Source organism: Pezoporus occidentalis, unplaced genomic scaffold (assembly GCF_034315485.1).
Source record: "Pezoporus occidentalis ecotype Australia unplaced genomic scaffold, CSIRO_AGI_Poc_V1 ctg212, whole genome shotgun sequence".
In the NCBI taxonomy this organism is placed as follows: Eukaryota; Metazoa; Chordata; class Aves; order Psittaciformes; family Psittacidae; genus Pezoporus; species Pezoporus occidentalis.
The window spans coordinates 44279-105691 of NW_026913987.1; the positions used below are offsets into that span (position 1 = coordinate 44279).

At 48.5% G+C, this 61413-nt stretch overlaps 2 protein-coding genes and 2 long non-coding RNA genes across 10 annotated transcripts; 2 read left to right on the forward strand and 2 right to left on the reverse strand.

Annotated features, from left to right (window-relative positions):
* Positions 1–27406: 27406 nt before the first annotated feature.
* LOC134164150 (uncharacterized) lies at positions 27407–31552 on the reverse strand. Its single transcript, XR_009965016.1, has 3 exons — positions 30551–31552; positions 29270–29359; positions 27407–28286 (listed from the first exon to the last, which is right to left on the reverse strand). It is a non-coding gene; the product is annotated as an uncharacterized LOC134164150 (long non-coding RNA).
* Positions 31553–37347: 5795 nt separating this feature from the next.
* Positions 37348–42317, reverse strand: LOC134164149 (uncharacterized). Of its 3 annotated transcripts, XR_009965015.1 has the most exons (4): positions 41001–42317; positions 40621–40820; positions 39779–39921; positions 37348–39475 (listed from the first exon to the last, which is right to left on the reverse strand). It is a non-coding gene; the product is annotated as an uncharacterized LOC134164149 (long non-coding RNA). The 3 variants fall into 3 exon arrangements; XR_009965014.1 differs by lacking the exon at positions 40621–40820 and having other exon boundaries at positions 39779–40196; XR_009965013.1 differs by having other exon boundaries at positions 40621–42317.
* Positions 42318–43751: 1434 nt separating this feature from the next.
* Positions 43752–52091, forward strand: LOC134164146 (T-cell surface glycoprotein CD1b-1-like). 4 transcript variants are annotated; one of them, XM_062619575.1, is made up of 6 exons: positions 43752–44849; positions 50492–50749; positions 50908–51189; positions 51297–51581; positions 51688–51784; positions 51957–52091. In XM_062619575.1, exons 2-6 carry the CDS (start codon positions 50680–50682, stop codon positions 52015–52017), a joined length of 795 nt encoding a protein of 264 aa, XP_062475559.1. In that variant the 5' UTR covers positions 43752–44849; positions 50492–50679; the 3' UTR covers positions 52018–52091. The 4 variants fall into 4 exon arrangements, with proteins under 4 accessions (XP_062475559.1, XP_062475557.1, XP_062475556.1 ...); XM_062619573.1 differs by lacking the exon at positions 43752–44849 and adding an exon at positions 47873–50180; XM_062619572.1 differs by lacking the exon at positions 43752–44849 and having other exon boundaries at positions 47873–50749.
* Positions 51986–60230, forward strand: LOC134164148 (T-cell surface glycoprotein CD1b-3-like). 2 transcript variants are annotated; one of them, XM_062619576.1, is made up of 7 exons: positions 51986–52117; positions 55312–55415; positions 56630–56887; positions 57472–57753; positions 57868–58152; positions 58280–58376; positions 58507–60230. In XM_062619576.1, the coding sequence occupies exons 2-7, from the start codon at positions 55349–55351 to the stop codon at positions 58550–58552; spliced, it is 1035 nt and encodes a 344-aa protein (XP_062475560.1). In that variant the 5' UTR covers positions 51986–52117; positions 55312–55348; the 3' UTR covers positions 58553–60230. The 2 variants fall into 2 exon arrangements, with proteins under 2 accessions (XP_062475560.1, XP_062475561.1); XM_062619577.1 differs by having other exon boundaries at positions 56633–56887.
* Positions 60231–61413: the final 1183 nt, after the last annotated feature.

Below are 61413 nucleotides of genomic sequence, written 5' to 3' on the forward strand. Positions count from 1 at the left end.
TGTCTCTTTGGATCTATGCACATTAGCTGGAGTTTTCCACTGTGAGCACTACGCCTGATCTGGCAAGGGAACATCAAAGAGTCACGGTAGGAAGATGGACTTAACATTACAATGAAAGTGCACATTGTCATGCTGCTGACATTGGAGAGCAGCTTACTCTCTGCAGGTGATTCCCAGAACCAGGTTTTGGAAGTGGCACCCCCATGGTAGGAGCAGGTCATGGAGCCTTTACCTGAATGACCAGCAGCAGCTTTCTGCTCTGGCTCCTGCTCTGAAGAAGCAGAAGCTGTAAATTCGTACTTTGAGAGACTTGCTTCTACCGTTTTAGGTGGGAAAGCTGGGGTGCTTTGACATCCTAATGACACTGCTGCAGAGGTGCCTGGTTGTTGCTTAGGCCCACCAACAGGTTTCTGCTCTGCCTCCTCGGCTCTATACGCATTAGCTGGACGTTTGCAGTTTGTGAGTTCTGCACCTGGATATGACGAGGGAACATCAAAGAGGCACTGTAGGAAGATGAATTTAACATTACAAAGGTAGTGCAAATTGCCATTTTGCTGACACTAGAGCACACCTTACTCTGTGCAGATGATTTCCAACACCAGCTTTCTGCCCTGCCACCTCCACTGTGGGAGCAGGGCATGGAACCTTCAGCTGGATGCCCCCAGCAGCTTTCTGTACTGGCTCGTGCTCTGGAGAAGCAGAAGCTGCAAGTTGGCACTTTGAGGGACTTGCTTCTACTTTTTTATCCAGGAAAGATAGAGTGCATTGACATGCTGGTGACACTGCTGCAGGTGTGCCTTGTTGCTGCTTAGTCCCACCAGCAGCCTTCTGCTCTGGCTCTTTGGCTCAATACACATTAGATGTACGTTTGCTGTCTGTGACCACTGCGCCTGCATCTGGCAGGAGGGCATCAGAGAGGCACAGTAGAAAGATGGACTTAACATTAAAAAGGATGTGCACATTGCCATGTTGCAGACACTGGAGCACAGCACTGTGCAAGTGATTCCCACCACCAGGTTTCTGCTCAAGAATACAACCTCTGCTGTGCCAGTAAAGCAGCAGAGTGAGTAGAGCAAGAATGCCTGGCTTCTTTGATGACAGCTGAAGAGCCAGGACAGAAAAATGGTGCTGGGCCTCTTCAGCAGACAGTGAGCTTTGCACAGGTGCACCCACATTGCTGTTGCTCCTCTCCTTCCCACCTTGAAGTCCAATTGTGTGCATCTTCTCTGATGCCCTCTCCTGACCGTCCTGCAGCAGAGTGAGTAGAGAAAGAATGTTTAGCCTCTGTTTCTACAGCTGAAGAGACAAGACTGAAAGCTGGAGCTGGGCCTCTTCTGCAGACAGTGAGCTTTGCAACGGAGCCAACGGCATTGCTGTCACTCCTTGCATTTCCACCTAAAAGTCCATTTGAATCCAACATCTGTGGAGCTTTCTCTCGGCTGTCCTGCAGCAGTCTGAGTAGACCATGAATGTTTGACCTCTGCTCCTACAGCCTAAGAGCCATGACAGAAAGCATGTGATACTCCTCCTCTTCAAACAGTGAGCTTTGAAACGGTGCCACCTGCATTGCTGTGGATTCTCAATTTCCCACCTAAAATTCCATTTGAATCCAGCAGAGTGAGTAGAGCACGAATGTTTCCCGCAGAGCTTGGATTCAAATGGACTTCCAGGTGGGAAAGCGAGGAGCTACAGCAATGCTGGTGGCACTGTTGCAAATCGCACTATGTGGCTGAAATGCCCTGCGCTAGCTTTCTGTCCTGGTTCTTCGACTGTGGGAGCAGAGGCCAAACGCTTGTGCTCTACTCACTCTGCTGCTGGACAGCCAAGAGCAGCCACCAGAGAGGCTGAATTCAAACAGCCTTTTAGGCGGCAAAGCGAGGAGAGACAGCAATGCGGGTGGCACCGTTGCAAAGCTCAGTGTGTGCAGAAGAGGCCCAGCACCAGCTTTCCCTCCTGGCTCTTCGGCTGTGGGAGCAGGGCCGAACATTTGTGCTCTACTCACTCTGCTGCTGCTCAGTTGAGAGCAGGCACCGAAGATGTTGGATTCAAATGGATATTTAGGTGGCAAAGTGAGGAGCGACAGCAATGCAGGTGTCTCTGGGCCTAAGCTGGTGGATATGACTCTGGGCCTTAGATTTTGGAGCTGATACTCTCAGACTCAGACTCTGTGGCTGATACTTTTCCTGAGACTCTATCGCTAAGTCTCTGAGATTCAAACTTTGGGGGTGAGACTGTGGCTCAGCCTGTGGCTCAGACTTTGGATCGCAGAATCTGTGACCGAGACTCTGTAATTTAGACTCTGTGGCTGAGACTCTTTTGCAGAGACTCTGCTGCTCAGATTTTGGAGCTGATACTCTGGCTGAGGCTCTCAGATGCAGACCCTGTGGCTGAGACTCTGGGCCTCAGACTTTGGCGCTGATACTCTCAGGCTCACACTCTGTGACTGAGACTGTGGGGCTGAAACTGTGGGGCTGAGTCTCTGGGGCTGACACTGGTGCTCACATTTTGGAGCTGATAATCTGGGTGAGACTCTGAGACACAGACTCTGTGGCTGAGATTGTGGGGCTAAGACTCTGTGGCTGAGACTTTCTGGCTGAGACTGTGGTGCTCAGGTTTTGTACCTGATTCCCTGGGTGAGACTCTCAGACGCAGATTGTGGGGCTGAGACTCTGGGGCTAACATTGTCGGGCTGAGACTCTGGGGCTCAGATTTTGGAGCTGACACTCTGACTGAGACTCAGACACACACACTTGTGGCTGAGATTCTGTGGCTGAGACTCTGGGGCTGAGCCTGGTGCTCAGATTTTGGAGTTGATAATCTGGGTGAGACTCTGAGACGCAGACTCTGTGGCTGAGACTCCATGGCTGAGATTCTGGAGCTGAGACTCTGGGCCTCAGACATTGGAGCTGATACTCTCAGACTGTGACTGTGACTGAGACTGTTGGGCTGAAACTGTGGGGCTGAGACAATATGGCTGCAACAGTGCCTGAGACTCTGATGCTCAGATTTTGGAGCTGACACTCAGGCTCAGATTCTGTGACTGAGATTGTGGGGCTGAGACTGCGGGGCTGACATTCTGGTGCTCAGGTTTTGGAGCTGAGACTCTCAGACTCAGACCCTGTGGCTGAGACTGTTGCTGAGACCGTGGGGCTGGGTCTCTGGGGCTGAGACTGTGGGGATAAGACTGTGGGGCTGAGACTCTGCTGCTCAGATTTTAGAGCTGATACTCTGGCTGAGAATCTGGGGCTGAGACTCTGGGCCTCAGACTTTGGAGCTGATACTCGCAGGGTCAGAGTCTGTGACTGAGAGTGTGGGGCTTAGAGTGTGGGGCTGAGACTCTGGCTGTGACTGTGGCTGAGACTGTGGGCCTGAGACTGTGGGCCTGAGACTGTGGGCCTGAGACTGTGGGGCTGAGACTGTGGGACCGAGACTCTGTGACTGTGGCCCTGAGACTCTGTGACTGTGGCTGAAACTGTGGGGCTGAGACTGTGGGGCTGATACTGTGGGGCTGAGTCTGTGGGGCTGAGACTGTGGCTGTGACTGTGGCTGAGACTGTGGCTGAGTCTGTGCAGCTGACACTGTGGTTGAGACTGTCTGAGAATCTGGGGCTGTATCTCTTGGTCTGAAACGGTGGCTGAGACTCTGGGGCTGAGACTCTGGGGCTCAGATTTTGGAGCTAATACTCTGAGTGAGACTCTCAGATGCGGACTCTGGGGCTGAGACTCTATGGGTGAGACTCTAGGGCCAAGACTCTGTGGCTGAAACGGTGGCTGAGACTCTGGGCCTCAGGCTTTGGAGCTGATACTCTCAGACTCAGACTCTGGGGCTGAGACTGCTGCTGAAAGTCTATGGCTAACACTCTGGGATTCAGACTTATGCCTGAGACTGTGGCTCAGAATATTTGGCTTGGTCTCTGGGTCTCAGACTTTGAATGTCAGACTCTGTGACAGAGACTGTAATTAGACTCTGTGGCTGAGACTCTGGTGCTCAGGTTTTGGAGCTGAGACTCTCAGACTCAGACCCTGTGGCTGAGACTGGTGCTCAGATTTAGGAGCTGATACTCTGGGTGAGGATCTCAGACAGACTCTGGGGCTAAGATTGTGGGTCTGAGACTCTGGCGCTCACATTTTGGAGCTGAGACTCTGGCTGAGACTCTCAGACACAGACTCTGGGGCTGAGACTCTGGGGCTCAGACTGATGCTCAGATTTTGGGGTTGATACTCGGTGAGACTCTCAGACACAGACTCTAGCTGAGACTCTATGGCTGAGATTCTGGGGCTGAAACTCTGTGGCTGGGACTCTGGGCCTCAGACATTGGAGCTGATACTCTCAGACTGAGACTGTGACTCAGACTGTTGGGCTGAGACTGTGGGGGTGAGAGTGTGGGGCTGCGACTGGGGTTGAGACTTTGGTGCTGAGACTGTATGGCTGAGTTTCTGGGGCTGAGACTTTAAGGCTCAGACTCTGGCTTAGACTCTGTGACTGAGACTGTAATTTATACTCTGGGGCTGAGACTCAGGAGCTGAGACTCTGGGACTCAGTTTGTGTGGCTAATACTGTGGCAGAGACTGTGGCTGAAACTCTGTGGCTGAGACTGTGGCTGAAAGTCTCTGTGGCTCAGACTCTGGAGCTGAGGCTCTGTGACTGAGAGTATGGGATTGTGATTTTGGGGCTGACACTGTAGCTGAAACTCTGTGGCTAAGATTCTGTGGCTAAGATTCCAGGGCTCATACTCTGAGCTGAAACTGTGGCTGAGACTCTGGGGCTGAGACTCTGGGGCTGCGAATTTAAGGTGGAAAAGCAAGGAGCAAGAGCAATGTTGGTTTCAGACCTCACAGTCTGCAGAAGAGGCCCAGCCGCAGTTTTCTGTCCTGGCTCTTTATCTGTGTTAGCAGTGGCCAAACATTCATTCTCTGCTCACTGTGCTGCAAGACCGTCTGGAGCAGATGCCGGAGATGTTGCGCGCAATTGGAATTTTAGGTGAGAAAGCAAGGAGCGACAGCAATGCGGGTGGCACCATTTCAAAGCTCACTGTCTGCAGAAGTGCCCCAGCACCAGCTTTCTGTCCTGGCTCTTTGTCTGTGGGAGCAGAGGCCAAACATTCATGCTCTGCTCACTGTGTTGCAGGACAGCCAGGAGAGGGCACCGGAGAAGTTGTAGAGAATTGTACATTTTGGTGGGAAGGCAAGGAGCAAGAGCAATCAATGCTGGTGGCATGGTTGCGGACCTCACAGTCTGCAGAAGAGTCCCAGCACCAGCTTTCTGTCCTGGCTCTTCGGCTGTGGGAGCAGAGGCCAAACATTCATGCTCTGCTCACTGTGCTGTTGGACACCTCACCAATATGGCCGCCCCAAGGAGCCGCACTCAAGATGCCGCCTATTCATTGGCACCAATGGCACTCACCAATATGGCCGACTCCCACTCCCAACATGGCGGCACAGAGCTGCACTCAATTTGGCACCCACCATGAAGAACTCCCACCAAGATGCCTCCTGCCGCCTCCCCCCACGTCTCCTTCACTTGCAGCTCCCTCTTCGCCTCCTCCATGGCCATCCTATGGTGGCGGGCGGTGGGCAGTGCCAGGCTGGAAGCCCCAGATCTGTGGGGCAGGAGGGAGGGAGAAGGAAGAAGAGCCCAAGATGGTGCTACCCTTGCACACACACACACACACACACCCCTTCCCACTGCTTTGTGCTGTAAAAGTGATGCAATTCCCTCTTTTCTGTTGCTTTATGAGGTAAAAGTGAGGAACTCCCGCTTTCCCAGGACTTTATGTGAAATACGAGCTCACTCCTCTAATCGAGATAACAGGGTTTTATTGAGGGACAGAGTCAATAAAGCAAAAGCAACAGCGCTGGGCGCGTGACCATAGCCAGAGGCACACTGGTTAGCATTTGTTACAGGTTTATATACTTTCACTATTGCATTAGTAATATACATATTCATAATTCCCGCGTTTGGTGGGGAATATTATAACTAGCTTCAGGAACTTATTATCCTAAGTCTCCTCCTCTTGGCATCTGCGCACTGCTCTCCGGTGATTGTGGGCAGGGGTCTTGAGGATGAAGTAAGCAGTCTTCCTCATGTGTGTAGGGGTCTTCAAGATGAAGCAAGCAGTCTTCCTTGTGGTGTACTTTTCACCTTTGGCACAGTTGGATGCCCAGTAATCACAAAACTAGCTGAAACCAGCCATATCTGTAATACTTCTGAGAGCTGGTAAAGATTTCGGACAGTGTGACCTTCCTGCAAAATTTATTGCAGGATGGGCAGACAAGGAGTATCCAAAGCTAGCAGATGTTTGGGAGGCACTGTCTCTAAACTAACTGATAAGTAGAAGTGATGCGAAGAGTTAACCAATGTACAGGGGGGTTAGGGTTAACCCGTTTGCTTAACAATGTTATTGCTTGCCCATACTCAAAAAAACATCTATCATGCTTATTATGCCGTGCTAGAACAGGATGGGAGGACAAGGCTACTGATAAGAGGAAGGAACAGTAACCTGGCTTCTGCTTTCTGGGCTCTGAAACTGGCTAAAACCAGCTTTGTGGTCTGGACAGCGACCAAGTCACCAGGGAGCATGCGCAACTAGAGGTAAAAAGTTTAAGCAGAGGAAGACTCATTTACTTCATCTTGTGACCCTCGCCCACGACCACCAGGAGGTACTGTGCAAGTGCAAAGAACCTTTTAGCTCATTATAATACGAAGTGGGGATAGGACATGAATATGTAAAATCGTGTTGTGTAACCTAATGAATATGTATAATTTTAGAGAATAAATGAGGGGAGAGACGAGGCTGCAGCGTGCAGACCTTCTGAGACAAGGGGGGCACAAAATCACAAAATGGAATCTCTTTAGAATTAGTTTTAAGTAATGTTCAGTTTGATGGCTTTGTAACAGTAGCAATGAAAAATTACTGAGGTGCATGATACATAGAAAAAATAAATAGAGTACAGCTAGAGAACATACTGAGAATACTTGCACAAGATAAATCATTATAGTTGACATAGTTTTAAGAAAAACGGTCTAGAAGAACAGGACACAGGGATAAGGAGTACCTGGGAAAGGCAAGTGCCCAGGATGGGCTGCAGTTAAACTAACTGATAAGTAGGAGGATAGGAGGATTATTATGTCTCTGGTGCTAACGAACCAATTAAACTGGTATGAGCATCTGCTGCACGTGCTTCAAAGGCTGCCAGAAGTGATGTTGGAAGAAGTAAACGACCCTCAGAGACCACCACCACAATTTTGTACGCATGCAGGGTACTTTCTGGAAAATCATGTAATCCATACGTAGCCTCATGAATATGTATGTATGCCCAGTGACTATAAAAGGACGGCTTGTGTAGCAACATGGGGACACATATTAAGAGGAGCTATCCCCCGTGTCTCCCGGTGCCGCAATAAGGAATACCTGCTTGTCAAATTAAAACTTTGTTGGTGAGTTTGTACCTGGAGTTTTCTCTGAATCACTTTGAAGGAACGATCCCCCATGTGCCTCAGTGCTGAATAAAGCATACCTACTTTACAACTTTAACGAGTTGTGGAGTCTATCCGCCTATCAGAAGGATGGTGTGAAATAATTCATTCATGTTTAGTGGGGCCAGAAAATCCTGTTATCTCACCACAGACTTACAACACATTGTTCTTTATCTTCGATCTAAGTTAAGCTAAAGGTACTTTAGAAGGATGGTGTGAAACAATTTACTCATGTTTAGTGGGGCCACTAAATTCCACAGACGTAAACATCCTATATCATTATCTAACCCTAGATAAGACCCAAAGCCACTCTGCTTAACTTTTGAGAGCAGACAAAATGGTCACGGGTAGAACACACTCTGTGTGTATGCCAACATACTGATCCCTGTCACAATCAGCAGGCAGCCCCCAAGGGTACCCAAAGGCCATTCAAAACCTTCAGAGCTCTCAAATGATGCTGCTGTACTTGTCACTGGGGCTGGTGTAGCTGCTGCGCTTGCCGGCTCTCTCACCACGAGCTTCTCTTTTTCTGAGTCCAGATCTTCCTCCTCTGCCTTGCTGGGAAATGCTGTGTGGTCTCCTGCATCCTCCTGGGGCTCGGGCTCGTGGAGCTCGGTGGGCGGCTGCCGGGGGATGCTCTCGGCCGCTGCGGGGCTGGGCTAGGCCACAGGGCTCAGCTCCTCTGCGGGGCTCGGCTCCTCCGTCGCCTCCTCTCGCTGCTCGGCAGACACCTCCTTCCTGGACTCCGGCCCCACTCCTGCCACAGCTTGGTCCCCAGGTCTGCTCTCCTGGGCTGCTTCAGCCACCGCTGGCTCCCAGGGCTGCTCCCCCTCAGCTCCCCGCAGCCTCATGAAGACAGAGGTGAGGACAAGGGCCAGGACAGTGAAGAGCAGCGGGACAGCCAGGTACAAGTCCACCGCCATGTCCATCCTGCCCTGCTGCCGGAGCCCGCCTGTATTACAAGTCATTACCATAAAGTACAATAAGACAAGAACCTTAGCCCAAGCCCCACACTTGATAAACACTAACACAGCAAATACCGGCTCTAAGTAAGGTACTGATACAGGGTTAACCAATGTACAGGGGGGTTGTACAAGGGGGTTGTAAAAGGGGGTTAGAGGAATTCACTTGCTTAAACAAAAGTATTGTCTGTACCTATCATGCCTACTAAGCAGAACAAAGGCACTAACCATTGATAAGGAAAAGCAGACACTTGGTTCTGTTGACAAGGAAAAGCAGACTGATTCTACTGATAAGCAGCTATTGATAAGGAAAAGCAGACCCATGAAGGGGGAGAAGCAGACACTTTATGGCTGGGACACCGACCAAACCCTAAGGCCATACGTGAAGACTAAAAGGTGAAAAGTTCGAGAAGAGGAAGACTCATTTACTTCATCTTGAAGACCCCTACCCACAGGAGGAAGACTCATTTACTTCATCTTGAGACCCCTGCCCATGACCAGAGGGGGCACTGCACAGGCGCAAAGGACCTTCTAACTCATTATAATACAAAGCGGGGATAGGACATGAATATGTATAGGCGTATTGTACAACCTTATGAATATATATAACTTTAGAGAATAAATGTAGAGGGAAACAACACTGAGGTACGCATGACTTTGAGGAATTATCCCCGTGTGTCTCAGCATACCTACCTGAATAAAAAGCATACCTACTGATTCGGAGAAAACTCCAGGAACAAACTTGCCAACAGAGTTTCAAGTTGGCAAGCAGGTGTTCTTTATTGCAGCACCAGGAGACACGGGGATAGTTCCTCCTAATGTGTGTCCCCGAATTGCTATACAGGTCATCCTTATATAGTTACTGAGCATATTACATCATTTTCCAAAAGGTTTCCGGCATGCATACAAAATGTGGTGGTCTTTAAGGGTCGTTTACTTTTTCCAACAAGCTTAATTAACATTACAGACATAGCAATCATCCTGGCCTTCTACTTATCAGTTAGTTTAACTGCTCTCATCCTGGACATCTGCTAGTCTGGGATACTCCCCATCCCAGGTCCTGTCCTTCTATTCTGCTTTTCTCACACCTTTTGTATTGAGGCCCTGAGGGCCTGAAACTAAGTCAACTACCTCCAAGCACCGCAGTTATTTTCCATTACAAAGCCATCAAACTTAATATTACTTAGAACTGATTACATTTTGTACTTTTGTGCCTCCTTGTCTCAAATCCCCCCTTTTTTCTGTCCTTTTGCAAATTCTTTTGCAACATTTGCTCCTAGGATGTCCGCCCCTCAGCCGATCCTGCAGCCGAACAGAGACCTCCTGGCTGGCTCGCCAAATTGATGCGCGGATTGACTCCACAACTCGTTAAAGTTGTAAAGTAGGTATGCTTTTTATTCAGCGCTGAGACGCACGGGTATAATTCCTCAAAGTCATGCGTACCTCAGTGTTGTTTCCCTCTACATTTATTCTCGAAAGTTATATATATTCATAAGGTTGTACAATACGCCTATACATATTCATGTCCTATCCCCGCTTCGTATTATAATGAGCCAGAAGGTCCTCTGCGCCTGCGCAGTGCCCCCTCTGGTCATGGGCAGGGGTCTCAAGATGAAGTAAATGAGTCTTCCTCCTCTGGGTAGGGGTCTTCAAGATGAAGTAAGTGAGTCTTCCTCTTCTTGCACTTTTCACCTTTTTTAGTCTTTATGTGTGGCCTTAGAGTTTGGTCAGTGTCCCAGCCGTAAATCCTCTACTTCTCCCCTTTATCAGTAGAGTTTGATCAGTGTCCCAGCCGTAAATCCTCTGCTTCTCCCCTTTATCAGTAGATTCAGGCGTCTGCTTATTAACAGGACCGGAGGTCTCTGTTCTGCTTAGCAGGCATTTACAACAGATAGTCCTTTTGTTTAAACAAATTCCTCTAACCCTCTTGTACAACCCCCCTGTACAACCCCCTTGTACAACCCCCCTGTACTACCCCTCTGTACAATGGTCAACCCTCTGTATCAATACTACCATTACCATCTAGAGTCTTTTTGAAATAGTTTCCTGTTTCTACTTGATGCTTGATTTCATTTCTTTTCCAATCTTCATAACTTATTATAAATCGTTTACAATACCAGAGAGAAAATTGTATCATAGCACAAGTAATCAGTATTAAAACAATTAATATTAATATTCCTGCAACCAGTTGCCTTAACCAGGAGAGATTAGGTAACCATGAGGTTAACTTTCCATATCTCTTCAAACCCCCAGGAGGTATCATCCTTGGCCATTTCATGAAATATCTTAGTTTGTTTCCAAATTTCCTCCAGATCTGTTTCAATCCTGCCACTTTGATCTCTATAGGAACAGCAACTTTCATTGATTATGGAACAGACCCTCCTTGAGGCCAATAACATGTCTAGGGCCATTCGGTTCTGCAATAACATTTTAGATAGGCTAGTTATCTCTTCTTGTTCAGCTTGGGTTATATCAATGGTTCTCCTTTCCATTTCCTCTATAGTTGCTGAGATATTTACGATTGTCTTCTTTAATTCATTTACTCCCAAAGATGGAATTAGCCATCTCACAAAACTATGAAATGCAGTGTTTCATTCAGCAATAGGGTTAACCTCTCGTTTAATCCGTTTAGCAAAACTTCTAACCCAGGTTCCAGGAGGATGCATGTCAATATGTCAATAATAGTAAGATTTGGTATCACAGCACCTAAGGTGCATGCCCCTTTCCAGTTGGGGGGTAGGGTCTTATAAGCATTTTTCCCACATAACCAGTACCATCCTTTCCCTTCAGGAACGGGCCACCACTGAACTACGATACCATCTATATTAATAGTGTGATTACAATGGGAGTAGTGACCTGCACCTGTGGCATTTAAACAAACATAGACTTCTACTCTGGTTTCTGGTGTGATACAAATTTGTATACAGGCATAATATTCTTTACTTGGACTAGGATTAGCTATCCCAAATTTTAACCTTTCCCTTGGATATAGGTTGCTGGTGTTTACCCAGAAATTAGTCCATGAGACAGTATTGGGAATTGGAACGCCAATTAAAGGTAGGTCCGGATTTTCTCCTGATTTAGGCAACTGTGCACCCACCCAGCAGTCACTATGATTAAAAACATTAGTAACATTCTGCATTAATTTCAGGTATAAGTTTTGGTCCCAAGCTGGTACGCCAGTTATCATTTAAGTCCAAATTATGACTGGTACAATTTCATATGTAAGGGTCCTGAAGGTTCGATCCGCCATGTCTTCTCAGATTCTGGTGCTTTCTTTATTCTTGAATAATGTATCCAAGCAGGTTGTTCCTTTATCTTCATTGCTCAAAGGTGGTCAGTAATATCTGGTACGATCCGCTCCACTTCTCCTGTAGAGGATCTCCTGAAAAATTCTTAACATAAACCCAGTCTCCGGATCTAAAAGGGTGAATCAGGTAATCCAAACCTCTTGCTCTTGTCTCTAATATTCTCTTATTTATTTCTTCTAATTGTTTTCCCAGATTGACCAGAAACTGTTGGAGATAGCCTTCTCCCACTTCCTGAAGGCTCTCTCTTTTAAACTGGGACTGATATGGTCTTCCATATAAAATTTTACATGGGATAGCCTCTTCTTCCGACCGAGGTTTAGTTCGAATTCTCAATAGAGCCAGTGGTAAAGCTTAGTATCAATATCTTGACATATTTTACTAATCTGTTCTTTGATCATCTTTTCTACTTGCTCACTGGCCCGAGGCCTGTAAGGAACATGTAGTTGCCAATCAATTTCTAATTTTTGTTAATTTCTTGTAACTATTTTGCTCTAAAGGGTAAGCCTCAGTAGGAAGAAATTGCCTCTGGTACTCCAAAACAAGGTATTATACTGTTTAACAATGTTCCAATTACTTGTCTTGCATTATTTATTCTACAGAGGAATGCTTCTGGACACCCTGAAAAAGTATTCATTAACAGCAACAAATATTGGTCTCGGTAATTCAGAAAAATTTATTTGCCAGTGTTGTCCCAGATAACTTCCTCCCCAGTTGTACCAATTTGATTTCTATTTTCAATTTTAGGATTATTCTTGACACAGAGCTGACATTGTCACTAATTAAACTATGTTATATAGATTCCTTCCTGCAATTTGTTCATCTAAGTATTTATACAAGGAGTTGCTACCCCAATGAGCTTTGTTACGTTTTTCCTGAATTAGCTTCCAGAGTTGGTTATAGGGGATTACAATTCACCCATCAGGTATCTGAACCCAATCTTCTTTGTTTTCCTCTCCTTTGAGATCTCAAATCAATTTTCTATCCTCCTTTGAATATCTAGGTTTAGATTTCTCAATTGTTAGTTTGCCATCAGGGATTAAAGGAATCAGTTTAGATTGTTCAGTTTCTCCTTTGGCTTCAGAATTGGCCAAATTTTACCTTGTTGATGCCCTCGACAATACATAATAGCTACTTCCTCAGGTAGCTGAACAGCTTTCAGTAGTCTCTTGTGTGTTCAATAGTCCTCGTTCTTTCCAGATGGCACCATGTGCATGAACCACACCAAATGCATATTTAGAACCAGTCCAAATATTTATTCTTTTGTCTTTAGCCAATTCCAGGGCACGTTCCAGAGGAACGTTCCTTTCAAATCTGGTTGACTTGAATATACAGTTTCATATAGTGGCTAAGCAGTCCTGTGTTAATAGTTCCGTTGGTTGTTCCTGTGAAAGGATGATGGATTGGCAACATTAGTGATCACAATTTCTATATCATCATGTTGCACAAGGGTGGCCTGGTATTTTTAAAAAACATGAAGGAGATAACCAGTGGGCTTCTTTCTGTGCCAGGAATGCTGGTACAACATGGGACACTAGTACAGTAATTTTGGTCCCAAGGTAAATATGACGACCTCTTCAAAATTCATGACAACTGCTGCCACAGCACTTAGGCATCCGGGCCATCCTTTGCTTGCTTCATTCAGCTGTTTTGAAAAATACACCACTGCCCTCTTACAGGGTCCTAGCTTCTGAGTAAGGACCACCAGAGCTATTCCCTGTTCTTCATAGGAATATAGCCAAAAGGATTTAGTCACATCCAGAAGTCAGAGCTGCAGCTCACATTAGCTCTGCTTTTAAATTTCTAAAGCCCTCCTCTGCTGAATCAATCCATTCCAAAGAGAGAGGGGTTTCTTTTAACAGTTCATATAGGGGTCTTACCAGAACACCATAATCATGCATCCAAAGTCTGCCTCAGCCCCCCATTCCCAGGAACGTCTGGACCTTCTTGGCGGTCGACAGTCGTGGAGTTTGACAAATGGCTTCCAAATAGCAGTTCCAAGTTTCCTCTGTCCTGTTATTTCATATCCTAGGTAGGAAACTCGGGTTTGGATTAGTTGGGCCTTTTTGTCTGGTTACCCAATAACCATTCAGTCCCAGAAAATTCAGGAATCCCACCATTCACTGGACACATTCTTCCTTTGTTTCTGTGGCAATTAATAGGTCATCCACATATTGTAACAGAGTCCCTGTCTGAGTGGGTGGCTTCCATGATTCTAGTTCCAGTGCCAGCTGATTTCGAAAAATCATTGGAATATTTTAAACCCCTTAGGTAATACTGTCCAAGTTCATTGGGTTTTCTTTACTGTGTCAGGATGTTCCCATTCGGAAGCAAACAAATTCTGGTTTTCTTTGGCCAATGGTAAGCAAAAGAGTCCTTTAAATCCAAGACGGCAAACCATTTCTGATTCAATTTAGTCAATAAGGTATATGGATTAGCTATTACTGAATATCCTCTACAAATTTGTTGATTCCTGAGATCTTGAACCAATATGCAACTTTTCTTTACTGGCAAGATAGGAGTACTATATTCCAATTCACATTCAATTCAGAATTTATACTTTAAAATTTATCAATGATTTTTTAATTCCCTTTCCTGCAATTTTAGGGGATATTGTTTTATTCTAATTGGGCACACCCCCCCTTTTTCTTTCTACTTTAACAGGCAAAGTATTTTTTGCCTTACCTGGAACTTCAGATGCCCATACTCCCAGGTATACCTGGATTAATGATTTCTTCTATTTCAGGGAGGTCCTCCTGTTCGCTTTTCTGTTGAATTAAAGATAAACTGAAAACTGCAATTAATTGATTTTTAACTCTTAATTCCATTTTGTCTTCTTTAAATGTTGCTTCTTGCCCTAATAAAGATTTCGGAGAATTTAGCATGCATAAAAATTTTATGCATTCCTATTTGTATTCCCAATTTGTACTTTAAGAGTTTCAGAAAGAATGACTCTATTTTCCCTCTTTTTTTTTTTCCTCCTTTTCCTTGGTGGCCAGTAGCTCCCACATCTGTAACAAATTCTTTTCCCTCCGAATTAATGCCGAATAAGTTGCTCCTGTATCCACTAAAATTCCACTTTATTTCCTCTAGTCCCTAGTTTTAATTTAACCAGTGGATTTGCTAGGGTAGATTCTCCAGGTCCCTTGTCAGTCTAGTTCCAATTCAGCCACCGGAGCCACCCCATGGCACTCTCCCCCCCCACCCCAGGGCAGTCTCACTTCCAATGTCCAAAACTCCCCACAGCACACACACACACCGGTCCCATAGGAGAAAAACCCACTCCCCCTCTGCCCGACATCCCTCCACCTCTGCCTGCCCCAGCACTCATTCCGTGCTCAAACACAGGAGCTGCTCGAGCTCCCCTCCTTTCCCCCTTGGTTTTCCTTAACTTTAAGCATCTTTCCCCAATACCACAATCTGAAAATCTCTCCAGCTTAGCTTTCAGGTTGTTTTTTTTGTTTGTTTTTTGTTTTGTTTTGTTTTCTGTCCTTTTCCAAAGCCAAAATTAAGGGATCTGTCGGAGCTATATTAATTTCTCATTCTGTCTGTCACATGGGGCGGTTTCTTAAAGTGAAAAACGTATCTGCATAAATTACTTCATCCCATTTTCCTTGCCCCCTCAAAAACAACATTAATTGTAACAATGTATCATAGTTCAGAATCTCATTTTTAGGCTATTTTTCCTGATCTTCCAAAGTATACAAAGGCCATCATTGGTTACAATATTTTATCAATGTTTTCTCATGTACCGAGCCCCCAGGAAACCCAGTTCTTTTCCAGTGTGACAAAATGCACTCTAAAGGACTTTTTTTCAAGATCTCTCCACTCTGCTGATTTCCTAGTATCAGTCTCGCATTCACACACACTCACGGGATCCCACAGACACACTCCACACAGTTACAGCACTCGAGACAGATACTAACATTGTATCAAACTAACAATTAACAGTTCTGTCACCAACACCAAAATCACAAGAACATACTTGAAACAAAGATAATAATGCATTTATAACAGTCTGTCACCAATACCAAAATCACAAGACCAAAATCATAACAAGTCACAACACAAGTCATATACCAGTAAAATCCAAAACTTTTTCTACAAGATGCCCACTGCGTGTTGCAGGACCCAGACCAGAAGATGCCCTCTGCTTCTTGTGAGTATATACCAATAAAACATAAAACCTTTAGTCCAAGACACCCGCTGCGTCCTGTCGGACCCAAACTACAAGATGCCCACTGCTTCTTGTGCGTATAATAAAACGTAAAACCTTTAGCGCAAGACGCCTGCTGTTTGTTGTCTGTGCAGGTGTCCAGCACATCCTGCGCTAAGGTGACTCTTAGTTACTGTTGTAGTTCAAGCACAGGCCCTCACTAACGGCTGCAGTCGCTGTGAGTGCTGGTTTTCGTACATACGTCTTTTTGCAGGGGATTGTCTCTTCTGTGAAACGCTTGCGTGGGATTTCCACATTAAAAAAATACACAACTGTTCTGTTTTCCCATTTGCTTGCCTGTGATGACCAGGAAGAAGAAGAAGATCGCCTAGCAGAAGTGGGTAAAGAAGAGAAAGGGGAAGAACCAAGCCCAGATGGCAGAAGGTGCCAGTGAAAAGCAGGGAAAAAAAGAGAAGCAGCAGTCTCCAAGTCAGGCAGAAACTGAGAAACTGCCCCTCCCAGAGCAGAGTCCCAGAAGGTGAGAAGTTGGAGTCTCAGGTGAGCATTACGCTGAGGGAATGGGTCTTGGATTATGGTGTCTGAGAAGCTGAACGGTGAGAAATGGTCTCTAGGTTCAGGCAGGCCTCAGTCAGATGCAGCAGTGAAGCAGCTATTTATTTAACATTTGTGCAAAAACGGGTGTCCTGGCAAGTAGGCACACACAGCAAAGGCAGAAGTTGGATTTGTATTTCCTATCCCATCCACAAGTTCCCTCCCTTGTTTCTCTATGGGTTGGGTACTCCAAGTTTTACAGCCTATCTGACACATATAATTCACGTGCTAACTGTGCTGCCTGTTTACACCTCCCCTTACTTGACTTTGTATGCACCTCCCTCTTATTTCTCTATTTATCTCCTTTTAAGGTTCAGTTTCAGAACTCTCTGGCAGACATGTGGTACCCCAACTTACTGTTTAACTACAGAATCGGTCTGCACTGGCTTAGTTTCATAGGTTGTACAAACAGCATTCTTTTTAACCATAGAGCGTGTCTGCTGTCCAAAGACGGCATTATCTTTAACAAGAGCATGTCTCTTTAAGTCCATGGTATTTCAAAGCCTTTGTTTCGTTCCTTTAGTAACTTAGCCCCAGCCCCAATATTGCAGAGCCTCAATATTGCAGAGCCTCTTCCCAAATACGCAAAGCCAACAGTGTTACTCTCGCAGGCATCACCTACACATACAGAGCTCCTGCCCTCACTTTGCCACCTAAAACTCCGTCTGCGGACTGCCTCTCTGATGCCTGCTGTCTGGCATCCTGGTGGTCAGCTCACAGAGTGCAAACGTCCAGCCCCTCCTCCCACACCTGAGGAGCCAGGAGAGAAAGCTGGTGCTGGGCATTACTTTACACAGGGTAAACTCTGCAATGGTGCCCCCAACACAGCGACCCAGCCTCACTTGGCCACCTAAAACTCCGTCCACGTGCTGCCTCTCTGTTGCTTGCTCTCTAGCATCCTGGAGTAGGGATGTACTCCTGGAGAAACTACACTTGGTTCTGCTCTATTGAAGAATCCCTTTCTCTCTTGGACCCTGTCTGGGCTACTGACATCAGCCCCAGAAGAAAGCACTCCTCATCCTATCTCTTTTATCCCAGGTGGTGGTTTGCCCCACCCCTGCCCCAGGGCATTGAGGGAGGGGTTGTGGGTGTTGCCTGGAGGCACACTGTTTTAGGGAGGACCTCAGTTCAGCTCTTGGGCTTCAGCAGGGTGAGTTCTCTGGTATTTATTTTGTCTTTTGTAGCTTTTGAGTCTTGTGGTGTTTTGTGCTGTTGTGTTTTGATGTTTACTGCAATGGAATCAGCTGGATGAAGAGCTTCAGGACATGACAAGGTTTCCCAGTGTATGTGTTAATAAGCATCTCTTTAAGGTTTTCTTTTCTGAGGTATTATATTTATAGGAGGGATTTAGGTTTTCTAAGGTTGCTTATTGGTGCATTTTGCTATTTTAATTATTGGGTTCTGAATGTTTTCTTTACTGGAAGCAGAGTTTTGAGGTTGCTTTTTACCACTTGTGTTCTGCATTGGATTGTTAATTGAAGCATTTACTACTAGGAGATCCAAAGTAGAGCAGTGACAAGAAGGTGGAAGCAGGAGTCATGTTTTAAATGTTAGTAGTTTGGTGAATGTAGGAGCATGTCTGGTGGTTGTTGCCCATCATCTCCAGATGGTGATCTCTTGAGCAGTTCTGCCCACACAGCAGTCCAGCTGTGCTTTGCCCTCTAAAATTCTATCTCCGTACTGCTTTTCCGTAGAGCATAGCTGTCCTGGAGGAGAGCTCAGAGAGTGTAAACATCCAGTCCATGCTCCTAATTTCAAGGGGTGAGTACAGAAAGCTGTTGCTGGTTAGCCTTTACACCTGGATCCCTCTGGAACTGTGCAGATACCACAAGGTAGTTCACTGTATCTTAAACCAAAGCAGCCACTTAAAGCCCCATTTGTACACTGCTCTTGTGTTGAGTGCTCTCGAGTATCCTGAAGCACAGCATGCAGAGTGCAAATGTCCAGTCTCTGCTCCCACAGTGGAGGAGCCAGAACAGAAAGCTAGTGCTGGGCATCACCTATACGGGCTGTGCTCCACAGTGGTGCCACGAGCATGGCAATCAGACCTTACTTAGCCACCTAAAATGCTGTCTGTTTACTATGTCTGTTGAGTGCTTTTGAGTGTCCTGGAGCCAAGCTGGCAGAGAGCAAATATCCAGCACCTGCTTATTCGCCTGAGGTGCCAGGACAGAAAGGTGTAGCTGGGCAGCACCTACTCACGGAGACCTCTGGAACGGTGCCACCAATATGGCATATCCTTATTGGTGGCACTATTCCAGAGGGCACCATGTGTAGGACATGCCCAAATCATGGTTTGACCTAAACCATTTTTCTTTGGAGCATGGTCTGGCCATACGCACGTGTCTCTGTTACCTGAGAGTGCTGTCCAGTGAGGCTTTATGCAGATGGAGTTTTAGGTGGGTAAGCAAGGGTGGGTTGCTGTATTGGTGGCACTGCTGAGGACAACAGCATATATAGCTGATGGCCAGCACCAGCTTTCTGTCCTAAAACCATAGGTTTATCATCAGGGTTTGGGCATTTGCATTTAGGGAGCTGGTTTGTGGGTCAGCAGATAGTGCTGTCCAGTGAGGTTTACATAGCTGGAGTATTAGGTGTGTAAGTAAGTGAGGATATACATATTGATGGGACTGTTCTGGAGGGTACCATGTGTAGGAAATGCCCAGCTCCTGTTTCTGTCCTCACATAGTAGGCTTAGGAGGAGAGTCAGGACGATTGTGTTTAGGGAGCTGGTTTATGGTTCACCAGAGAGTGCTTTCCAGTGAGGCTTTACACAGATGTAGTTTTAGGTGTGTAAGTAAGTGAGGATATCCATATTGGTGGCACTGTTCCATAGGGCACCCTGTGTAGAATATGACCAGCTATTTTTTGTGTCCTTAAACATTAGGTTTAGGAATAGGGTCTGGACATGTGCACTTAGGGAGCTGATTTATGGGGTGTCTGAGAGCGCTGCCCTGCAAAGTCTGACACAGATGGACATTTACGTGGGTAAGCAAGGGTGGGTTGCCTTCTTGGTGTCAATGTTGCGGAGGGCACCATGTGTAGCTGACGGCCAGCACCAGCTTTCTGTCCTATCACTTAAGACTTAGCATTCAGGATTTGAAGGTTTGCATTTAGTGAGCTGGTTTGTGGGTCAGCGGGGAGTTTTGTCCAGTGAGGCTTGACACAGGTGGAGTTTTAGGTGTGTAAGTAAGTGAGGATATTCATATTGGTGGGACTGTTCTGGAGGGTACCATGTGTAGGAAATGCCCAGCTATTTGTTTTTGTCCTAAACATTAGGCTTAGGAATAGCTTCTGGACATATGCAGTTGGGGAGCTGGTTTGTGTTTCACCAGAGTGCTGTCCAGTGAGGCTTTAAACAGATGGAATTGTAGGTGGCTAAGTAAGTGAGGATATACCTGTTGGTGGCACCATTCTGGAGGGCACCCTGTGTAGAACCTAACCAGATATTTGCTTTTGTCTGTACACATTAGGTTTAGGCACAGTGTCTGGACATTCACACATACGGAGCTGGTTTATGGGGTGTCTGAGAGCGCTGCACTGCAAGGTCATACACAGATGGAGTTTTATGTCACTAAGGATGACATGAAGGGTGGATTGCCATGCCCACCACCAGCTTTTTCCTGGCAATTTAGGCTTAGCATCAGGGTCTGGACACTGGCACTTAGGGAGCTGGTTTGTGGGTCAGAGGAGTGTGCATTCCAGTGAGGTTTACACAGATGTAGTTTTAGGTGTGTAAGTAAGTGAGGATATCCATATTGGTGGTACTGTTCCATAGGGCACCCTGTGTAGAATGTGCCCAGTATTTGTTTTTGTCCTAACACATTAGGTTAGATACAGGGTTTGGACATTCACACTCAGGGAGCTGGTTTATGGGGAGTCTGAGAGCGCTGCCTTGCAAGGTCACACACACATGGAGATTTACATGGCTAAGCAGGGGTGGATTGCTGTGTTGGTGGCACTGTTGCGAAGAGCACCATGTGTAGCTGATGGGCAGCCCAAGCTTTCTGTCCTGCCACCTTAGGCTTAGCATCAGGGTTTGGATGTTTGCATTTAGGGAACTGCTTTGTGGTTCAGTGGAAAGTGCTGGCCAGCGGTTGGACTTGCTGATGTTAAAAGTCTTTTCCAACCTGGTTGATGCTATGGTTCTGTGATTATGCAGTAGTTATTACAATGTTCTTATCTCAACCTGTGGGTGTTACACTTCTATAATTCTCTTCCCCATTCACGTGGTGGAGTTTCAGTGGTTCAGTGAGGTGCGGATTGAGAGCCAAAGTGGTCAAAGGCCTTATGTGGAGGAAGAGTTGGTTAACGCATTATGCTGGGTCTAAGTGTTTTGTTTCTGTCAGAGACAATGGCGATGGCTGGTAGGGTTGATGTGGACCACCTAGGTCATGGGGGGAGATGGGTTAGAGAATGGCAAGTGTGTCAGGGTTTGTCTTGGTGGAATGCGGGGAGTCGGGAGTGGGAATGTGTGGGACTTGGTTGGTGGGAACAGCAGGGAGCACAGCATGTTGCACTTCAGGCATCATCATGTGTCCTTGAACCCTGCAGGTTACCCATGGGCTGGAGGGTGTGCAGATAGAGAGCAAGGGCTGCCTGTCTTAGAGTACTATGGCAACTACACCTGTGTGTGGCCACAAACAAGCTGGGCAACACCAATACCAGCATCATCCTGTGTGTAGGTGTCCTGGTTTCTTTTTGCAGCAAGGTGTAGTAAGGAGGAGGAAGAAGAAGAGGAGGAGGAGGATGAAGAGGATGAGTGACCAGCAATGGAAGGGTGTGGGTTTTATTTAGCAATGCCAACCCAGCAAGGTGCCAAATGGCACGAGCTCCGAGCGGTGAGGATACACCAGAGAATGATGAGGAGACTTCCATTGGCCTGTGCAGGAGGGCACAGCTTGGCAGTGGTTGGTGGTGGTCACCTTGGGTGTTTAGGGATGAGCAGCGGACGGTGAAGAGACACACAAGACATTGTTGGAACACGGGCCCAAGGAGAGGCCCCATGCAGGTAAGGATACACTTTAGGGACACAGTGTAGGGTATTTGCAGGTTGTCCTATTGGGAGGGATACAGGCAGTAGTTCAGGGGCACAGGCAGTGGAAGGTTGGGAAGTGTAGGTGTCAAGTGGCATAGGTAGTAGGTTGGGTTTCGTAGGTGTCAGGCTGGGTAGCGTAGGTGGCAATTTGCCTAGCATAGGTATAGGTTGGGAAGCATAGGTATTAGGTTGTATAACAAAGGTGTTTGGTTGGGTAGTGTCAGTGTCACTGGGCATTATAGGGGTCAGGTTGGATACTGTTGGTGGCACTTTGGGAGCCATAGGTGTTAGGTCGGGTAGTATAGGTGGCACTTAGGGAACAATAGATGTTAGGATGCATAGCACAGGTGGCACTTGAGGTAGCATAGTTGTTAGAGTGGTTCCCGTAAGTGGCAGTTTGGGTACTATAGGTGTTAGGTTGGATACCATAGGTGGTACATTGGGTGTCGTAGGTGTCAGGCTGAGTTGAGTAGGTGGCACTTTGAGGTGGCATTAGATTGGAAATCATAGGTGTTAGGTTGGGTAGTGTCAGTGTTACTTTGGGTATCATAGGTGATAGGTTGGGTACCATCAGTGGCATTTTGGGTAGTTTAGATGTTAGATTCATACTGTAGGTGGTGCTTTGGGAACCATAGGTGTTAGGCTGGGTATCATAGGTGGCACTGTGTACTATTGGTGTTAGGTTACGTATCCTAAGTGTCACTTTGGGTAGCGTAGGTGGCAGGTTGCATAGCATAGGTGGCCCTTAGGGTAGTATAGGTATCAGGCTTGGTAGTGTAGGGTGCACTTGAGGTAGCATAGGTGTTAGATTAGGTAGCATAGGTGGCACTTTGGGTATGCTCATGCAGCTGACTCAGGGTTAGCACAGTTTTATTAGACTGGTTACATCAGAGGTGCTTGGAAGTGGGACAACTTATGCTCAGCCCTAAAGGTGTGTTGATATGGGAGATGGCATCATCCACATGCGTGGACTGTCGGGTGCATGGTGATGTTTTATGGTCATGGTGTGTGGGAGTTCTTAGGAAGCAGGTGAGGAGGACAAAAAGCAGCCATTGAGGTCTGTGTGGAAAGGAGATTTGTTGCATCTCGTAGGATGAGGGCTGTTACTTGGGAAGGATTTGAGTAGGTGGGTGCATATTAGTGCCAGTTGGGAAGAGCCAGGGAAGCAAAGGCCTGGAGGAGAGACCAGGCACACGTCTACCCACGCTCCATATACCTGGGGGGAGGCAGGAGGAGATGATGAGGGATAGATATAAGGTTGGGATTGGCTGCTGGGCCGACAGGGTGCCAGGGCTTCAGTGGGGGACGCCCAGTTGTGCGTGGCTGCTGGGGTTTGAGTTTGACGGAAGGGGGCAGGAGGGGCTGGAGGAGCCGCGGTGCCTGGGGAAGGCTGCCCTGGGTCGGGTTCCTCCTGCCTGTACCCTCCTTGCCCTTGAGCACAGGCTGCTGCTTGTCCTGCCGGCGGCTGGTGTTGCCCAGCAGCTCTGTTGCATTGTCACCATCCTGCTGGGAAGGAGAGAGGGGTCTGGCTAAAGCACGGGGCAGTACTGAGCATTCCCAAGCAACCCTCCACACGCAGCCCTCCTGGGGAAACTGAGGCACGAATCCCCCCATCCCAAATACTCAGCATCACACTCCCAGCCTCATTTGCCCCCTCCAGATCCCTTCCTTCTTCATCCCTACCTTCCTGCGGAGCACAGCGGACGGCCTGAGAGTCCGTGGGGTGCTGGGTGAGACAGGGTGGGGAACAGTGTTCTGGCCCCCGCACTGCCGCGGCACGCTGGGGTTCCGGCAGCGAGCCGCCTGCTCCCTGCAGGATGGGAAATAGGGGGACTCAGCACCCAGCACTGTGGTCTGCCAGGGTGGGGGACAGGGCATATCTGGGCAGCCTGCCCAGGCACCCACAGAGCCTTCTATCCCCACCCAGGGAAGAGCTCTCCCGCCAGGGCAGGGCCACCCTGCACCCTGGCAGGGGATGGGTCCCAAGTCCCCTACCTCTTGCTTTCCCCTGGTTTGAGGGAACGAGGAATTTTCTCAGTGAAGCGGGAGGTCAGCCGTGGCGCGGGTGGGATGGGCACGACGGGCCTGCAGAAACCAAGAGCCACCGGTGGGTGACAGGGGACAAATGATCCAGCCCGCCTCAGGGCAGTGCCCCAAAATCCATGGGCTTTCACCCTATGGCATCCCCCTGCCCACTGCCCTCAGGGAAGGGTCCCCGTCCCCCCACTCGTGGGCAGAGCATTAGAGGGGTCTCAGCAGGGTCAACCCCCCCAGACTGACTCCCAGAACCCTGTGCCTGTCAGGCGGAGCTCTCAGCATCCGTCTCCTCCCGTGCCACCCGTGCAGCCCCTCGATGCTCCAGGGACAGGTGCTACTTACGAGGCAGGCACCCTCACGTTGAGCTGCCGGTCACAGGACAGGCGCCGGGAATCGGCACTGGAAGGCTGCCTGGGCAGGGGAGGAAAGGGCTGGGTGAGCTGGGAAACGTGGGTTTCAGCCCGGTTTGTACCCTAGCACCCAAGCAAGGTCCCAACCCCCTGGCTGGTTACAGAAGAATGGCGGGAGGATGAGGGAGAGCAGTTGGAGGTTGGCTCCAAAAACCACCACCATCAGTGCGAACCACTGCCATGGGCACCCAGAGCACCATAGGAACCGGGGGTGCTGGCAAGGACAAAGTGGCAACGGGGCAAGTGCTGTCTCTGAAGCCACCACTGTCCCCATCACACTCACGTCTTAATGCCAGCCACATTGTTAGCCTCTCTCGGCGGTGCCTTCTCCGTGACCTGCTCCAGGCTTCTCTTCCACTGCTCCTCCAGCTGCTGCTGGAAAGGCCCCAGCTCCTTGTGGTCCAGCTGCAGGCAGACACACTCCCCTCAGCCAGCGGCCCCAGCTTGGGGCACTGCGGCGCCCAGAGAAAAGGCAGGAGCAGGAATCCTCAGAGGGATATAGCCTTGGGCCACCAAGCCCCAGAGGTGCCAGTTTGGCACAGGGGGGTTGGGCCACCCCTCACCTTGGAGGCCAACTCTTCCCGCAGCTGATGACGGACTTGCAGCAGCTCCTGCTCCTGGGCCTTCAAGCGGCTCAGCACCTCCTGGTCCTGATGCAGGGAGGAAGACGACAGGGTAGTTCCATGCAAGGGGGGGGTGCCTGTCCCTTGGGAACAGACCCGGCTTAATGGGCAAGTGACCACGGGCTCTCAGTGCCAGCAGGACATCTGCAGCACGGCTTCAATTTCCCTCCATGCTGCTGACTATACAACCCTATCTGGGGGGAGGAGCAAGGGGCTCTCCCCACATTTCACAGAAGCACAACCAGCTGCGGGGCAGGGGAGGTCCCAGCAGCCTCCTCCGAAGCCCCCCATGCCACCATCTCCATCAGCTCCTGCTTCAGCTTCTGAAGCGCGGACGTGAGCTGGGAGCAGTGGTGGGGCAGAGTCAGGGCATGGTGCCAGGGTCTTCCCAGACCAGGGGCTCTTCTTCTGCCCCCTCCCTGCCCAAACCCCCAAGCATCCCCACATGCCTGCTAGGGACTGCCACCGGCTCACCTTCCACACCTTCTGCTTTAAGTCACTTGCCAGGCCCTGCAGGGAGGACACCTGGCCACGGAGGTCCTCAAGCTTGTTGGCGATGCTCTCCTGGCCTGCAAGAACATGGGCCAAGGGGACACACTGTCAGTGACGGGGTCTCACCTTCAGGGCCAGGCTCTGAGGGCAACGAGCCCCCGACCCAGGCTCTCAAACATCCCACCAGACCTCACAGCTCCCACCTTCCTCCTGCTGGTGCAGCAGCTCGGACCGCAGCATCTCCAGCTCAGTGCGGTCCGACTTGGTGGCTTCCAGCTGCGCCGCCTGCTTCTTTAGCAGATCATAGAGGCTGTGAAGAGTCTCGAACTCAGCCTCCATCATCGAGGAGGTGGAGGAACTGCTGGAGCTGGAGGATTCTGATGATCCGCACGCCTCTTGCAGCTGGCCCATGGCCCTGGGATGCACACTGGAGCTAGGGGCTATTGGCTGCGTCCCTGCTCCCTGGAGGTCTGCCCAGGAAACCCTTTTTCTGGAATGCATCCCTGGGCTGCTGGTCCGGCTGGAAACAAGACAAGACTTTCTCCGTGGAGCCTTGGCCGCGGCGACAGCAGCTCCAACCTCTTTCTTTGATCTCCAGGCATGGGTGGCAGCAAGAGAAGGCTTTCTCCATACAGCCCTGTCCTCACGGTCAGCAGCTCCAGCCCATCTCCATGAGCTGTTGGGCTGAACACTGCGACTTGCAGACCTGCTTGTTGAGCTGGTGCGCTGAGTGGTAGGGGCTGCACGCTCTGTCCCTGGTTCCTTGGGACGCAGCGCTGAGCTTGCCCTGTGCAGGGTGTCCATGTCCAAAGTGGAGGAGTTGGTGAGGGCAGACCGGGCTCTGTAGTCCTCCTGGGAAGAGGCGGCAAAGGGGAGCAGGTTTGTGGACAGAAGTGCAGCAGCAAGGGCAGAGCCAGGGCCCCCCGCACGGTCCCCAGCTCTGTCCCCAGCCGCCCCGGGCTGAACTCACACACTTTCACACTTCCCGCTCAGAGCCCCCTTCCCACTCCTCCCTCGCTGGGTGGCACCCAGGGCCGCAGGGTGATGGACACAGGGTTACGCAGGGAGGGGGTGATGGGCACAGGGACCCCAGCAGCAGCTCAGCAAGCCAAGCCCCTTCCCGACTGCCTCGTTCATGCCACCGATCCCCTCCGGGAGAGGCTGGGACAGAGCCATGTCCTAGGAGAGGAGGGCGGCGGGGGTTGAGCCCCAGGGGAGGGCCCCTGCAGACCAGGAGCTGGGTCCCCAGCCCTGCCCCTTGGGACACCCGGGAAAAGCCTGTGCCTGAGCAGCTCAGTGCCGTGCAGGGTGAGGCCCCTCTCCAGTACCCCCCAGTGCCGGGTTTAGCCCTGGGGCGAGCCAAGGAGACTGGGGGTGGAGATGAGGCCCATGAGGTGCTGACGGTGCCTCTCAGGTGCCTGAGGAGTGGACACGGCTCCCACCCATGCGTCAGGAGTGGGGAAGACAGGGAAGGGATGGAGAGGATGGTGGGGCCAGAGCTCCAGGGCTGTGGAGCCCATGGGACTTGGGAGAGCCCCTACCTCAGAGCTGCTGCTGTCCGCGTCTTCCAGCTCCTCCAGCTGCCCCACACCGGCAGCCCTGGTGTAAAGCTGGGAGTTGCCAGCGGTGCCCTGCAGCAGGGCTGTCCTGGGCTGCCACTCGCTTGGCTCCAGGTGCTGCTGCCTCATATGCTGGGCCTGGGCCCTGACCCCCTGGGCAGCCTGCCCCCAGTCTGGGACAGGCAGGTCCCCAAGGCCCGCCTCAGCAAAAACTGAGAAAAACTGCTCCAAGGAGCAACTCGTTAAAAAAGAAAAGGGGGGGGGGGCTCTGCCAGAAAGAGACGAGGGGAACAGCAACCCTAGGACTTCATCCACTGAGCAGCATCTTGTACGTGATGCACCTCCCCGCTTTTCCTGCTTGGGGAGCGTGGGCAGAACAGTTCACATTTACATCCTTCGGGGACACCAACTGCTGACTGGGGATAGGCCTGGCTCTTCTCTGTCCCCAGCACCTCCGTACCAAAAGCCATTCCAGGCCTTTGCCGCTGTCAACGGGACAAGTCTGGGGCTGTTCTGCCCACGCTCCCCAAGCAGAGAAAGCGGAGAGATGCATTCATGTACAAGATGCTGCTCAGCAGATCTCCCCCCCCACCCCATGGAGAGCTGGCGGTCCTGGCTGTGCTGCGCACGGGAGCGGAGCTCCGCACCTCCCTGCCACTGGGATGGGGAAGAGAATCAGAAGGGGGAACACTGCTGGTGTGAGATCAAACAGTTTAACAACACTAACCACCCAGATCCCAAACGGGATGGATTTCTCTCCAAAACTTTTGTGTGGGTATCCCACACAGCCCCTGCACACCCAGAATTGCAGGAGTGGGAGGACTTTCAGGCTCCACAAGCACAGCCTGTCACAGAAGGTCCCTGTTTGGAGGAGATGGACTCAAATCAAGCTGTTACCCTCCTTTTTTCAGGGGATCCACCCCATCCTCACCTGCTCCTCTACCGAATCAGCTGGTGGGAAAAGATTGTGATGCTTCCATCACATCAGGTAGTGCTCAGTTCAGTCACATATCAATTCATATGCTATGACTGGAATCATCAGCACATGAAGATTCTGTCCATACTGTAAAGTAAAATGAGCCTGCTCCCAAGCTTAGAATTACATAGCAGCATGAGGAATGATGGGCTAATATATCTCCTGAAATGGCTTCTAGACTTGATGAAGTATCCACGCCATATTGTACTGGAGGTAGGTATTCCAGCTCAGAATTAATTGAAGACAATGTGACCATTTGTATGCTGCAGAACTGGGCAAGAAAAGCAGGAAGAACAATATGACAGTAAGCATGTGATCCTGGTTTCCTTAGAAGACTCTACTTCCAAACACATCTAGATGTGCTACAGAAACTGAAGCAGATAAATAAAGGTAGCCACATACTTTATGCTATATACTTAGGGCTGATCTGCACTAACGTCTTCCAGCAGATTCTATTACAGCTGGCTGCTGAGTGACTAGGTCTGGCTAGGGTATTTTAGTACCCCAGACAGGGGAGACCACCTGCAGAGACAGCACATACCACGATGTAGGCATTTCTGGTTGTAAGTTTGAAGAATTCTTCTAAACACCAGAAACAGCATTTGGGGCAGCAGAGTAGAAATCTAGTGAAGGAGTTCTGTGTACCCGGGAAAGAGGAGAGTACATCATACACAGAGCTCCTGAAGTGTCTGTCTTCAGGACAATACATGGAAAGTTATTCGTAAGAAAATCTTCCATTATGACAAAAGCAGAAACATTACTTCTTCTAGGTACGGACTCTCTTTCTCCACCAAATTTAGCTCAGTAGCTTTCAATTAGAGCAGATACACATCCCACACACAAATTTTGCATTAGGTTCTCAAGGACAGACTCAATTTGAATAAATCAGCATAAATTCACTGGCTTCAAATGCAACTACAATGGCTAAAGCTCTCTTTTCATTGATGATAAAACATCTTGGGAGAGGAAGGAGGGAATTTACAAGAGGAGGCATGGGTAAGCTAGAGTAGATTCATAAACCTCACCTTTCAGTTTGTGATCCAAGTACTCCAGTATTACTCTAATAAGCTGGACAGTTTCAAGAATTAAGGCTCCAAATGCCCGGTACGGTATCTAAAACAAAATAAATGACTGTTATACTGCACATATGTGCATATTTACAGTTATACATGTATGTGCATGTGTGTGTATATATGGAAATAAAATTATAACTGGCGGAAGGCCCATTAGTGGGAATTACACATACTAATGGACCATTACCCTGATGCACAAGAGAGAGGAACAGGATGAAGCCATCGGTGCTTTTGGTGTTTCAGTGCTGTGTCTGTCTGGAAAGTTCACCAGTCAGAGAAAGACAAAGGCATTGGCTAACTGGAAGATGATGAAAGCACAGTGTATTTTCCTTACAGCTTTCCTACATGTAAAACGTGCTTTCTGAGAGGGCTCCATGAAGTCTTAATTGCTCGTCCGGAAGAGAAGAGTGGCCATAGTGGAATATCAGCTGGTTTTCGAGAGGCCCAGTAATAGGAGGCAAAGGCACCAGCAAGGGTACACTGATGCAATTGCAAAGTTCACCAGTCAGAGAAAGACAAAGGCATTGGCTAACTGGAAGATGATGACGTACTTACAGTACAGGCTTTCTCCTCCATGAAAAGGAAAAGTACGCCGAGCACCTGGACACAATTTAGTCACCTTGGATGTGCTAAAAGTCTGTACAGGAAGAAAAATGAGCAACAGGGTAATAAGCACTGAATTCTGTGTTCACAAGCTCTGAAATTTAGCTGCTGAATACAGATCACATCATTCTGCTTGACGTCTCATTAGATCATTCAACACTGCACGCCAGTACTACGCAACCTGTTTACATATATAATGATTCATATTAATGCCTTAGGCAGGTGTTTAAACTATGCAGTTGGCAAACAGGGCTGTTTACCACATGCCTGAAACCTAGAGATACAGAATTTGAATATCAGAAATGTACTTTTAAGATACACAAACGCTTCAGTTTCATTAAAGAAAAGCTGCTTACATAAAAAGGAAAAAGGAATATTTGAAAACCAGAGGCCAAGCCTGGTGCTTCTGTAAATCACCACGATCAAACTGAAAACAACTGAGCTATGCCATTCTATACAAGCTGTGGAAGTGTCACAGCTTCCCTTAGCTATCTCACAGTATTAAAACAGGAGTAGACTTTACATCAAATTACTCTTCCCTACTTCTGTTGTTCAATTCACGTATTTGCTCAGTTTGGGCGTTAAAACCAGTCAATTCCTAATCCCTTTATTTTTTTAGTGTTCGGGTAGCAGGATGATGGGGAATTGTCTGGGATGTACCTAAGCACAGCAGTACATTGACATTTAAACACCTGAAAATAACCCTGACAGAACATTTGATAAATATTTCTAGTTTTCAAAAAACACTTCAATTCAACCCCACACTCAAGTCAAAAGACAAGTATTTTTGGAGCCTCATAAAGTTCATCACTGTGCCAAAAGCAGCCAAGCTTCTGCTTTGAAACCTGGCTGGTCTTTGGGCAAGTTTGAGGCACAGCTTTCAAATTCTTCCACTACCTTTTGAGAACCACAAAAATAGAAATTCTCATGAATTCAGGAACGCTTTTCCAAATAAACTTGTATTTCTGCGTCCTCCTTTCCCACCCATGAGTAAATGAGACTGGTTGATACTCACCTGCTCACAGGACACTGCAGCAACAAACTGCTTTATAGCTCTAAATTGCTTTGAACAAAGGAGTCTTAGCTGAACAGGAAGTACTATTTTCAGATTTAACATGAGGAATCATTACTTAAGATAGGCACATTTTCTCACATTGCATTTAATAGCGATTAAGAAATACAATTAGTATAGCTCTCACTACAGGTAAGTATTTGTAATGCCTACCTCTGGGTCACAAGTCAGCTTTGAACACTTGCATGGTGTTTGATTAGCCATTACTTTATACACAGGTTCTCCTGATGTAGCCAGAAAACTGAATGAGCTATTTTAAGGAGGAATCACAGAACTGCGGGCTTTGAGCAACTCAGGAGTCTGCAGTGGGTAACCACAAGCTCTAAAACACTTGTGCCAGTAACAGAAAAACAGCTCTTGCTATGCAGAGATGCATATGAAGGGTCACAGACAAGACCAAATACTTTCATTACTTACAGAACTAAAGCAGACTTCATCCCAGAGCTGTATGCCATGGCCAGAATGGGCAAGGGGAATAACCTTGAAAGCTGACTCAGTCTCTTCTGCACATCCACCTCTGACAAGGCACATTATGCAGTTCTTTGAGAGCTTGGATTTTGGTGGCAGTAGACACAGAGCATATGGATAAATCAACACTGTCCTGTACAGCAGTAATTGACCCTCTTTGCATGAGATGGAACAATTTGTTTCTAGAAAATGACTGTCCCCTTTCTGATACCTTACCAAAGCCTTGCCTTTCCAGGAACAGACAGTGGCTGCTGTCAGGCAATTTACAGGACTCAGGGCACTCTATGTTCTTTCACTCCTTTCCCACATTTTTCTGTACAAAACACATGTGGAGCCCACCCAAGCTAACTAAGTGACCATTAACATGCGGTCTATAGGACATACAGCCAAGAAAGGGCATATTCACTCTTTGCTGAGGTTCCTTTTTCACCCCTTGAAGACAACCTTATGTAGTATAAAAGAGCTTGTATGATGCTCTGCCTTGGCATGGGTTTAGTCCAGTTCCTTCTAATGAACTTGAATTCACTGTCCAGTTGGTACATCACACGCAAATGCCCAGTGAGGAAGAGTGCACCAGTGCAGCAAGTGCCAAGTGACCAAGTAGCCGTTTTAACACTGGTTTGGCTAGCGTGAAATAGCAGAGAATTATCTGGACTTGTAGACCAGAAGACTGTTCCTTTGGAGAGGTACACAGACAGAAGGATACACAGCTGTCACAGCCCTGCAGGAAATACAAACTGCAGTGAGCATAAAGGTGATGACTGGGTAGAACATTGTTGACATTATATTAGCCAGTAGCCCTGTGAAAGAAACAAAACATGTCAGTAAGCTGCAGCAATTTAAGAAACAAGCTTTTTATCAGTCCTCTTCTAGCATCAAACTTCTTACTCTGAGCTACTCGTTGATAGTGGCACCATAATCTAGAGCTGGGACCTCAGAATACTGTGGGTTTCTTCTTCAGATGTCTTTACATCTTCACTTTGTCATTCCTACCACTCCACTTTTATCAGCAGCACTACAATCAACATTAGCAATTTGCCATGTTCCAGCCTGTCTTCTACATCCTCCTTCTCCACTACTGCTTCACAGATCCAGCTCTTCCCAGGCCACAAACCCATTTCAATCACATCTTCTTCCTTCAGTAATGACCCTTTATTTCCTTGTCCCATGCTGCTCAGTTCATACGCTCTTCCCACAGCGCCTACACGCCTAAAATTGCCTCTTGCTACTTTGCATTTGAGGACTCTGTTCCAGCCCCTTTCCTGCCATAAGTACTAACTATTTTGGGTCAGGGACATTCAGTTTGTCTTTGTAATGCCAGGACAGGCTAACACCTTCCTGTGACTGCAGCGGCCAGGTGAAGGGGAGCAAACACCGACACGATGTACATTTGCAAAAAGCTCCGTTTATTGCTTACAAGGCTGCTCTTAATATACTGCTTTAAGCTTCCTTACACACGATCATGCACTACTTGATTGGCTGCCTCGCTTCGTCCATGAAGTGTTCACACGCCGCTATTCCTTTTCTGATTGGCCCTAGGTGTTTGTGTTAGCTTGGCATTATAACCTGTTTTGCGGTTACTGGTATCCTGTTATTGCATTCCTATTTTGCTGATTTTGACATTGCTTCTTCTCCTGACTCAGGGTTATAAGTTCATATTCTCACAGCTTGCTGTAGACCTGTCCAACTGTCCATGCTTGACCCCCAACATGTGACTATGTGACTTTTCTTGCACGTGCCCTAAATGAATGGTGCCTGCCTTTGGCTGTTGGCAGGCAGAAAGAATGGCCTTTCACTGTTGGCAGCTTAGAGAGCTCCTTTTAACATCAAGGCTGATGTTCTAGAGGCTGGCATTCTGCTAACAGTTCTTGTTAGAATGCAACTACTGAGCAGGAACTGGACCGTGCCGGCTTCTACTCCTCCAGGGACTCCTCTCTGTAAGTGAGTGGATACAGCCCCCCTGGGTAAACCAGCCACAGCGACCTCAGAGGTGAGCACCTCCAGCTGGGTTATCTCATGGGATGTGATTTCAGAGAGCAGGGGTTTGTTCACTCAAGATTACAGGTTGGTTCTCTTTGCATTCTGGCCACCTACCTCTTCCTGTTACTCTAAATTGTCTTTCCAGTGACCCTGTAAGCTTATAACAAGCTTTTTTGTCTCTTAGTATTTCCTACAGGATTGACTTGTGGCATTTCTGATGCTATGTGTTTGGCAGGAGGCAGTTTTCAAAATGTAAAAGCAGACAAAGTTATCCAATTCATGCTGCTAAACTAGTAAATGCTGGGGAGAGCACAACGGAACCATTGTGTGCGATCAGGAGCTGAAGAACAACACATCGATTTCTGTCTGAGTCTAGAGATGTAGAAGTCCAGTAAGAGGCACACAGGAGAAACAGTCACTACATACTCACAGTGTGCAGCAGCTCATGATGGTAGGCCTCTTGGTTTCCACTGACACCATGGACAGAGTAACGACTGTTAACTGTTTGTACCTATGGATTTCAAGACAATTGTAATATTTTTGAAAGAGTAGTTAAAGGTATTGAAAAATTGAACTTGCTTTCCAGTCATTAGCAGTTTGATTTGCAGCTTCCTGAATACAGGGCATGGGCTGTTAGAATTTACAGTAATTGCACACAATGCTGCACTTCATGCCCTATGCATGAGAGTAAAACCATCACCCTCAAGTGACCTTTCAATGCTACTGAAGATCTACAGAATGTTATCACTTCCCAGCAGGAAGTTTATGAACTTCCTGAAATCTTTCTACCCGTCAAGGCTGTGAACAAAAGTGCTGCAGAGAGTTAAAAGTGTTCCTGGATTGTCATGAACAGGAACTAAAGAGGATAATTCAGTGCTGCCAAAATTAATTGCTATGCTTGAACTGCACAGTAGCAGAAGACAGGAAACAGGTACCCGGCCAAATGCAGATTTCAGTGTTTCCTAATACCAATATAAAAATCCTAAACCCTGACTCCTGAGAACCATAACGTCAGCAGAAAACTACAAGCAAGCGCACATAGATAAACTCAGAGCTAACTCCATGTGCTCTAACAGAGCCCTCCTTCCGAGGCCTATGAGACCTGAGCCTATTTGAAATGAAAACCAAGGGTGTGGTAAGTCCATTTCTCCTTTCTTATATTCCCATTAAAACAAACCCAAACCAAACTCAAACCAGAACTAAGAGCTGGCACAGGATAAACTGGGAATCACTGTGAATAAAGTCTACTCAGATTTCGGAAAACACAAAATGAAGAGGCCTCCCAGCTCTCACATTCTGCTCTGCTTTCCTCTGTATTCAGAGCTGAAAAGAAGAGCCTTGGACTACACCACATTACAATGTCTGGTCATGGAATTCGCCTTTTCTCTCTGCATATTTATGCATGTCCAGACAAAAGGTTGATTGGAGCCATAAGGATCCAGTCTTTCCTAAATTAAAAGCCCCAGCCAAAACAACATCACTCCTCTACCACTAGCGTAAGTCTTACTGGAGACAACCCAATGACAGAGCAAAACTGGCAGCTATAGGTCTTAGGCTCCTATTAACAGTATCCTGCACTTGGCACACACCTCCTTGCACCCAGGATACGTGGTGCTTCTAACAGTGTATGTACTCTTAAGGCAGGGAGCTGGGAGATAAGAAATGTCCTAATGCAAAAGAGAAAGCTCTTAGAAGCACAATCTCAGTGACAAATAACTGGCGTTCTTTCTACTATCTGTATGGCTGGACAAATCCAGTGTTGTACTTCAACCCCAACTTCCTGCCCTTGGTAGTGCAAGATGAAGCTCAAGAAGAGTAGACTCCAGAGATTGTTTAATAAAATTCAAACTATATTTCCAAAACTCAGGCAAATGTACCAGTGGCAATCTGGATCCTACTCCTTAGGAAGATCAGCATCAGTATGATTATGACCTCAACACCACAAAGTATTATCACTGGAAACAAGCAAAAGGTAGATTTAGCAAGAACCGAACCAACAGGCTGCCTCTGTAATTCAGCCCCCCTGCACCCCCCACCTTGTATTTTACACTATTGCTCATGAACTTGATAGAACTCCCTGCTAGAGCAGCTCTTTCCTTCTCTCACTGCAGCTGCCAATCTTTAATCCCATTTCATAGCTTTGTGGGGTGAAATTCTACACAGCCAGAGTTTGTCAGAATGGGCAGGACCCTGACAGTTCACCCTGTATTCATTTTGTATTATACAAAGAAAGAGAATTCTGCTTACTTCTATGAGCAGCATATGTAGAGGAGGAGATTTACCAAGGCAGAAACTGTAGCAAGACAGTGACTGAATCTCCTGGGTATTGATTAACTGATACCAAGTTTAAAGGGCACTTACTAAATGCTAACCATGTTTGCCTCAGTTGCAGGTGCACTCTGAAGTCTCTCTGGAATCCAGTATCAGAAACAGTGGGGTCAGATCCAGGTATTCCTTTAAGATGGTCGTAACAATGCCACATGCCTAACAAACAGTTGTTTCTGAAGAGTGCAAAGGTAAGGTTGGGGTTGTTCTAAATCTTTGGCAAGTGAAGTGTTTTGTCCTCAGGTAATCAAAACCCAAACACGCATTACTGCAAGACTAGCCAGCTATAACATCACATCTATAGGAAAGCAAGACCAGTCAAATGAATGCGGATTAAGCACACTGTGGGTAGCTAGTTCAGGTTACTACATCTGGTGCTAAGTATCAGCACAGCTGGATTCTTACTAAATTTCGCTGCCGTTTAAGCCCTTCTCATTTAATTGAGTCTAAACCTAGGCACTAGTTCTCCCAACTACAGCATTTAACTGATGTAATCACTTCCTTTCCTTGCCCAGAATTAAGCAATAAGGAAAAATAGCATCAGAGGCTGGAGGATTACACCTACCATAGCCCATAATTCCAATCAATCACACTCAAGATGAAAATCCAGAAGAGAACCCCAGCTGTGAAGCTCAGTAACACAAGGAAGAGCAGACTCACAATCACTGCAATGAACAGCCTACTAGAAAGACAAGAAACAGAAACACAGGGAAAACAAGTGTGAGACTCTTTTTTGCATGTGTCTTACTCCAAATGAGGGTCACTTCATCTCATGTAGGAGAATGGTTTGTAAAAATGGATTTCAAAATCTTCCTCACAAAATATTTCCTCATGGCTCTCTGCTGTTAGAAACAGATTATATATGATGGTCACACAGGACACAGCCAGAAATGTTTGCCCACACCAAGTACTCAGGGCATCTGAATGGGACCAGTACAGGTCTGGTTTAGTCATGTACACTGGCTGACCAACTCATTGCCTTTTGCAGGCCATGGCCTACTCTACAGCACAGAAAGTTAAACTGGAGAAATACCTGTGTGTGGGGAGGTTACTGGTTTATGTCCTCCATTTAAAATTCCTTCTTGCAAAGAAACAATATTAAGAAAGAAACATTTGAGGAGCTTTCCTAGAAAGAAAGAATTCATTTTAGGAGGAAAACCAGTGACTCTTTCTACCCATCAGAGAAGAAACTGATCAGGGCATAGTGGTGCATAAAAAGAAACTTTTAAGAGCCATCAGTGGGACCCCTAGGAAGGACATCTACAGTGCTTTTATCAAGTCTGTGGTAAGGAAACATTTGCTTTCATTTCACTCCCAGAAAGTGAGTCAGAAAGGAAAGAATGACTGCAAAAAGACTTTTTACTCAGGGGGTTTCTTCTAAAGCAATGTGAATAAAGCAGTGTGAACAATGGTTCCATCCAACAAAGATCCAGCTCAGACGCTTCACAGAACATTTCATTTCTCAGAATTTTGAGGTGTTACATCAGAATTTTGTATTAGAACAGACTCAAAAGAAATGAAACCCTCTTCTTGCCTGTGGTCAGGAACTGCTCTTCTGAACGTTCCCAGTTTATTTAGCCAGTGACTAAAGATAAAAAATGGGTCAGCCTGACCACAAACAATCAAAACCGGATGTTTTGGGCAAACTAAGCCAGATGGGCAGAGGGACAAGAAAAAGAACATCTGTTTATTTAGTTGAACCTTTGTAAACTGGTCTGAAGTCCTAGCCCTTTAAAGGCTTCCCAGCACGATGTGTTTTCCCTTTCTGAATGGCTTGTTTGAAATTCAGAAGTATTCCTAAAAAAAAAAAAAAAAAAAGCTGTTGTTTTGGAGTTCCTGACTCTGTTCTTTAAAGCAGTAAGTTACCTTTATCTACAGTTAGCTTCAGATTTACATGAGTCCTAGTAATACCAAACAAATACACAGTAACACCTGTCCTTAATAGAGTGGTTCCCTTAAACTGAGCCTTGAAAGCAGGAGTTCTTCGGGAGTAAGATATAAAGAACAGAGCAATTGCATATTTGATTTTTAATCCTGCCTCCTTTTACCATCATGGCCTTCACTCTCATCACCCAAACTCTGGCACTTTAATAAGTTTGCCCAGAAACTACTGGATGCATGCTGTCACATGCATGCTGTCACAACTCCTTATAAAAGTATCCTATTTGAAATGTGGAAACTGGCTTCAGTATTGAGAAACTCTCTTCAGAAAATGGTCAATTCTCTCTCCAGCCCATCTGTTGAGCAGTATCTCCTTTGAAAGAATCTGCACTATAAGCCTGATTTCAGTAAGGGATCTAGAGAGAATGGCCATTTATGCACATACTTAGGTGTTTGCTTCAGCAAAATAGCTACTTCTTTTGTTTTGGTGCTGCATTTTTACTAATTGCTGATTATTGAGTAATAGTTGCAAGATAAAGCTAACTCTGTTCAGTAGTTTTTGTTCTTTAAGTTGCTTTGCCTGCTGCACTGGATTTGTGGAGTTATACTGGATTTATGTATTATAATGAATTTAACTACATATTGCTAATATCAATTTGGAAATTGGGATGTGTTTTATATAGATACTAATGACATTTAGCAATTGCAATTGGTTTAAAAGTCTCAAAAGATTTTTTAGCTTTGGAACTACCACACAGATGGGTCCTGCAACAGAAGACAGCACCTCCTGGGTTTCTGCCTGGTAGGATATTAAAAAGCTACTCCAGACCATACTGTATGCATGTATGCTGTGCTATCCTTACCTCATGTACAGAACCATAACAACATTACAGCAGAGTTTAAAACTAGGTTTGGTAACAAACACATACATGATCTATTTTTCAATTCCCTACACACTCCAAAGTGAGTTTGGAAAAACATAAAAATACCCATTAGAATCTTACATTAAAATCCAGTACCAAGAAATGGCATAGTCTTCAAAACTTTTTACTCCAATTGATCTTGCATCCAGGACATTATTGATGCCGCTGAGAAAAGACAAACCAGAGAAAAGGTTGCTTTAGATAGAAAAGCAAAATGTATTTAAACAACAAATAGGCACAGTGAAGGAATTTGAAATATCTTTGCTAGTGGTGAGTATATTACTATCCTCTAGCTCCAGTTCCATAACCAAGCCAACATCAACCACTGTGACCCCAAATCAAAACAACTGTAAAAATGTCCATACAGCTCCTGAAAAACCTTTATTAAAAAAGCTGTGTGAGTTCTCACTCTCACCAGATAGAACTGACCATTATGTCACAAGTGCATACTGTTCAGATCTGCAGTGCACCAAGAGCCAAACAGTTGTCACTCCTGAACTGCTAATAGCAGAGAAGCAGAAAACAGCTCAGTGAAGCAAAAGGAGGACTTCTTGGAGTTGTTTTCCTATCCTGCAAAGTGCTTGCCCATATTAATGTTTTCCTAACATTAGAAGAAATTAAGAATCTTCTTATTGAAGGACAGACAATATAGTCGTAGATGCCAGAAGAAGGAAACTTCATAAGCTGTGGGCATTCTCACTGCTGGTAAGGTGCTAGAATGTGGTAGCCTCAGATCGAGAGGTAAGAAAAGGTACCCCTGTGCTCCAGACAGGCTGAGGATGGAGAGCAGCTGGAAAAGGGAGGCTACTCCAGCTATTTTTTCTCATCCTGGTTGCTACCCAGGATTGGAGATGCTTGCTGTCCATCTGCAAGGGAGGTGCTGTCTGGCATCAGAGCCCAGGACATTTCCTTTGGACCTTTATAGACATGTGCTAAAAACAGGAGCATGCTAAGGAGGTGAAATGCCAAAGTACTAGGACAGTTCACAGTAGTAGAAAGGCTGTTGTAGGAAGGTAGAGCTGAGGCCATTACTGGCTGGCCCAAGTCCTGCTGCATGAGGACTTCAATTTGAACCTCCTTTAACTTTCCTTGGTACTAATTTTTGCTAGGAAAACCAATTAGAATGTTTTAAAAACTGACAGTCATTCTGAGGCACACTAAAGCTTTTGGCTCCTTGCTCACTTCTGCATACCACAGTGATGGTTTTCCCTACTGGAACTTTGCAAGTGCTCAGGCACAGAAACCATCTACTAGCAAGTCTTGTCTGGGTACCCTCAGCCATTTGCTGCAACAGATTCTGATCTTTTTTTTCAATTCCTAAATTATTTCACAGTCTTGGAATCCAACACGCAAGCACTAAAGAAGGGTAAAACCTACTTTGCAGCTTCCCTGAGATCGGTTACATTTCTTGTTTTCCCTCTTCCATCTTTGAACATAGTTTGATTTGCCATGGTTAGCACACCATTCTTCGTGGAGAAGTCCGGGAAGCATCTCTTCAGAGCTATTCAAAATACCAAAAGAAAGCAGAAATGTTAGACTTCACGTCAAGTGAGTTCCACTTTTGTCGCTTGTCTTTTGTGACATATTTAAACAATTTCAGAGTCAAGGTCAATTGCTTTTCAGCTGATTATCTAATGGAATGTTGACTTTGAGAACTCTTGCAAGAGCCATTCTATTCAAAATTAGGATTTTTATGCTCAGGCATGGTGGGATCACCACTTTCAACTGGAGATTCTAGGTGCTACCGAATAACAACAGTAGTATCTGTAGCAGTTTAAGAATTCATAATAAATGCAGAACTTACTCTCTGTCAGTATCTGGGCAGCCAGCAAAAACTGCAGCTTCTTCTTCACAAATGGTATTAGCACCCAAAACAATACATAACAGCAAGTGTCAGTTCCTCATATGCCAGGTGAGCTTCAGCACCAGCCACTATCACTAGACATTCTTGGAGAGGAAGCAATGGAAAAAAGACAGAAACTATTGGTTAGACAGAGGGAGGAGGAGATTATAAAAGAGAGAGACAAGGACAGATGTTCACATACTCATTTATGTTGCCCTGCTCTTTGCTGCACCAAGTCCTTGTTTTCATTCCAAAGGGAAGAGCAGGTCAGTCCTCCTGCACAGCTGTACTTCACCTTTATCTAATGGTTCTGCACTTTCCATATCAGGTTCCAGTAAGCACTGATGCCTGGGCTCAATATTCAGCCAGTATACCTACCCTCCCAGTTCTTCTCAGGAAATTAGTAACTAACATATCTCTTTTCCTCCCTTTCTAATCTTCACCTCTGGCTGTAGTCTAAAAGAAGATAATAGCTTCTTTGCAAATGATTTTCTGTCTTTTGGGTCAGTACATCATTTTTCATACAGATTTTTAATTTTTTATCATTTAATCCATTATTTTCTCTTTTTGACAGCCTGTGCCTGCTTTACACAATCTCCATTTTAAAGCATGGAAAAATAAACAGCAGTTCCTTAGATGCATGCGCTTCTAGGTCAGTGACAGATACTCTTGAGCTCTGACACTTGGGGTTGTCTACTCAGAAACGCCTGCTGACCACAGTGACAAAACCAGCTTTTTGTTCCCTTAATTCCTCTGCCTTCTTGCATAGGCAGCACTGTGCTGTAACTGGGCTCAAGTACCACCTGAACTTCAACAGCTGCCCAGATGAGCCTTCCTACAGTCATGGCATTTCCTTCATGCCAACAGCTTGGGCTGGGTTGGGTGCTCACATGTTTTGGAAGGCACAGTTTGCGCTGTAAAGCATTTCTTATCAGTGATAATTTAAGAGCAAGAAAGAGCTCAGTTTGACCCAATCACACTCCGAGTGTCCATGGATGGCTCTCTAGAGAAAATAATACTAAATCTTTATACTTTCAAATTGTTTAAAACTGAATGGGTACCACTGCTAGGTAACAGTCAGTGCCTCGTGATCTTGTCACAAAACACTTTTCAGACTGGAGCTGTGCTCTCATGTGAATGCTTCCAATCTGCTACGATGTGTGTAAGAAATAGAACCACTCACAAGGCCTGCTTGGAATGATCATCGAAGGACAATCTTCATCATGAAGGACTTGAGCAGCAGACTAAAAAGGGGAAATATCGGAATGCTGAATACACAGCAGAATAACTTAATTTTGTTTCTTACACACTCTGAGAAAATGCCCCAAAATGGACTCTGAGGCCTCCTTCCCAAACTTGACTGGTGGAGCTGCAAGACACATTCATGATGTGAGAATCCAACCTCTCTCAATGTGATTTGGGAAGAGACTATTCTTTACTTTTCTAGTGACAGAAAAGACCTGTTCACTTTGGATCGGCAGGTGAGGCAGTAATGACTGGGTGATCGTTGCTCGCTTCCCCCGTGCTTTTCTCTTAGAGTAAGAATTTAACACAACTAACATAGCTGAATTGCAAGGTGGTTTAGAGATAGGAGAAATAACACAGTACATTTGAGTCCAAAATCACTTCCATGAAAGACAGACTTCTTTTCCTAGCTGAATTACTGAGGAGCTCTATATGACTCAGGAGCCTTAAGAACTGGTTTGAGACACTCTGCTCTACTGCTATGGAGTACTTAAGTACTAAAGGACACTTGCCACAGTGCTGCAACCACATGGAAGTATTCCATCACCTCCTGATACATACAGACCTTGTGAGGACTGTTAACATGAGGCTTGCAGAACTGCTTGAAGTAATTCCACTGATCACGTTTGTATCTGTAGGACGCCTGAACATCAGTGTACGTCACAAACCTGCCTGGGCTCTTTGAAACACAAAGCTGCAAGAAAAAAAGGGTTTGAAATACCATGACTTCAAAAGGCACACTCTGTGCTTAAAGACAACATCACCTTTGGGAGACAGACACTCTCTGTGGTAAAAAAGAACGCTATCTTTGTACAACCTACAAAACTAAGCAGCTGCAAACTGCTGCTGTAGTTAAACAGTAAGGTGGGGTACCACATGTCTACCGGAGAGTTCTGTAATCAAACCTTAAGAGGACATAAATAAATAAAGAAGAGGAAGGGGCCTGCTGGACACCTGCACAGACAACACACGGCCGGGAGCCTGTCCACAGAGCACCAGGACAGTCTAGAAACAAGAGACTTCCCCAGAAACATTCCCCTGGAACATATTCAATTCATCCTCAAATAACCTCCTGTGACACTACACTCATTTTCAGCTGCACGCAGTGACTACTCAAGTCATACATATTTTGTCCTGTAGGGTGCTGTACACATAGGCTGCGTACTGGGCCATCCACAGCTGTCTCATACATTAAAAGCACTAGGATTTAAAGGGTATTTGTAAAGCTTTAATGAGAGAAACTCCGTTTAATCTTTAGATGTGAGATGAGGGGGACACAAAGTCACAAAATGAAATATATAAACCTTTAGAATCAGTTTTAAGTAATGTTAAGTTTGATGGCTTTGTAACAGTAGCAATGGAAAATTACTGAGGTGAATGGTTCAGAGAGTAAAAAAAGAGTACAGCTAGAGAACATACTGAGAATTCTTGTATAAGATGAACTGTTGTAGTTGATGTAGTTTTAGACCTTTATGACCTTAGTACAAAACGAGTGTAAGAAAAACAGGATAGAAAAAAGGGGATGTAAGGATAAGGAGTATCTGGGAATAGCAGGTGTCCAGGATGGGCTGCAGTTAAACTGATAAGCAGGACAGGATGATTGTTGTGTCTGTGGTGTTAACGAGACAATTAAGCTAGTATAAACATCTACTGCAGGTGCTTCAAAGGCTGTCAGAAATACTGAAGATTGTTGGAAGAAGTAAATGACCCTCAGAGGCCACCACCACATTTTTGTATGAACAAAGCGGGGAAAGCTCATGGCAGTGTCTGCTTGTGTTTCCCAGGGAATGCAGAGATTGTCCTGATCGCAGGGCTCGGGGCTGGGCTGCTGGCAGCCTTGGTGGCGGCAGCTGTCATAGCACATTGGGTGTGGAGATGCAGGTGAGGCCACTTTTTGCCCCACAGAGCAGCACTGGGAGAGGAGTGGAGGAAATGCCCCAGTGGACTGCTGTACTTAGCACTGAAGCTCCTGCTGTGGCTCTACTAGCCATTGTCCACACCCCACAAGGTCTCTTCCATGGAGTACCCATGAGTCTTCTTCCTCTCGTTTCAGAAAACACCAGCAGATGGAAGTATCCGAGTCCAGGAACTCCATCCTGAGCAAAGAAGCTTAGCCCTGAAGGGAGCCAACAGCCCCTCCCTCCTTCCACCACACTCCCAGGGACAGAAACTCTACCTTCTAGTGCTTTGACAACATTTGGGGCACTTCCAAGTGTAAGATCAACTTGGCTCAGAGGCACAGGGGGGAAGGCCTGGGGGGACTTGTTACCCAATTCAATTTGCTAAGCAGACAAGTATACGAATCTAAGACCTTCTCACTCATTACGCACAATCATCTCTTACCTTGTGGCACCGCGCGTGCACCCACTGAAGCTCTTTACGGCACCCCATTGCCCAGTGGCAATTTCTCCCAGTTCTGGTACAATAACACATTCATCAGTAAGCAGTAAGGTGTGCCCTTCTACTATTGCTTTCTAGTATTTCCTTTTCCTGAAAGCTGCTTTTATTAACCATATTCCAGAAGTATTTGTGCTGAGACTGAACTGTTCTACACAGACTAACAGCATCTGCTGCAAACGATTTTACAAAGTGCTGGGTAACACTGAAACTCTGATGTCATCCATGGGAGCTGCAGATGTGTGTAAAATGAAAATTAAAACATTCATGTTTTCACTAAGAACAGGTGCTTTTCCTCGGGGTTTGGATGGGCTTGGAGACGTTTTTACCAGCTGCAAATGGAAGCTGGAGCACTACTGAATTATTGCTGCTAATTGCAGGACATGCCAAAGCAAGGAAAGAGAAAAAAAAAAAAAAAGTGTGTGTTTGGATATACAAACACATTCTTACATATGCCATGGAGATAAACAACTGTGCACATGGGTATAAGGTGCCCCAAGCCTCCCAGTTAAGGAGAAAAGGGAGCCAGCCTCCGAATGGGGACAATGGAGTTCAGAAAGGCATAAAAAGGAATTCAGTTTGCGCGCCCAATCAACCACAGGCTTGAACGTGCTGTTTCAAAGGGTTTGGTTTCATATGGCAACTTCCTGGCAAATTTTCAAGGGACAAGTCTCTGGCAGCCATGTGTGAGCCGACTATTAGCTGAAGCAGAAGAAAACCCAGCTGGCCTGTGGCCACATGCACCACAACTCTAGAAGGGCTTATTCTCCCCTGGCCAAACCCTGTGAACCACAGTGCTGTGGGCATGACTGAATTTTCCTGACAGCCGGAGTCATCTGTTGATTCATGACATGTGCGGGGCTCAAGAGCCTCACTGGAGGAGGAATGATGCTGAGTCTCTCTGAGCCCTTGCTGAACTAGGACACACAGATGAAACTTCAAGCTGCTCGCAGGTCTCACCTCCGGGCTGAGACCCTACAAGAGACCCTACAAATACACACACAGAAGCCCCAAGCATTTCAAGAGGGTATTGAGGTGTTTCAGCCTGGACAGGGGGGTGCTGGTGCCCTCACACACAGTGCAGCACCCAGAGGCACTTCAGCCCTGCACACTGTGCCCCAACTCACCCAGCACAGCTCTGGGACTAGGAGGGGTTACAGCCCTCACTTGAGAGTGGACTGCAAGGACCATTGGCAACCTGAGGGGACTGCAAGGACCGGTGTTACCAGTGGGGTCTGAGAGGAGGAGTAGTTACATGAGGTGGAACTGTAAAGTCCTATAGGGACTTGGTGGGGGTGGACCTGCGGTCACCTGGGAAGACTGTAAGAACCAACTAACAAAGGAAGTGACAATATCAAGGAGGCAGCAGTTGTGACCTCTGCTACAGCAGGTAAGGAAGTGGAGGGAAAAAAAAACATGAGATCAAGCACATTCGATAGAGAAAAGGAAGAGCCAAAGCAAAATTTCTGGTCCACTGCAACAGTGGGAGAGATGTGGGGGGAAATCTGTGGGGGACGAACACAGTATCACAGTATCACAGTATGCTGGAGATTGGAAGGGACCTCAAAAGATCATCTAGTCCAATCCCCCTGCCAGAGCAGGAACACCTAGATAACGTTACACAGGAATGTGTCCAGGCGGGCTTTGAATGTCTCCAGGGAAGGAGACTCCACAACCTCCCTGGGCAGCCTGTTCCAGTGTTCCGTCACCCTCACTGAGAAGAAGTTCCTTCTCAAGTTTAAGTGGAACCTCTTGTGTTCCAGTTTGCACCCATTACCCCTTGTCCTATCATTGTTTGCCACTGAGTAGAGCCTGGCTCCATCCTCGTGACACTCCCCCTTTATATATTTATAGACACTTATAAGGTCACCCCTCAGTCTCCTCTTCTCTAAACTATAAAGACCCAGCTCCCTCAGTCTTTCCTCATAAGGGAGATGCTCAACTCCCTTAATCATCTTGGTTGCCCTGCGCTGGACTCTCTCCAGCAGCTCCCTGTCCTTCTTGAACTGAGGGGCCCAGAACTGGACACAATATTCCAGATGGGGTCTCACCAGGGCAGAGTAGAGGGGAAGGAGGACCTCTCTCGACCTACTAACCACCGCCCTTCTAATACACCCCAGGATGCCATTGGCCTTCTTAGCCACAAGGGCACAGTGTTGGCTCATGGTCATCCTGTCGTCCACTAGGACCCCCAGGTCCCTCTCCCCTACACTGCTCTCTAGCAGGTCGTTCCCCAACCTATACTGGAACCTGGGGTTGTTCCTGCCCAGATGCAGGACTCTACACTTTCCCTTGTTATATTTCATCCCGTTATTCCCTGCCCAACTCTCCAGCCTGTCCAGGTCTCGCTGGATGGCAGCACAGCCTTCTGGCGTGTCAGCCGCTCCTCCCAGCTTAGTGTCATCAGCAAACTTGCTGATAGTACACTCAATTCCCTCATCTAAATCATTGATGAATATATTAAATAATACCGGTCCCAGTACTGACCCTTGAGGCACTCCACTAGTTACAGGCCTCCAACTAGACTCAGCCCCATAGACTACAACTCTCTGGCTTCTCTCCTTCAGCCAGTTCGCAGTCCACCTCACTACCTGGTCATCCAGTCCACACTTCCTCAATTTAGCCGTGAGGATGCTGTGGGAGACTGTGTCAAAGGCTTTGCTGAAGTCAAGGTAGACCACATCCACCGCTCTGCCATCATCCATCCACCGTGTTATTTCCTCATAAAAGGCTAAGAGATTGGTCAAACATGATTTCCCCCTGGTGAAGCCATGTTGACTGCCCCTCATAACCCTCTTAGCCTTGATATGCTTTAAGATGGCACCAAGGACAAGGTGTTCCATCACTTTCCCAGGGATGGAGGTGAGGCTGACCGGTCTATAGTTACCCGGGTCCTCCTTCTTGCCCTTTTTGAAGACCGGAGTGACATTTGCCTTCCTCCAGTCCTCAGGCACCTCTCCCGTTTCCCAGGACTTGGTAAAGATGATGGCGAGTGGTCTAGCAATGACTTCCGCCAGTTCCCTCAGCACCCGCGGGTGCATCCCATCTGGACCCATGGATTTATGGACGTCCAGATTGCTCAACTGATCTCTAACCCATTCCTCATCGACTAAGGCAAGTCGCTCCGTCGACCTGACTTCATCTAAGGTCTCAGGGGTATAGGGCTCTTCAGGACTGCCTGCAGCAGAGTAGACAGAGACAAAGAAGGCATTCAGTAACTCTGCCATCTCTGTATCTTCTGTCACCAGGGCACCCATCCCGTTCATCAGTGGGCCTACATTGCCTCTGGTGTTAGTTTTGTCTGCCATGTACTTGAAAAAGCTCTTTTTGCTGTCCTTGACCCTTCTTGCCAGGTTTAATTCTAAGGAAGCCTTAGTCCTCCTAGCTGCCTTCCTACATCCCCTAGCAGCAGCCTTATATTCCTCCCAAGTGGCCAGCCCCTCCTTCCATGACCTGTAAACTCTCCTCTTCCACTTGAGCATACCCAGCAATTCCCTATTTAGCCACACAGGTCTCTTGGCCCTCTTCCTTGACTTCCTGCGTGTCGGGATGCTCCGATCTTGAGCACGGAAAAAGCAGTCCTTGAATGTCAACCAACTATCTTGGGCCCCTTTTCCTTCAAGCAGCCTTGCCCATGGGATTTCCCCTAGCAATTGCTTGAAAAGGCCAAAGTTTGCCCTGCTAAAGTCCAGGGTTGCAATTCTACTTGGTATTCTACTAGTCCTACCACACAAGATCCTGAACTTCACCATCTCGTGGTCGCTGCAACCAAGGCAGCCCTCAACCCTTACTGCTTCAACCAGACCCTCCTTGTTAGTGAGGATGAGATCCAGCAGCGCTCCTCTCCTGGTCGGCTCATCCACCATTTGCAGGAGGAAGTTATCATCCACACACTGGAGGAACCTCCTGGACTGCGGCTGGGTTGCCGAGTGGTCCTTCCAGCAAACATCTGGGAAGTTAAAATCCCCCATGACGACCACGGCCTGTGACTGTGAGGCCTCTCTCAGCTGCCTGTAGAAGGCCTCATCAACTTCCTCACCCTGATCTGGTGATCTGTAACAGACACCTACAACAGTATCCCCCCTGCCAGCCTGCCCCTTAATTCTCACCCACAGACTCTCAACTCGCTCATCATCTGTCCCCAGACAGAACTCGGTGCATTGTAGTTCCTCCCGCACATAAAGAGCAACCCCACCACCCCTCCTGGCTGGCCTGTCTTTCCTAAAAAGGACATAGCCCTCCATGACTATATTCCAGTCATGTGAGCTGTCCCACCAAGTCTCTGTAATTGCCACCAGATCATAGTCTCCTGACTTAACACAGGTTTCCAACTCCTCCTGTTTATTTCCCATACTGCGCGCATTGGTGTACACCAATGAGCAAACACCTCTGAGCAAACACCTGGTGAACACCTCTGAGCAAAGTCAGGTGCTGCACCTGCCCTACACGCTACTCAGCCACCAGTGATAGCTCATGCACAAGGCAGAGACCTACTAATGGCCTATCAGCTGCTCAGCAAGAAGTGACCAAAAGTCACCCTTATAGGGGAGGACAAATGGTCACCCCATAGCACTGCAAGGACAAAATCCCCCTGCCCCTTTCCCCCACTTCCCTCATTTCCCCCATGGTTGTGCTTTGCCATCCCACCAGCCAAGCAGCCTCCTCTGACCCCAGCACTGGTGGCCCTACCGGCAGGGATGTGGCCATTGTGGTGGCATGGCTGGACATCCCCTGGGGGTGCCGAGGTGAGCTGCTGGGGAAGTTGGTGCCATTTCTGGGCCTGCCAGGCCACCACAGCATGCCAACTTCTCTGTGGGACAGCTCCACAGAAGGGAAGGGGTTCGGTGTCCTTGTCTCTCCAAGCCTGACTCAGTGTCTTGGGGTGCTGGAAGTCAGCCCACAGCAGCCCCATATGGGCCTTCCCCATGTTCCCACCACAGCTTAGGACACCTGAGATGGAGACATGCAGCAGGCTTGAACCAAGTTGTGCTTGGGTCTCATGGCATCCTGCCACATTGCAGAGGGGACACCTCAGCCCTGCTGGTGTTTGGAAGTTATCAGTGCAACCCCTCAAACTTCCCCTTGGCTGTGGATTCAGTTCTGCCTTTGCCCCCCAACATGAGCACTCCCAAGAAAGGGGAAGAGAAACTGCAGGGTGAGGAGAGATGCCACAAGACAGCCAACGAGGAGCAGTGAATAAGGGACATTGTGCGGGTGAGGCCAGCTCTAGTCACCCCATTGTCCTTCCAGTGCTGGACAGCAGTGACAGTGGAGACAGAGCAGGGAGATGATCCCCACCATTCCTGCTCCCATGCTTAGGGGGCACTTGAGGAGGGGGACAGGGTTCCCCACTGAAGTGGGTGGGAAGAAAGGGGAGTGCCAGGCTGCAGCCCAGCCCCAGGCACTCTCTTGGAAGCATCTATGGGAGAGTTTGGGCTCCCCAGCACTGCGGGGTGAGGCAAAGGGGAGAGGCAGCTCCCAGGCCCCATGGCTTGCGTGGAGCTCCATGGAAATAGGGAGGCTGCTCATCCACAGCAGGCCCCTGGAATGGGCTTTGGAGTGGGGTTGAACCATGGTCCCATCCCTGTCCCAACTTGAGGATCCTGCCCGGCCAAGTGCCGCCACTCCACATGCCGTCCAATGTCTGTCCAGTGGGAAACAGCCCCTTCCAGGCCCCACAGCCCATCTCTGCCCTTGAGGACCATCGCACTACAGCTCCTCCAGCCCATCGACTGCCTGTGCCCCAAGAGGAACTCCTGGAGCAGATGTCTCCTCCAGCCCTGTCTGCACCATCCCTGATGTCGTGGCCACAGCCCACGCTGGAGCTGCTCATGACCACCTGCCTGGGAAGCCCCTTCCCCCAGATCAGGACAGTGGTGCTGAGGGGTCAGGGGATATCATCAGCTCTCCCCATTCTCATCCCCCAGAGCCATTCATGGCCACAGTCTTTGTCCACACCCCTGGCCCGCCTCTGCTCCTGTTGGTTTGACACAGCACCAGCTTCTATCAGCAGCTCATTAGCATTGCCAGGCCATGGAGATCTGGGAGGTGACAAAGAGGCATGGGGCCAGTGCACAGCCTGGGGGCATGGGGAGCACAGGCCTGCAGCTGGTCTGTGAGAATACGGTTTGCCTTCCCGGCAGGAAAAATAGCCACGTCAGGGCCAATCCCCCAGTTAAGTAGCAGATCAGAGCAGAGACGTATATCTGCGCCATGCAGGGCCAGGCATGCCGGGCATGAGTGGCACCGAGGGGCACTCCTGTCAGGGACAGTGGATGAAGCCGATGGCCAGGTGGCACGTCCACCTACAACGGGGATAGAAAAGAGGGATCAGTTCACCCACGCTGCCCTGATTGTCAAGGTGCTGCCGCAGACGTGAGGGACCCCTTCCCACGGTCAGTGGGATGGCCTCATTGCGACCCAGGTCCCAACAGAACTCAAGCCATAGACCAGCCCACCCCAAGCAGGAACCTCAGGGCCCTCCCCAAAACCTCATTGCCAGACCCATTGGCTGCCAGGACCACTAGCATCAGCAGACCTGCCCAGGCGGAGCCATGCTAAGGAGAAGTGTGTAGCCACATCTCTCACAGTCCCTTTCTCCTGCCACTGCTCTCAATACTGCATGCTCAGGGCCTCGCTGCTGGCTCCATGCAGCCCTGTTGCTGCTGCCTCTTCCTCCTCTGCGTCTTCCACCTCTCTGGGACATGGGCAGACCTGGACGGTAAGTGACAGCTCTGGCTCATCCACACCTGCTCCCATGCCCCTTTGGGACCCCATGGACAACAGGCTTTCTGCTCCCCGCCTGCCTTGGGCACTTTCCTCCTCACCCCTTCCTGCTCCACGCACCTCCTGCAGCAATACACCCACCACAGGTACATGCAGGGGGTGGGAGCTCTACCTGGCAAGGATGCAGGGGGTTTATGCAAGGCCTGCAGGTTCCTGCAACCCTGACAACCCATCCCTTAGCCCCCACACTTTTCCCAGCCCTCTACTCCCGCTCCCGTTTCCCCCTGAGGCTCCTTTCTCATGTAGGGTCCATCACTGTTCGGCTGCTCCAGACCTCCTTTTTCCAAAACGCATCCTTTGTGGATACAGAGGGGCTGGGACTGCTGCAAGATATCGAGCTTGGTTCTCTTGATAAGCACACCTGGTCCATCCGCTTCTACCAGCCCTGGGTGCACCCAGCCCTGCCCCGCAGTGACTGGGACACCATTCAGAACATGATCAGGATCTATTTGCAGCAGTTCATCCACCTGATCAGCGAAGGTGCAATTGAGAAGAATGTGCCCTGTGAGTATCGAGTCTTCTCTGCTTCCCTTCTCTGAACAGCACCTGGGAAATGAGATGGATCTGGCTGTGCTCAAGCTGCACGGGAGATACTGGCCACATGCAGAGGAAGGCAGTTCTCAGCCCCTCATACAACCTCTCTCTCCTTTCTGCCCCTCCAGACCCGTTTGTGGCCCAGTGCATGGCAGGCTGTGAGATGTACCCCAACAGGACCTCACGAGCCTTCGCCTATGTGGCCTACAATGGCCAGGACTTCCTCAGCTTTGACACAGACAATGCCACCTGGGTCGTCTCCCAAGACACCAGCCTCTCACGGTACGTCCAGGCTTCTCTCCAGAACTATACCGCCTTCAGTGAGCTAGTGGAAGTCCTCTTCAATGAGACCTGCGTTGACGACATGGAAGTGTTAGTGCACTATGGGAAGGCAGCTCTGGAGAGACAAGGTGAGACCACCCTGACCCTGGCACGGCCACCACAAAGTCCCCCCACACACTGCAAACAAGCGTTGTTCCACCGGGGCTCCCCCAACCCCTTTGCTCTTGCCCTCCAGAGCCTCCCCTGGCCACAGTCTTCGCCCACACGCCCAGCCCAGCCCAGCTCCTGCTGGTTTGCCGTGTCACCGGCTTCTACCCACGGTCCATCAGCGTGGCATGGCTGCGGGATGGCCAGGAGGTGCCACCAGGCCCGGCTCTCAACACCAGTGCCATCCTGCCCAATGCTGACCTCACCTACCAGCTCCGCAGCGTCCTGGCTGTGTTTCCCCATGACGGGCACAGCTACGCCTGCCGTGTGCGCCACCGCAGCCTGGGCACCCGCACCCTCCTCATCCCGTGGGGTAGGTAACACCCATGGGGACAGGGATGGGGGTCCTGAGCCACCCTGTTCCACGGGATGGAACAAAGCGGGGAAAGCTCATGGCAGTGTCTGCTTGTGTTTCCCAGGGAATGCAGAGATTGTCCTGATCGCAGGGCTCGGGGCTGGGCTGCTGGCAGCCTTGGTGGCGGCAGCTGTCATAGCACATTGGGTGTGGAGATGCAGGTGAGGCCACTTTTTGCCCCACAGAGCAGCACTGGGAGAGGAGTGGAGGAAATGCCCCAGTGGACTGCTGTACTTAGCACTGAAGCTCCTGCTGTGGCTCTACTAGCCATTGTCCACACCCCACAAGGTCTCTTCCATGGAGTACCCATGAGTCTTCTCCCTCTCGTTTCAGAAAACACCAGCAGATGGAAGTATCCGAGTCCAGGAACTCCATCCTGAGCAAAGAAGCTTAGCCCTGAAGGGAGCCAACAGCCCCTCCCTCCTTCCACCACACTCCCAGGGACAGAAACTCTACCTTCTAGTGCTTTGACAACATTTGGGGCACTTCCAAGTGTAAGATCAACTTGGCTCAGAGGCACAGGGGGGAAGGCCTGGGGGGACTTGTTACCCAATTCAATTTGCTAAGCAGACAAGTATACGAATCTAAGACCTTCTCACTCATTACGCACAATCATCTCTTACCTTGTGGCACCGCGCGTGCACCCACTGAAGCTCTTTACGGCACCCCATTGCCCAGTGGCAATTTCTCCCAGTTCTGGTACAATAACACATTCATCAGTAAGCAGTAAGGTGTGCCCTTCTACTATTGCTTTCTAGTATTTCCTTTTCCTGAAAGCTGCTTTTATTAACCATATTCCAGAAGTATTTGTGCTGAGACTGAACTGTTCTACACAGACTAACAGCATCTGCTGCAAACAATTTTACAAAGTGCTGGGTAACACTGAAACTCTGATGTCATCCATGGGAGCTGCAGATGTGTGTAAAATGAAAATTAAAACATTCATGTTTTCACTAAGAACAGGTGCTTTTCCTCGGGGTTTGGATGGGCTTGGAGACGTTTTTACCAGCTGCAAATGGAAGCTGGAGCACTACTGAATTATTGCTGCTAATTGCAGGACCTGCCAAAGCAAGGAAAGAGAAAAAAAAAAAAAGTGTGTGTTTGGATATACAAACACATTCTTACATATGCCATGGAGATAAACAACTGTGCACATGGGTATAAGGTGCCCCAAGCCTCCCAGTTAAGGAGAAAAGGGAGCCAGCCTCCGAATGGGGACAATGGAGTTCAGAAAGGCATAAAAAGGAATTCAGTTTGCGCGCCCAATCAACCACAGGCTTGAACGTGCTGTTTCAAAGGGTTTGGTTTCATATGGCAACTTCCTGGCAAATTTTCAAGGGACAAGTCTCTGGCAGCCATGTGTGAGCCGACTATTAGCTGAAGCAGAAGAAAACCCAGCTGGCCTGTGGCCACATGCACCACAACTCTAGAAGGGCTTATTCTCCCCTGGCCAAACCCTGTGAACCACAGTGCTGTGGGCATGACTGAATTTTCCTGACAGCCGGAGTCATCTGTTGATTCATGACATGTGCGGGGCTCAAGAGCCTCACTGGAGGAGGAATGATGCTGAGTCTCTCTGAGCCCTTGCTGAACTAGGACACACAGATGAAACTTCAAGCTGCTCGCAGGTCTCACCTCCGGGCTGAGACCCTACAAGAGACCCTACAAATACACACACAGAAGCCCCAAGCATTTCAAGAGGGTATTGAGGTGTTTCAGCCTGGACAGGGGGGTGCTGGTGCCCTCACACACAGTGCAGCACCCAGAGGCACTTCAGCCCTGCACACTGTGCCCCAACTCACCCAGCACAGCTCTGGGACTAGGAGGGGTTACAGCCCTCACTTGAGAGTGGACTGCAAGGACCATTGGCAACCTGAGGGGACTGCAAGGACCGGTGTTACCAGTGGGGTCTGAGAGGAGGAGTAGTTACATGAGGTGGAACTGTAAAGTCCTATAGGGACTTGGTGGGGGTGGACCTGCGGTCACCTGGGAAGACTGTAAGAACCAACTAACAAAGGAAGTGACAATATCAAGGAGGCAGCAGTTGTGACCTCTGCTACAGCAGGTAAGGAAGTGGAGGGAAAAAAAAACATGAGGTCAAGCACATTCGATAGAGAAAAGGAAGAGCCAAAGCAAAATTTCTGGTCCACTGCAACAGTGGGAGAGATGTGGGGGGAAATCTGTGGGGGACGAACACCTCTGAGCAAAGTCAGGTGCTGCACCTGCCCTACACGCTACTCAGCCACCAGTGATAGCTCATGCACAAGGCAGAGACCTACTAATGGCCTATCAGCTGCTCAGCAAGAAGTGACCAAAAGTCACCCTTATAGGGGAGGACAAATGGTCACCCCATAGCACTGCAAGGACAAAATCCCCCTGCCCCTTTCCCCCACTTCCCTCATTTCCCCCATGGTTGTGCTTTGCCATCCCACCAGCCAAGCAGCCTCCTCTGACCCCAGCACTGGTGGCCCTACCGGCAGGGATGTGGCCATTGTGGTGGCATGGCTGGACATCCCCTGGGGGTGCCGAGGTGAGCTGCTGGGGAAGTTGGTGCCATTTCTGGGCCTGCCAGGCCACCACAGCATGCCAACTTCTCTGTGGGACAGCTCCACAGAAGGGAAGAGGTTCGGTGTCCTTGTCTCTCCAAGCCTGACTCAGTGTCTTGGGGTGCTGGAAGTCAGCCCACAGCAGCCCCATATGGGCCTTCCCCATGTTCCCACCACAGCTTAGGACACCTGAGATGGAGTCATGCAGCAGACTTTTTCTTCTCCTTCTTTTCCTCTCCTTTTTCCCCAGAAGTTCTGCCGGGTCCAGCACTCAACCTGAGCACCAAGGTGCCTAATGCTGACCCAAAGCATCACTTCTCCACTGACAGGACCATGGCTGTCTTTGTCCGCTCACAGCTATAACCCAAAACCATCATCAGCTGCATCAGAGCCCATGCACCCTACAGGAACAGGGACAGTGGTGAAACACCATTAGTGTGGAGGACAAGTAAGAGGGGACACAGACTGGGTCCTTGAGCATCCATCTTCTCCTTGTGCCTTTTCCTGTGCCTCCCTTTCTCTGCCCTCTCCTCCTGGCCGGGGTGTCCCCACCTGTCGTGGTTTAAAACCAGGCAGACAGCTTGTTCACTCACTTCCCCCCCCTTCTTGCCCTCCCCAACCCGACCAAGCACTGACTGATACCTCCTCCAACCCTGCAGTCTACCAGCCCTTCTGGCTAACTCCCAGTTACATCCCGGGCATGACGTGCTGTGGTATGGAATACCTCTTTGGCTAGCTTGGGTCAGGTGTCCTGTCTCTGCTTCCTCCTGGCTTCCCCTCCTCCCTGGCAGAGCATGAGGCTCACAAAGTCCTTGGCCAAACCAAAACATCGCTATCAGCTCTGTTCCCAGGCCAAAAGTCAAAACACAGCACTGCACCAGCTACCACGAAGGAGAAACATGACTGCTACTGCTGAACCCAGGACACCACCCCAGCCTCTCACGATACTTGGTGCTCAAGACCTTAGTTCAGCTTTCCTCCAGCCCACGTGACCCCAGCCCCCACCAGTAGGAGGCTCCCAGCTCAGGACCTCTGGGCTCCCCTTGATGTGTCTGCACCAGTCCCATTGGTGGGGAGCTGCCGCTGTGGGTGCTGGGCTGAGTGCAAGCGTAGGACGCTGCAAGTTCTTCCTCCTCCCACAGTCATTGTTTGTGCTGCTTCAGCCTTGCTGCCTGCACCATGCAGTCCTGTCATCTCTTCCTCTTTCTTCTGCTCCTTCTCCCTGGGATGTGGGCAGACCCAGAGGGTAAGTGAGCACCCCAGCTCACCCGAACCACATTCATCCCCCACACAGCCAGGCCACCAGGCCACTGTCCCTTGTATAGCGTGGATGATCCCCAGCATCAACCCCCCCCCCCCCCCCCCCCCCCCAACTGCACAGCACCCAACGGTGCCCTGTTCCAGACAACCCTCTCTATCCCTGCCTCCAGTTCAGGGCTTCATGGCACACTGGCTCCAGCACAGAGGCTTGGATACTCAAGCAGAAGTGAGGCCAGGGGTCCCCAGTCAGGCCTGGGTGTTGGGGTTCTCCCAGTAGTGCCTTTCTCCTTCAGGGAGCCTGTGGGTGCCAAGGGTGTCTCAGCCCCACATGGTGCTGTGGGCCTCTTACAGCAGACCCTTGTTTGCTGGGGAGCTGCACCTTCATAAGTGTGTTTCAGGTGCTGCTGTCACACACAGCATTTCCCCACAGCCCTGTGAGAGCTCACATTTCCGACGGTGAGCAGCAGTAGACATGAGAATGCAGGATTGATCTCTGGGCTGGGCTACTCTCCTGAACCTGTCAGTGTTCTGCGTCCTTAACCTATCGATGCTGAGAGCCCCCAGACTTGTACAAAATGTCCTTTTCCATTCTCCATCCTCCACATCCTCTGTGCTGTGTGCAGGTGTCTGGCAGATAAGGGTCCTGGCATGGGTGCTTCTTCTGGGGGAAGTATCACCCCAAACAAGCACTGATGTACCCCCACCATCTGCTCTGCACAGCCAGACAGCAGGTGCTGGGCAGGAGGGAGGAGGGGCTGGAAGAGGATGAGGTGCCTGAAATCATGTATGGGAGAGATACACTTCATTGAATGTGAAATAGGGAAGAAAAAAGAATAGTGGAGGCAGAGGAAGTTCAGACAGAAAAGTAACTCTGAGCAGGCTGAAGAGGTACACTTCACAGAATAGCATATGCTTTATAGAATCATAGAATAGTTTGGGTTGGAAGGGATATTAAAGGCCATCTAGTCAAATCCCCTGCAATAAGTAGGGACATCTTCAACATGATCAGGTTGCTCATAGCTCCATCCAACCTACCCTTGAATGTTTCTGGTGATGGAGCATCTACCACCTCTGTGGGCAACTTCTGCCAGTGTTTCACCATCCTTACCATAAAAAATCTCTTCCTTATATCTAGTTTGAATCCCCTGTTTCCACTTCAGCCTCCCCACTCATCTTTCCCATCCCCACCCTCTTTCCCAGCAGAGCCACAGTTTCTTCAGCTGCTCCACACCAGTGTCTTCACCATCAGCTCTGCTGACATATCTATGGTGACTCTCCTGGAGGATGTGGCCATCTTGGCACTGGATCCTGGCAACTGGAGCATCCATTTCCATTGGCCCTGGGCCAGCCAGGCAACAGCTGAGGGTGATGCAGAGAAGATCAAGTCCCACTTAAAATTCTTTCTGCGCAATTTCATCCAATATGTGCACAAAACGGCCCAGCAGGTGCAGCTGGACTGTGAGTATGGGGACAGCCTCAGCCAGAGCCCCAGTCCTTTTCCCTGGGTTGTGGCTGTGTCCTCATCTCCACTGGGGTGGCACTTGTGGGGTCTCATAGGGTTGAACAACTCCTGAAAGGGTAATGGGAAATGCTGCGGCTGCCAGGGCACATGACCAGCAGGGCTGGGCAGGACAGCATGCCAAAAACACCCCTCATGCCTCCTGCTGTCTGTCATGGAAGAATGCCTCTGTGCACTGTGGAATGGCCACCAAATCTACTGGGGCTGCCAGACCCACACAGCACAGATCAGGGAAAAAGAAATTTGAAGACAAATATTTGGGAGGACAATATTCTGTTTGAGCAAACATCCCGCACTAATTGTGCCTGTGTCCACTCCAGCCTTCCAAGGGCACTGAGGGCTTGCAGCGTTTCCTGGGGCTTTCTGAAGCATGGTCCCATGCCCTCCTGCCCATTGCACCCTGCTGCCATCACACACTGCTGTTCATCACACCCCATCACACCCCTGCACATGACTCCAGCCATACCCAGCTTTGTGCATCCATGTACCACACACTCATGGGACTTTTCTTCTGGCTCTGCAGACCCATTTGTAATCCAGATCCGTGCAGGCTGTGTGCTGCACCCCAATAAGACAAGCCGGGGCTTCATGGATGTCGGAGAAGGTGGCAGAGACCTCATTTCTTTCAACGTGGAGAGGCAGCACTGGGAGCCCCAGCGGTCATCCACCCTAGCAGAGCTGACCAGCTATGGCCTCACCAGCAAAAAAGCCATCACAGTGTTGCTGGTACACCTCCTCTCCACCTTCTGCCCGAGCTACATGCTCACCCTGTGCAACTACGGAAGGGCTGATCTGGAGAGACAAGGTGAGACCACCCTGACCCTGGCACCCTGGCACGGCCACCACAAAGCCCCCCACACACTGCAAACAAGCGTTGTTCCACCGGAGCTCCCCCAACCCCTTTGCTCTTGCCCTCCAGAGCCTCCCCTGGCCACAGTCTTCGCCCACACGCCCAGCCCAGCCCAGCTCCTGCTGGTTTGCCGTGTCACCGGCTTCTACCCACGGTCCATCAGCGTGGCATGGCTGCGGGATGGCCAGGAGGTGCCACCAGGCCCGGCTCTCAACACCAGTGCCATCCTGCCCAATGCTGACCTCACCTACCAGCTCCGCAGCGTCCTGGCTGTGTTTCCCCATGACGGGCACAGCTACGCCTGCCGTGTGCGCCACCGCAGCCTGGGCACCCGCACCCTCCTCATCCCGTGGGGTAGGTAACACCCATGGGGACAGGGATGGAGCACAGGTTGCAGTTAGCAGCCACTGGCCCTGCGAGGGGCAGCTCCAGCTTGGTGCTATCACAGTCACAGAGCCACCCTCTTCTCTTTCTGTCCTAGAAAACCTCAGCACAGCTCCAACGGTCAGCATCATCATCACAGTGCTGCTCCCTGTGGCCATAGCCTTTGGTGGGGTGGTTTGGTGGTGGAAGTGCAGGTGAGGTCTCCCTCCCCGCAGCTGCTCCTGGGGTCATGGGTAGTTGGGGAAGGCTAGGGGTTTCAGCAGTAACAGCTCTACACAGATGAATCTCCCCAGTCCTGAGTTCACGGTGCCTCCCTCCTTGCAGGAAAGGTGCCGAGGCCACATGGGAGACCCAGGAATTCACCATTTGAGACCTGGCTGCCTGCCCAGCAATGATATCCTCACTACCAGCTCTCCATGCTTATGTCCCATCCCTGATGCATCAGCAACAACAGGGATTTGCTCTGGAAAACCACTATATTAAATGAACTTCCTCAGCTGCACATGGCTCCTGTGGCTTGCACATGGCTCCTGTGGCTCTCACTCTCCTTCCCCCTCATGAGGTCACCCGAGCAAACCATCCAGTGAACTTCAGAGACCCCACATTATGACCAGGAAGACTATCCCTTTTTGTGGACACTGGCCGATTTCCCTGGCATATCAGGAGGAGCAATTCATCTGCCAACCTCTCCCACATCTCGGCATCCCTGTGGACAGTGTCTGTCCCTAGCCCTGACCCAGGCCAAACCAGTGTGGGGACACTGAGTGGCATGGGGGATGGAGCAGGCCACAAAACGGAGAGATGGAGGAATCTGAGCTGTTTCACTGGGGACAGAAGGGGGAGGGGAGGTCCCAAGTGGCATTTCCAATCTCCTGACATGGGGAGGTGTTTCAAGCAGTTGCAAAGCTGCTCCAGCTACAGTGCTGATCTCATCCTCTGTCCAGGTTGGTCTTGGGTTGGGATCTCCTCCACTCCTGACTCCTGCCCCTGCAAAAGCTGGAGTGATGGGGAACAGTCACCCTCCCGGTATGCCTGACGCCTATGAAAAGCCATGCTGAGGCTCTAGGGGACTCTGTATTTGAGTGACATGCTCCCAAGAAGGGGGTGCGGCAGGTTGACCTTGGCTAGCTACCCACCAAGCTGCTCTATTACTGCCTTTCCTCAACTGGGCAAAGGAGGAGAAAATATGCCAAAAGGCTCATGGGTCAAGATAAGGACAGGGAGGTCACTCAGCAATTACCATCACAGGCAAAATAGACTTGGCTTAAGGAAATTAACTTAATCTATTGCCAATCAAAATCAGAGTAGGATAATGAGAAATAAAAACAAAACTAAAACCACCTTCCTCTCCCTGCTGCCCCTCTTATTCCTGAGCTCAACTTCACTGTTCACTTCTCTACCTTCTCCTCCCAAGCAGTAGAGTGGACTTGGAGACTGGGGACTGCCATCTGTTTATTATGCATTGTCTCTGTTGCTCGTTTCCCTGTTCCAGCATGGTGTCCCACCCGTAGCAGACGGCCGTTTATAAACTTCCCCATCGTGGGTCCTTCCCATTGGGTGCAGCCCTTCAGGAGTGGACTGCTCCAGCACAGGTCCCCTGTGGGGTCACAGTTCCTGTCAGAAGATGTGCTCCAATGTGGGGTGCTCTTCAGAGGACCACAGGTATTCAAACTCCCAGAGCCACATATCCTCTTTCATGGACAAACAACTCAAAGGGTAATCATAGATTTGGGAGCCCTAGGGCTGGGGCTTTCATGAAGGTCTATTTAATGCCATCAAAATTTCCCCTGAATTCCGGAGTCCATTCTAGCAGTTCTTCAGGACCTTTGGTTGCCGCATATAATGGTTTTGCAATTAAACCAAAATTTGGAATGTAAAGGTGACACTATCTGGCCATTCCCAGAAATTCCTTTAGTTCTCTTTTAGATTGCAGGGAATGTAGGGGAAGTAGAGGAGTTGTCTATAAATGGCTTCTTTTCTGTCATTTCCCAGTTTTTGTGGTCCCTGGGAAATCTCAAATCTGAGATAAATTACAGTCTGTTTTGCAATTTGTACTTTCTTTTCTGACAATACCCAACCGTTCATGACAAATTTAGGAGACTAACAGTCTTTTCTTTACATATTTCAGCAGTATCTACCCCTAGCAGAATATCATCAGCATACTGCAGGAGGGTTATCTGACTTTCCTCACCCAGCCAGTGATCCAGCTCCTTAGTCAGGATTGCTCTAAAGATGGTCAGGCTGGTTTTGAATGCTTGTGGATTCAATACAATCTGGCAGAGCTGAGTCCTCTTCCCAGTCAATGAGACCTCTCATTCAAAGGCAAAAATCTTTTGACGGCTTTTGTCCAAAGGTATGCAAAAGAAAGCATCTTTTAGGTCTAAAACAGAGAAATATGCATTTGATTTTTTAATAGTGGTTAACAATGTAGATGGATTAGGGCCCAGTGGGTTCATGTCCTCTACTAATTGATTTACTGCTCTCAAGTCTTGAACTGGTCTGTTATCTTCATTATGCAGCTTTTCACTGGAAGGATGAGAATATTATGTTTGGATTGACAATGTCTCATTTTCCTCATATTTAAGGAAATTATTCACTATTGGCTCCAAAGTTCTTCTGGCTTCCCTACTGATAGGGTGTTGTTTCCTTCTGACTGGCCAAACTCCCGATTTTAATTCAATTTTTACCAGTTCAGTATTTCTCGCTTTTCCCAATTTTTTGGTTGCCAATACAAACAGGAGTACCTGCATTCCTAACTTCTTCTGGAACAACTTTGAACTTCTCTGTTTTCTGTTTCTATCTGTAGTAAATGTATTTGATGTTGCCAAGCATTAGCTTTAGAGAAATTAACTTTCAGTTGGAACTTTCCGGTTTCAAAGTTAATTTGTGCTTCTAATTTATGTGATAAATAACATCCTAGAAGAATCATTGGGCACTCTGGTCAGTACGAAAAATCACGCATCACTGTCTTTTCTCCAGGTTTACATATCAATGGTTTTAAGAATGGTTTAACCTCTTGCTTTACCTGGGCTCCAACCACAGACGTATTTAACAAATTTACTCAAGAGTCCTTTACAAGTATTTATAACAGAATATTTTGCTCCCGTATCTACTAAAAACTTAAGAGTTTCATTCCCCAATTTTACTGAACCAGGGGCTCCCGTGGGAAGATCTCTTTTTCTGCCCTAGGTTCCCATCATTCATATTCAGTTTCCATCGTAAGTAAATCAG

Bases quoted from the DNA above. Each gene is read 5' to 3' on its own strand.
- LOC134164146 (XM_062619572.1), top strand. From the start codon at position 50,380: ATGCAAGGCCTGCAGGTTCCTGCAACCCTGACAACCCATCCCTTAGCC. The intron at 50,750-50,907 runs GTGAGTATCGAG...CTGCCCCTCCAG, and splicing joins AATTGAGAAGAATGTGCCCT to ACCCGTTTGTGGCCCAGTGC. The intron at 51,582-51,687 runs GTAGGTAACACC...TGTGTTTCCCAG, and splicing joins CACCCTCCTCATCCCGTGGG to GGAATGCAGAGATTGTCCTG.
- LOC134164148 (XM_062619576.1), top strand. From the start codon at position 55,349: ATGCAGTCCTGTCATCTCTTCCTCTTTCTTCTGCTCCTTCTCCCTGGG. The intron at 56,888-57,471 runs GTGAGTATGGGG...CTGGCTCTGCAG, and splicing joins CCAGCAGGTGCAGCTGGACT to ACCCATTTGTAATCCAGATC. The intron at 58,377-58,506 runs GTGAGGTCTCCC...CCCTCCTTGCAG, and splicing joins GTTTGGTGGTGGAAGTGCAG to GAAAGGTGCCGAGGCCACAT.